General features: G+C 39.2%; 2 protein-coding genes across 3 annotated transcripts; one reads left to right on the top strand and one right to left on the bottom strand.

Annotated features, from left to right (window-relative positions):
- The first annotated feature begins 19,867 nt into the window (after positions 1-19,867).
- LOC133782336 (cell division protein FtsZ homolog 1, chloroplastic) lies at positions 19,868-23,089 on the top strand. The gene is made up of 6 exons (XM_062221603.1): positions 19,868-20,250; positions 20,745-20,844; positions 21,054-21,283; positions 21,463-21,630; positions 21,989-22,222; positions 22,600-23,089. Exons 1-6 carry the CDS (start codon positions 19,972-19,974, stop codon positions 22,864-22,866), a joined length of 1,278 nt encoding a protein of 425 aa, XP_062077587.1. The 5' UTR covers positions 19,868-19,971; the 3' UTR covers positions 22,867-23,089.
- A 108-nt stretch (positions 23,090-23,197) lies between these two features.
- LOC133782335 (transcription initiation factor TFIID subunit 6-like) lies at positions 23,198-27,707 on the bottom strand. 2 transcript variants are annotated; one of them, XM_062221601.1, is made up of 13 exons: positions 27,464-27,707; positions 27,163-27,323; positions 26,535-26,621; positions 26,014-26,115; positions 25,811-25,919; positions 25,481-25,584; positions 25,258-25,395; positions 25,054-25,149; positions 24,808-24,932; positions 24,393-24,525; positions 24,022-24,147; positions 23,801-23,912; positions 23,198-23,709 (listed from the first exon to the last, which is right to left on the bottom strand). In XM_062221601.1, the coding sequence occupies exons 2-13, from the start codon at positions 27,286-27,288 to the stop codon at positions 23,354-23,356; spliced, it is 1,614 nt and encodes a 537-aa protein (XP_062077585.1). In that variant the 5' UTR covers positions 27,289-27,323; positions 27,464-27,707; the 3' UTR covers positions 23,198-23,353. The 2 variants fall into 2 exon arrangements, with proteins under 2 accessions (XP_062077585.1, XP_062077584.1); XM_062221600.1 differs by having other exon boundaries at positions 27,424-27,707.
- Positions 27,708-72,089: the final 44,382 nt, after the last annotated feature.

The raw sequence follows: 72,089 nt of genomic DNA on the forward strand, positions 1-72,089 counted from the left end.
AAAAGTAGGAATTTCAAAATCTTAGTTACATGGTAGTTTTCATATAAAGTTAAAATGGCTAGTATACAATAAGAATCATCAAACTAGTCCATCAATATAAATGAAAATTAATTACTCAAGCACCAAACAATTTCAAATAAAGTTTCCTTCCAATTTGAAATTTAATTGAGCCACTAAAATGAAAGTAGAATTACATTCATAATTTTTCTTATGTGTCTATGAAAAATTAAAAGAAAAATCAAAAGAAATAAACATACAAGTGTATGCTTTTAACAATCTAATTAATCTACCAATAACCAAACCAATCAACCAAACACAAGTTAATTATAAGATAATAATAATAGATAATTCTACATAAAATCATAAAACATTCCTCCCATATTCTTAACCAACCATTTACCATTATCATTTCAAAATATTCAAACAACACACAAGTTTTCTTCCTTATCTCGCTCCAGCACACAAATTTTTCAGATCCTACTTCACTAAGACACACAAGTTCTCAACCTTCTATTATCACCGCAACACACAATAATAATCTCAGGACCTACTTCACTATGGACGAATATCTAAGATATTCAAACTCTTCTAACATTTGCATAATATTATAACAAAAACAAAAGTAAGAGAAGATACCTCTTACAAATTGTTGGAAATAAAGTTTTCTTCCAATTTAAAATCCAATGAAGCCACTAAAATGAAAGCAAAATTACATACCAATTAATAAACTATCAACATCAATAGACAAATTAATTAAGATAATGTAAGAAAATGTGTTAAGAAAAAAAAAATCTAACTCTAAATTTTTATATTATATTATGTTGGAAATCAATCTAGATATATATTATTAGTAAAAATAAGCACAAAGGACCTAGCATTAAGCCAGTAGAAAAGCATCCCGACTAGGTCGGCACCCAACCCTAAAAGTTATCATCTAAAACATATCCAATCTATTAAAATAACTATAAATACAGAGTTTAGGATCACAAATATAAAATAAACACTCAAAACAAGATACATATGGTTTTTTCATTAAGGAATAAGAGTGCAATGCTTTACCATATAATCTATTTAAAGCTACAGAATGAATAGTGATGACTCCTCAACATCATCATTAGAGAGAATTAAGGCAATCTCTTTGATTGATTTCCTGACCTATAAATAAGAGACCAAAAATTGAATGAAAGTTAATAGAAGAATTAATAAACAGATCAACAATAGCTACGCCTCCATTATAGAAAGAGAATAAAGAAGATTGGCAACATAAGTATAATCAAATTCCAACTGAAGATAGTTTTAGTTTCTCAAGTCAGCATACTCAATTGCAATCATATACTGAAATATCATTTCATTGATTACTCATCTTTCTTGTGCTAGCTTTAGCTGCATTGTAAATTTTAATTGTATGTATGTTAGTTTAGTGAATTTAATAGACTGTATTTTATCTTTGACATAACTGCTTCTTTATTAGATAGCTCATACTCAACCTATAAATTTGCACACTTGTACATATATCAATAGTGGAAAAAACTTGTTAGACATATGACAAATCAAACAAAAAAAAAACATGATCAAAGCTTCTATTCTAGTAAATATAATATCTGCATAACATAGTATATGATCTATTGCTCTATCTCAAGACAGTTTTTATACCCAATCAAAAGTTGAATGCATGAATTCCACCAAACAGACCATTCTATTATTATAGAAAAATTGCATAGTAAATAAAAAAGCAGAGCAACCCCATGGCCACAAATTAGGAAAAACTAAACAGTTTCCAAATGAGAGACCCAATAAATGGTCAACACCATGGACAAGGCAAGCCAAGATGACAACCCAAGCAGTAACAAGTTCCTGAAATGCCAGAAAATCAAATAGCAAAGAAATATCAAAATATAAATAAGCATAATAGAAAACAAAATGAAGATTCAAACAAAGCTTGGGAACAACTGCAAGATGAAAACTATAATAAATAAATAATATAACAAGTGAATGCAAAGCCAATCATAACTATCATATAAACTATAACTTACCAAAGCTATAAATAAGAAAAGAGAATACAGTGCAAAGAAAATCAAACTTGCCAAACAACTTACTGCCATTAAGACATTATTTTTTCAGACAGGAGGGAGCAATGAAGACATAAAGTGTTTCATAACTTTCTTCAGAAAGCAAAGTAAAGGCTTGATACACTACAAACATAATCAAGCAAAGTTTTTTTTTTTCAAATAATAAAAAAAAACAGCTATGTGTCCTTTACTGATATTAAAACAAGGAAATACAAATCAATGCAACTTAATCTTAACTAGAGTTTATAAGAGCAAGCATATTCCTACTGAATTCCCAATAACTTAGTAATACAATCAGAATTTGGTATTATTCCATTGTATGCACTACTAGGAAACAAGGAAATTATTAAAGTAATTGGACCTATGTAATTGTGGCATGATTAAATTACCAAATTTTAAAAAATAGACCAGCAGTAGCAGCAAAATAAAGCAACAGTAGCAGTAAAAAAACAACACAAACCAATAAAAAAATACACCAAAGCCAATAGCAAAATACATATTCTATGCCATTAAACCAGTAGCAAAATGCACCAAAGAAGTTAAAGAAAAAAATAAAAAATAGTTGAAAGAAAAAAATAGAAGGAAATGAAAAAACAAAGGAAAGGGAAAATGGAGCTTTGAAAGAAAAATCTGAATAAATCAAAAAAGCAAAACAAAAAGTTAAAGAAACAAACAAACAAAATACTAACACTAATACATAACTAAGGCTCAAAGCAAATGATTTACAAAGCATTACCACAAAGCATAACCATAAACCTAAATCCTAAAACATAAATAAAAATCCCCAAATTATATAACTTAACAGACAAAATCAATTCTCAATCACAAGAAATATATAAGGAAAAACATAATGCTGAATATTATACTTAAAAACCATAAAACAAGAAGGGATATCACTAATAAATACAAAAAACACGTGATATTAAAAAAAATAAACCCAAGTCAAATTTCCATAAATAAAAGCATGGTATGTATTAGAACAGTTGTAGTTATTGCCTTTGACTAGATATTGATGATGAAAAAAGATACTATGACCAGAAGTCTATTTGTGATTTTGTTTTATTTCTTTTGTTGGTAAAAATTGGTGTAACTTTCCTATTGTCTATTTATGGGATGAAATAAAGGGAGCACAACAGGATGAGATATCAATTCCAGCTACCTTCATGGCATGGTAATTGCACCAAAAAAAATAAAAAAAACTCAAAGGAAAACAATTACCAGACAGTTTGAACAGAGAAATTTTGTATCACCTTCATCATGTAATACAGACTATAATATGATGACAAGTTGAGATCCCATGGCATCTATTGTCACAAGCCAATGAATGAATGTTGTACTATAATTTTTGCAGACCTATAATGAAGTATCAAAGCATAAAGTTGCAAGTGGAAATAGTAATTATATCAAAGCATAAAGAATTACTAGCAAAAATATATATCAAAGCATAAATATATATGACCACATCAACAAAGAAAACGTCAAATGAAGAGCCCGATATCATGATAAACTCTCAAGTCGTGACTACTAAATTATGTAGTATCCTGAGGAAATAAAAAAAGAAATAGAAAAAAAATACCCAAACTAGAAAACACATAAAAAAACTTGTTATTAAACACAAAAGATGGAAGGCATTAACACATAAAAAAATGAGAAGGAAATCTCAAAATACGGTCACAAAAACACGTTTAAAACTATTTCTAAATCATGCATACTTATAGTTACTTCAAGGATAGTTCAATTCTGTTCACACCACGAGTTGGCATTCTTATGGTCTTTAGTAGAAATATCACCCAAAAATATTTCTTTCAGTAAATTAATCAAAGAGTTTCAGGGCAAACGAATGAAACATACCGAAAAACAAAGCAAGTTATAGACAAAACCCAAAAACAAAGTAAGTTATAGACAAAACCCAAAAACAAAGCAAGTTATAGACAAAATTATGGATTGTCCAATACTCAAAAATAGAACTTATATATGTATGCATGAAATCTTATGAAATGGAAACAAATGAGCAAAAACTTAATAAGCTAGCTGCCAATATAATTTTCAAGATGATTACAATAAACACCAAAATTTTAAGCCTCACCACATCAATTTTAGCAAATAAAGATACAATAAACATATATGTACATATATATAAATACAGACCAAATTGGAGGGAATACCTAGTGAAGGAAGATTAAAAATAATTCGATACACCATAAGAAATAACTGCATGGGCACATTCTAGAAGAACAAAATCACCATTTTTTTGTTCTAAACAAGAAAACATAGCAGTGATAGATTGTGGTAGAAATACAAATAGGATAAAAGAACTTACAACCCGACTGTTTCCACCATCAACACCTACCTTGTTCGCCATCACAACAAATGCCAACTTCCCAAGGCCAGATAGACTAGCCTAAAAATCATGACATGTTACATTAAGATACATATTACATTAGGGCAATTAAAGACCTAAACTACCGTATAAGAACACAAGGAAGCTCATCAAACTATTAAATTTGAATTCTACTCACCCTTCAAAATAATCTGCCTGAAGAAGATCAAGGTAAGTGTCACATTTGTTCCCAATAACCTACATGAATCATTTCAATAAACCAAAATAGATTAACCGTATGCTATGAAAAATCTTCCCACAAATAATTCAGGTTTGATCAACCATGGTTTAACAGAGCATTTCGACAAGAAAAAAGAATACAACGATCTTAAGTATTGGAACCCAAACGAAATATGCAAAAAGAACATAAACCCTATCAAAAATATGGTAAAGAAGAAAGTGAGATCAGTTCAAAGGGGCTATAGAATAGAAGAGAGAAATACCTTGCCGCAAGTGAAACAACGAATAGGGATGATCATCTTCAACCTCTCGCTACTGTTTCTTCTAACTTTCTACGTTATTAGTCTCAGAGAGTAGAGAAAATTATTTTGGAGAACTTGAAAACAAAAATTATTACCACAATAAGATTAAGAACAAAGAATCATCACAATATCTCTACTAACCTCATGAGCCCATCGCGTGCTCAAATCCCACACATCGTCTCTGCAATTGCACGTAGAGAGAGGGATATATATCGTGGAAGAGAGTTATTGTGACTGAGAAACAACACGAGGGAAGGCAAACAGTCCCTGCCCGAAGCCCATCGCTGAAAAATAGAAGCCCATGTACCCTTCCATTCATCAGCCGGCCATGCGAGAGAGAGAGAGAGAGAGAGAGGGGATAGAGAGAAAGAGAGATTGAGTGCAGAGGAGAGGCGTGAGGCGTGAGGCGTGAGGCGAGAGGCGAGAAAGTTAGGGTAGAGAGAACCCATTTCAGGAGAGCATTTTCTTTTGTTTTATGATGTTAGAGAATGAAAATGTGAGTTAAGAGAGGAGAAAAAGTAAAGGCGGGATGTTTTGACCAAAAAAAAAATCATTTGGCGCCAGTATTAATTTTACTTACTTTTTTTTCTCTTTCTCTGTGTTTTTTATTTGGCTAATCAATAATAAAGCTTTTAAAATTGTGTAATATTTTACTGTAATATTTAGTAAAATTTGTTGTAGTGTGGGTGCAGTTTTCTTACCTTTAACTCCAAGTGCTTTGACTAAGAAAGACGACCCTCAAGCATGATCCTACCCCGAGCCCTAGCATACACCTAGTCACAACCATGATAAAGGATTCCATCAATAATAAGTAAATAAGGGTTTCCAAGCCAAGTTCTAGCCTTTGGGACATCAAATTCCACCATGCACGGTAGTGGAATCGATCTCGAGCACCCTAGGTTAAGTCCGTGCACCTTAAACCTCCTCAAGGCCAAAAATTCCTTTAAGAGTCGCGGCCCTAGGCCCTCCATGCCACGGCCCACCCTCTACCAGAGGCCTAGCCTCCCCAGACAACACACACAGGCCGCGGCCCTAAGCTTCCCATGTCGTGGCCAACCCTCCTTCATGGCACACCTCTATTCTAGAGGGTCGTGGCACACCAAGAATTGAGTCGCGACCCGACCCCTTCGAACCTAGAAAAACTCCATTTTCATCCACCAAATCTCAACCAAACTAACCCAAAATCATCCTAATAACATATTTTAATTACCACAGTAGTTCTAATATACTTCCAGTAGTAAAACCCATCAAAATCACACTTCAATCCTTGAAACCCAAAAGCTCATAAACCTCTTAGAACAGACAGAAATTCCCAGAATTTAGATGCTAAACTATAATTAAAAGCTTACCTTTACTGAAGAGCAAGTCCACCAAGTAGTGGCTGAGCTAATTCCCAAGTCCTTAATCTCAATTAAATCTTCAATATCAAGAACCCAAAAACACTTAGAACCCAGCCAAAGCTACAAAATAAAGACAGCTAAGTTCATAACTCAATGCTTACCTAAATTCCTACTTGAACCTCCAATTTGCTACTGAAATACACCCCAAGATTCCAGCTTAAATCCCTGAGTTTCTAGCCCAAATTCCATTGGTTTCCATGGCTAGCTTGGAAGAACTTCTTGAGAGGAAAGAGAGAGAAAGAGGGAGTCGGTTCAGGCATCCTTCTAAACACTTCCTTACCTTTGTCTTATCTAAGTTAAGCCTCTTAAGTTAATCACAAGGCTCGGGGTACCAAAACGTCCCTGAGGGAAAAATGGTAAATTTCTCCAGTATTTCCTCCTAAGCTTCCTAACCTCAAATATATCTCCAATTATTTATTTGCATAACTCAATAACCCAAATAAATGTCTACTACCCAAAATACCCCTTGACTCGCCCCGAGTCGGGTATCAGGTCCCGTTGTGACTTTCTCGCTAACTTGCTCCCTAGGATCGCCTCGTGTCGTATGCTGCAAATATATATATATATATCCACATAATAATGTGGTCTCAACAATTTATCACAAATAATCACATTTATGCCCTAACGGTCCAAAATTACTATTATGCCCTTACAAGCTAAAAAGGGCCTGCATGCTTATCTAATACTCATAAACATGCACTCCACATATCCATATAATCATAGTTTCATGCATATCACATAATTTCCAATTATGCCCTCCCGGCACACTAATCAAAGCCCTTAAGCCTTATTAGTAATTTTGGGTCGTTACAGAACTTCAGCTATGTCCCTATTGCTCTCTGCGAACTCCCCCAAAACTTGGAAGTAAATATAGGGTCCCTATCAGACACGATAGACTTCGGCGTCCCATGAAGGCGAAATATCTCTTTCATATAGAGATCTACATATTGGTCAACTATGTAATTTGTCCTCACTGGTAGAAAATGAGTTGATTTCGTGTACCGATCCACAATGACCCAAATAGAATCATGTTGGGCCACTATCTTGGGCAAGCCTACCATGAAATCCATCGTGATATCTTCCCACTTCCACTCTGGGATATCCAGAGACTGTAACAGTCTTGCCGGCCTCTGATGCTCAGCCTTGACCTGCTGATAGGTCAGGCACCTCGCTACATACTCTGTCACATCCCTCTTCATCCCAAGCCACCAATATAAAACTCTCAGGTCTTGGTACATCTTCATGGTGCTTGGATGAAGAGAATACAGGGTGGTGTGAGACTCATCCAAAATCTCTCATCTGATCTCGGTATCCATCGGAACACAAATCCGACCCTTATACCTCAATAAACCCATACTCGACACCGAATAGTCCTTAGCTGCTCCAGCTAGGACATCCTCTCTAACCTGCCCCAACTATGGATCATCTAACTGTCTCTGCTTGATTCTCTCCAAGAGAGTAGACTGTAAATTTATATTGGCCAACCGCCCCACCACTAATTCTATCCCCACTCGAATCATCTCATGAGCCAACTTCCTCGAAATCTGTCTGGCACTATATAACTGTCTCGGCCCCTTCCGGCTCAAGGCATCTGCTACCACATTGGCCTTCCCAAGGTGATAGAGGATCTCACATTCATAATCATTTACCAACTCTAACTAACGTCTCTGCCTCATGTTCAGATCCTTCTGAGTGAAAAAGTACTTCAAGCTCTTGTGATCAATGTATATCTCACACTTCTCACCATACAAGTAATGTCGCCACACCTTCAGTGCAAAAACAACCGCTGCCAGTTCTAAATCATGTGTGGGATATCTCTGCTCATAATCCTTCAGCTGACGTGATGCATAGGCAATCACCTTTCCTGTCTGCATAAGTACACAACCCAGACCCTGCCTCGAAGTGTCACAGTAAACCACAAACTTACCTTGATCTGTAGGAAGGCTCAAAACTGGTGTGGTGATCAAACTCTCCTTGAGCTTTTGGAAACTGTCCTCACACTTATCTGACCAAACAAATCTCTGATTCTTGCATGTCAACTCTGTCAATGATGAGGCAACCTTGGAGAAACCTTCCACAAAATGCGTGTAATAACCTGCCAAACCCAAGAAACTTCTGATCTCTGAAGCGTTCTTCGGTCTCGGCCAATCTCTGACCGCTTCAATCTTCGCTGGATCCACCTCAATACCATCTTTACTGACTATGTGACCCAAGAATGTCACCTGTGGCAACCAAAACTTGCATTTCTTGAACTTCGCATACATCCTGTGTTCTCTCAACTTCTGTAATACCAACCTGAGGTGATGCTCATGCTATGTCCCCGTCCAAGAGTAAATCAAGATATCTTCGATGAAGACGATCACAAACTGATCCAGGTAGTCCTTGAACACTCTGTTCATCATATCCATAAATGTTGCCGGGGCATTAGTCAATCCAAATGACATCACCAAAAACTCATAATGCACGTACCTGGTGCAAAAAAACTGTCTTCGGTACAACTTCTTCCTTGATCCTTAGCTGGTGATAACCAGATCGAATATCTATCTTAGAGAATAACGTTCTACCCTGCAACTGATCAAACAGATCATCAATCCTTGGAAGAGGATATCTGTTCTTGATAGTCAACTTATTCAGTTCCCTGTAATCGATGCACATCCTCAGAGAACCGTTCTTCTTCTTCACAAAGAGAACCGGTGCGCCCTATGGCAAGAAATTGGGCCTGATAAAACGCAAGTCTAGTAACTCTTGTAATTGAACCTTCAGTTCCTTCAGCAAGTCCTCTGTGTGGTGATAACCCTGTGTGGTGATAACCCTGGCAAGTCCTCTGGAAACACATCCAGAAACTCATAGACTAACCGAGTTTGTTCAGGTCCCACTGGCACGACCTGAGTGGTATCCACCACACTAGCTAAGAACCCAATGCATCCACCCTGCAATAGGTCTCTAGCTCTAAGTACTGATATTATAGGAATACGGGGTCCATGCACAGTGTCAACAAAAACAAAGGGGTCCTCACCCTCTGGCTCAAAAGTTACCATCTTATTCTTATAGTTTATCGATGCCCCATACTTCTCTAGCCAATCCATACCAAGAATTATGTCGAAATTAGTCATCTCTAACTCCACCAAGTCAACTTACAACTCCCTGCCATCCACTGTAACTGGTAGTGACCTAATCCATCTCCTGGACACCACTAACTCTCCAGTAGGCAATACCGTACCAAACCCCACAGAAAATAAATCACAAGGTCTACACAACCCATCTACAATCCTACTAGCAACAAAGGAGTGTGTAGCACCTAAATCAATAAGAACAGTGTAAAAGGTTCCAGCACTAGAAAGCTAGCCTGTAACCACCGAAGGACTAGGCTCGACCTTTGTCTGGATCAAAGTGAACACCCAAGCTGGCATCAGGCTGTCCACTTTCTTCACCTCCTCCTTTCTAGCTCTCGAACAATCTTTCTTCAAGTGCCCCATACCACCACAAACAAAATAGGCCTTCGCCCGACATTCCCCGACATGGCGCCTCCTGCACCTAGGACACTCTGGGAATGCCCTCCATGTCTCACCGCCACCCTAGTGGCCCATCTATATACCCCGTGGCCTCCTATCTGGCCCTGGAACTGAAATTGTGTCTGGGGTCTTCCTCTTCTGATCACTGGGGCCTCCACCCCTACCAAAACCTGGAAATGGAGGTCCCGGCCTCCTAAGATCCCTTCTAGATACGTTATCATGCTAGATCTTGTTCTCAACGCTCTCAGCTGTAAGCGCCTTCTCCACAGCCTGTGCATATGTAGTCACTCCCGACACAGTAGTAATGCGAACATCCCGAGCTATCATAGGCTATAGCCCCTGTAGAAATCTCTCTCTTCTGGTCCCATCAATGGGCACCAGATCCCCGTCAAACTTTGCCAAACTGTCGAACTTCAGAGCGTAATCAGTCACTGTCATGTTACCCTGAAGTAACCTGCTGAACTCCTCACCCTTCGCAGCCTTAACTGCATCATTGTGGTATTTCTCGTTGAACAAAGTTCTGAATTCTTCCTACTCCATGGTGGCAACTACCCTGGTTTGGGATACCACCTCCCACCATATTCGAGCATCCTCCCGAAACATATAAGTGGCACAGGCCACTCTTTCACTACCACCTACCCTCATAAAGTCCAGGATAGTGGTTATCATAGTCATCCACTACTCAACCTTCAGTGGATCACAACTACCCTCAAAGACTTGAGGGTGCTGCTTCCTGAATATCTCATATAGGGGTTCCCACATGTCTCCCCTTGTCTGGGGCTATACAACTGCCAATAACTAAGGTTATACCACTGCTGGTACCACAGCCTGTAGGTTCCCTACTAGAACCTGTTGTTATCTCAAGAGGCGTACCTCTTCTTCCTTCCTTTCTAACCTAGCTTGCATGTTAGCAAGCACTTGTTACAGTTCTCTGGAGCTGGCGGTGGGGCCTGGCCCTGGTTGTTCCCTTCACTGGCCTGTGACTCTTGGCCAGCCAACCTCTCTGACCTTTGTTGATTCAGTCTGTCACTCAATCCACCCTACAGAGATCAAATCGGTCATTAGGTAAGTCATAACTATACCACTTGCCGCCCGACGGTCCAAGATCATTAGATAACATACATATGCAGTGCTAATAAGCATGCCATCCCACAATAAATGTATTCATTCATAGTGCTAATAAGCATCTCCTGATATTCATCAGCAAAAAACAATACACAAGCATATCCAAGTATATTTCACAAATCAAACATAGCTAATAAGCATGTTCCTTTAATTCCTGCCAGTAATAACAATGCTAATAAACATTTTCCCCTGGCCTATATACAAATAATAGCGCTAATAAGCGGTTCCCTTGCATCCACAAGCAGTAACGATGCTAATAAGCACGTTCTTTAACAGTCACGCAACAGTCAAGGGCCAGGCCTTATCAGATAATCACATGCTTCCTAAACAGGCATGCAGATAAGGCATTCATATCATGTTTAAACATTTAAACATATAAACATATAACAGTTACCAAACCCTGAGTCAAGCTTGTCTTTAATGGCGAGTGTACATACCCGGCCAGTCTTCAGGAACCCTTAAACCTTGGCAACTCTGATACCAAGTTGTAACACCCTCTTAATCCAGGACCATTACACTGTGTACTTAGAATTGTGTCAGACCTGCTAATCAGGTCATTTGGTTAAAACATTTAACTAAGGTTAATGACAAGGGTTAGGGTTAAAAATTTTGGTCAAAGAATCATTGACTTTTATTCCAAAAGTATTATATAGCATGGGATCCCAAAATATTACAACTCAACTGTTAAAAATGATAGATACATATCAAAAGTTACATCAGCCTGTCTAAGCGACAAAACAGGGCTATAATCCTAGTTCCTCTAAGAAAACCCCAGCCATGATGGTCGAGCAACCGTGTATTTACACACTGCCACCGAAGCTCTCTAACTCATGGCTAGTCAGGCCTTCCCTTTCTCTTACCTACACCACAAAGCACTCGTGAGCCGAGGCTCAGTAAGAAAACATTATGTACAACAACAAAGAATATAACTTTAGAATAACTATTCAACAATAATCAATAACATTAATTCATAGCTAGTATCATTTAAGTTCAATCACATGATCATTGGATCAACTTGGGGCCGCTGCCCTATTCAGTTGGCTTTTAAGCCACTCCCCGGGCCTATGCCCTAGCTATGTGACCATAGAGTCACCTGGGGCCTCGCCCTTAGCTTTGTCTCATTAGCCATAGAGCTAGCCCAACCCCCGTGGTTCACCATCGACCTTAGAGTCGATCAACATAATAGTACGTTGCTGGTTTAGGCCAATGCCTCTCGACCAGCACACAGCGCGCTTTTGCCGTCCTTGACTCATAAGTCAAGCCCTGACCTAGGATTACATATCTTACCTATAAGAAACAGATGTGGATAGGCACATCCCGACAATTAAGCACATATTCATGCTAGTCATATAATCCCATAAAATAACCATTTCCATAATACTAACATATTCATATAACGGGGCCACATGCCCTAGCCATAGAATTCATGTAACGAATATAAGCACTTAAGCATTTATCGACAAGCATTTAGAACAATAGCCTAACATAACAAACCTTGGGGCCCAAGCCCTAATCATATTAATATACAACAGACGAGCCAAGCCCTAATCACATACAACACGTTGTGGGTGCAGTTTTCTTACCTTAGGTCCAAGCAAGCGCAAATAAGAATGACCCTCGAGCACGATCCCGACTTTGAGCCCCTAGCGATACCCTAAGTCAAAACTATAAAATAGGATTCCATTAATATCGAGCGATCAAAGCCTTCCGGACCAAGTCCTAGCCTCTGGGGCCTCGGGTTCCATCAAACTGGGTAGTGGAAACAATCCTGAGCCCCTAAGGTTGAGTTCCCGTGCTCAAAATCTTCTTGGGGTCCAAAATCCCCCTAAGAGTCATGACCCTATGCCCTTATGCCGCAGCCCGCCTCCAACCAGAGGCTCAGCCTCCTCAACCAGCAGACACACGCCGCGACCCAGCCATGGTGGCGTTGCGGCCCGCCCTTGCAGCAAAGCCCACCTTGGCTCCCAATAATTCTAGAGGGTCGCGGCACACCAAGAACAGAGCTGCGACCCAACCCCTTTGAACCCAGAAAAACCTTCATTTTCAGCAGCCAAACCCCATCCAATTTAACCCAAAATCATCCCAATAACATAATTAAATCAATACAACAGCTCTGATATGTTCCCAACAGCAAAACCCAAAACTTAGTCCTAAAACCTCATCAAATCCTTACTTCAATCTTTGAACTTCAAAGGCTCAAAACACTTAAAAACCACCCAGAAAATTCCAGAATTAAATGGCCAAAATTCATAATTCAAAGCTTAGCTCACTAAAGATTGAATCCCCCAAATGCTACTGAATTAATCTCCAAGACTTTAGCTCCAATCCTTGTGTTTCTAGCCCAATTCCTCCTTAGCTTCAATGGTTAACTTGGAAAGTGTTCTTGAGAGAAAAGAGAGAGTGAATAGAGAGAGATAGTCGGTCTAGCCCCAAAGCTTCTAAGTGTTCTGCTGTTTTGTCTTTTGTTTAACTAAGCTTATCTAACTTAAGTTAATCCCAAGGCTCGGGGTACCAAAACGTCCCCAATGGCAAAATGGTAAATTTCCCTAACATTCCCTCCTAGACTCTCTAACTTCAAATATATCTCCAGTTATTTATTTCCATAACCCGATAACCCAATTAAATATCTAATACCCAAAATACCCCTTGACTCGCCCCGAGTCGGGTATCGGGTCCCATTGTGACGTTCCCGCTAGCTTGCTCCCTAGGATCGCCTCGTGTTGAGTAACCCAAATAAACCCACATAATAATGTGGTCTCTCACATATATGCACATAAATGTACAATTATGCCCGCAGCGGGGCAAATTACCAAAGTCACCCTTCTAATAAGAAGCAGGCCCACATGCATATTTAATACCCCTAAATATGTGCATTTAATCATATTGTCACATAATTCACATATTCACAATTAATATAGCAATTAAACACATAATTCCATATATTTCCATGTCGTCCCCCTAATCAAGGCCCTAAGCCTTATTAAGTAATTTTAGACATTCCACTGCATATAATGTAAGTGTTCTTATCATTATCTCTGTTTAAATTCAATTATAGAAACATGTTCTAGGTTGTCTTATATTAATTTGTTTAATATAAGCTTTACATGAAAATAATTAAGATCCTGTATAAGTTTTTCCAACACTTGGTTGATACCTTTCTTTGGTATAAAAGTGAGAAGAAATAGTGGAGGTTATGCCTTAAGTCAAGCTCACTTTTGTTGAGAAAGTGCTTAACAAGTTTAGTAATCTCAAAATCAAAGAGGCGGATACACCATTTGATTCAAGGTATAAAGCTTGAAAAAGAACAATGGTAGAGCGGTTTGTAAACTAAGAAGGTTTACTAGCAATCCAAGTATTATGCCTTGTGAAGGCTTGGAATAGAGATTTTGGACAATAATATTCTTATTGTGTATAAGCCTTAGAAGTTCCCCAAAGTTTGAAGATTCAAGTTGCTCAATACAAATGTTGTATCTCTATAACCCTAATCATGTATTTTATCATTCTATTGTGGATTCTATTGGGGTTTTATGCCCTAATTAAAACTCAATATCTTTGTATTCTCATTATCAATAAAATAATAGAAATCAATTTTGACTTGGTAAATCATTTTGCTCACATGTTTTTTTTGCATGATTATTTGTTTAATATAAACTTCTATTAAATCTGAGCATATAGCTAATCATATTTATAGTGACGTAATCACAGTGGAATATAAATGTGATTATATGTTCAAACATAAGTTAGTCCTAAGATTAGTCAGTGCACAGGATTTACACTGACTTTCCAATCTACGATATGATGTACTTACACATTGTAGTGTTATGTTCTTTCTAGAACATTAGCAAATTAGATAAGATCGGATGTATTTGTTACATCGGACATGACCGATATTGACAGTAGATAAGATACGTAAACATACCATTATTATCTATTCTAGACATATCATATAGTTGACCATAAGTCAATTCAATCTCAATTATGAGTGGTTAGTATTCTAACTAATTATATTATTTGAGTTCTTTGACTTGTTCGTTACCAGCTTACCCTATGGACAAGCCCATACTTACATCTTGGGAACACGGTAGTATAATTGATTGGGAATGTTAATTATAGATATGAACATCTATAGCTTCTGATGAAGAAGTAAAACGATGGTTTTCTTTTTGTTTGGTTTGAGGTGCTAAATGATAGAGATCTCATTTTAGTAATTAATATTAGTTTACTGAAATATTATTTACAATGAACTAAGTGTTTTAATGATAAAATACAATGAGGGGTAAAACGATATTTTAGTCACATCCCATTGTAGACCGTCTATAGAGGATTAAGTGATAATTATGGTTATAATAATGGATAACTAATAACGTATTTATATTGGTTATAGAGCATTCTATGAATTCAAGAGTGCAATTCTGAGTTTTTAGTGGAGTCACGGGGAATTAATAAGTTAGTAAATTTATGATAACTTATTGGAGCTCGATTTCATAGGTCCATGGTCCCCACAATGCCTTGGATGAAATCATCTAGATAGTCTCAATTAATTGATTTAAGGAAAAATACCAGTTTGGCACCCGTGTTTTGGTCGAATACTCGATCGGCCCTTGTGTTTTGTTAAATGACAAATCGGACCCTGTATTTTGTAAAACAGAATAAAATAGTACCCTGAGTCTGATTTTGGTCAACCAATTTTTAAATATGACTAAAATACACTAAACTTTTTTAATTAATGAATTAAAAAACAAATAAAAATAATAAAATAAGAAATTTTATTTTAGAAATAAAATTGTTTTATTTAAAAACTATATTCATTAAAACTTAAATATAATTAAAATAAACTTTCGCTAAAATCTCCTCCCTCCTTCTTCTTCTTCTTCTGGGCAGAACCCAAAGCCCAAAAATCCAATGTCCACGACATGAACATCAAGCACTGAGCATAACCCATTTCGATTCCGGCCATCCACAACTTTTTCCTCACCTCCTTCCTCGGCGCCTTTTGAATGGCGATCATGACCAGAGCCAACTTCCACGCCACGATGAGACTCATCACCATGGTGATCTTCACTGCTGAGGCAACTTGGACTAGGAGTGAGACCTGATCCGCCACGAAGGATTTCACCATGGATTCCTCGTTACTGAGGCGTGAGCACAACGCTTCACTCGAGTTCTTCTCCTGATCGAACCAAGCCGTTTCGAAGGTGGATCTTCTCCAGCATCTGTATCCAGATCCGCTTCGTCAACCGCTCCCCCATGAAATTCTAGTGCTGGAGGAGATTTAGAAGGATGGAGACGAGCGAGAGAAAGAAGAAGATCAGGGTGATGGGGAGGAGGAGGCTGGGTAATGGAGAATTTGAGTTTCATTCATAGTAGTCGAAGCTAGAGGCTAGAAGATCTGAGTTTGTGTGTATTCAAAATCTCTTTTTTTTTCTTTTTCTTTTGGTTGAAAAGATTGTTGTTGCATCTAGGCAGAAACAAAGATTGTTCTTTTGAATCTCATTTGGTTTATGAATCTGAGCAGAATTCATCGAACATAAATAAAGAACAGAAACAATGAACATGAACATCTTCACCTTGGCTTGCTCAAACAGATCTGAGTTTTGATTTTTTTTTTTAATTATTTGGGTAAAATTAGATTTGAGATATGAGATTTTGCATCTTTTGTGTTGTGATTTGGTTGTGATGAAGAAGAGATGAACACTAATAGATCTGGGTTTTTTTAATCTGAAATTTTGTGTTTTTTGTGTTGTTATTTGGTTGTGATAATGAGAAGATGAAAGAATGATAATTTTGGTTTTGTTTGATTTAGTTTTTGTTTTTTACTTTGTTTAATTTTTGTTTTAGTATTTTTTAGATAAATAGGTTTTAATTTTTTTAATTTAATTAAAAATATTAATGTTTTTTTATATTATTTTATTTTATTTTTATATGAAAATCTATTATTAATTCATTATTGATAAAACTCGAGGGCATTTTGGTCATATTTAAAAATTGGTTGACCAAAATCGGGCTCAGGGTACTATTTTGTTCTATTTTACAAAGTACGGGGTCTGATTTGTCATTTAACAAAACACAGGGGCCGATCGAGTATTTGACAAAAACACAGTAGCCAATCGAGTATTCAGCCAAAACACAGGGGTCAAACTGGTATTTTTGCTTTATTTAATTATTAATTAGAATTATCAAATTGACCAGGTCAATTTTAGATAGTTTCACAGAGTTATGCAATTTAGTAAAAAGAAGAGAGATTTTATGGCAAAATTATTAATTAAGACAAATTAGTGTCTAAATTAATAAATAAGTTTAAATCAAGGTTCAAATTATAAATAATTAATTTGATAAAGGATTTTAATAATTATTTAATTAATTAATCAATATAAAATAATACGGGCCTTGATTTTAAGTCCAACGGGCTTATAATCAAATGATAAATTTCACGGGCCTAAAGCCCATGATAATTTCAACCTAATGGATGTTATTAACTATTATTTTATTGATTTTTTAATTATATAAGTGACCTAATTGAGCTTTAAAAATGAATGTTAAGTGAGAGTTGAAAACAAATAATCAGATGATCAAAAGATCTATTCTTAATGCTTTAGGGTTTTAGACTCTCTCTACAACAAAAGTCATTTTTTAAGCCTCAATATTCTCTTCTCTTCTTCTCTCTGTATCTATCTCATGTCTTGATAATTGCCTACTCTAGTCTATGTGACTCTAAGGATACTATGGAAGGCTGTGAAGAAATTTGAAGATCGGTTCAGCTTCTTGGTGATACCCTGCGATAGAAATGATACAAGGGTTAGAGAAATTGAAGGAAATACTTATTCATTCTGCTGCACATAATGTAAGTGTTCTTATCATTATCTTTGTTTAAATTCAATTACAGAAACATGTTCTAAATTTTCTTATATTAATTTGTTTAATATATAATTTACATAAAAATAAATAAGATCATGTATAAGTTATTTCCAATAGTTTCATTATTAATATTGATGATTAAATGTATCTAAGTTTATCTTATCATCATTTAATAATTTAGTTTATTATATTCAAGATTAACATTAATATCATGAACATGTTTATTTGATTATCAAGATTAATATTCATACTTTGAATAAGGTTCTTACTTAACATTTAGAGTTTCAAATATTGAACTATTCTCATTATTAATTATTGATTTGCAAAGTATAAAGCCATATATTCCCAACAATTGTAGATTCCAACATTTACAAAACTAAATTAAAAAAATTAATAAGGACTAAAAATAGGTTTAAATTAACAAAAAAATATATAAATTTATTTTAAAATTAGAATAGTATACAATTTAGCACCTACCAATAGGGACATCTCTGTTTTCGGCACGTAGAGAAATTATAATCCAATTTTTTTATAGAGATTTTAGCATGACAACTTGCTAAACTATATGTGACTAGCAAATTGGTTCTTGAACTATAAAATGTAGCAATTAAGTCCTTGAACTTATCAAATAGTAGCAATTAGGTCCTTGTATATGGTTTTTTGGCTAATTTTTTTATGAAAAATATTATTAAAGTGGCTATATAAAAGGACAAAAACAAAATAATGAATTCTAGATCTCCAATTTTCCATTTTGACAATGTCATGTAATTTCTTTTTTTTTTTTTGTAAAAATTAGTCTTAACAATACATACTAGGGACTTAATTGCCACTATTTAATGAGTTCAATGACTTAATTGCTACATTTCATAATTCAGGGACTAATTTGCTAAATCACGAATAGTTCATGGGACTGTCATGCTAAAACTCATTTTTTATATAACGGTGTATATTATAATTATAGCAGGTATCCCACCAATTTTTTAAAAAAATTTGAATAATTTAAGATGCCAAAAACAGGATTCAAAGAGCCAATTGCACGCGTATTTTTTTAATATACGCATACAACTAACAATTTTGAACTTTAATTTTCGGTATTGTAAAATATTTAAAAAAATTTTAAAACGAGTGACTAATATCTCTTCTATATAATAAGTGTGTAGATAACATAAATTTTTTGTTTTACGGTTTTTTATTTTCTTAATGTTAATTTTAACGGAATATTCTTATATTTAACGGTAGTTTGTAAACACTTAAACTTAAATAAAATAAAATAAATAATTGAAATAAGATATGTTATAATGATAATTATTTATAAATAATAAATAATTAAATAAATTAAAATAGAATATTTTTCATATATTTTACAATAATAATTATTTTAAAATAATAAATAATTAAATAAGTTAAAATATGATATTTTTGAGATATTTTACCATGATAATTATTTAAAAATAATAAAATCATACGTTTTATAACTTAAATAAAATTTAATTAAACTTAAACTCATTTATTAGAATAATATCATATTAAACATATAATAAAATCTACTGTGAATTAGCAATAAATTGATTTTTTTGTTAAAAAAACTAGCAAGAAACTTAAATTTAAAATCTACGTATAATATTTAATATTACATTAAATATATAATATATAATCTATTGTTGTCACTCCCAAATTCGAAAACTAGAACAAATATAAACTTAAACAAAATTAAATAAATTATTTAATTAAAATAGGATATTTATTTTAAAATTTATATGATATTAATATAAATTTAATAAAATAATTAATAAATTTTATAAATAAAACTAAGCAAACATGCATATTACACGTTGTTTGTATCTAGTAACTATAATATATGTCATTATATAAAAAAATTAAATTATAATTTTTATATATAACGAAAACATGAATACCTGGAGTAAGTGCTAAATTGGCATACCAATTATAAAATTTACCTAAGAAAAATTCATAAAGAATGATAGAAATAATACTAATAAAGCTTTCTTTTTATCTTTATTTCCTTTATCATTTTTCCCCCTAAAACCCTAAAAAAAACCCATTTTGTAGCTCTAATCGTATGAAAGAAACCGAGTGAAAGGGAGTAAGGAAGTGAAGTCTGGTAAGGAAGAAAGGAAACCAAACGAGATGTCGACGCTTCAGCTCCGAAATCTGAACGAGCTTTTCTCGACGTCGTCGTCTCCAATTTCCACCCCGTTTCACTACCGGAAGCCATTCTCTTCTTCTCCAGCTCCCCAACGAACATGCGTTCCTCAGAGCAGCAGGCGAAGAACTACCCTCAAAAGACACCGTTTAGGTGTTGTAAGCTGTTCCTTTGCTCCAATGGAGACCGCCAAGATTAAGGTGGTTGGTGTTGGTGGGGGTGGTAACAATGCCGTAAATCGTATGATTGGTAGCGGTTTACAGGTTTGTTTTCCATTAGTTTCGTGGGTTCTTGCTCATATTTTGAAATTCTCTCCTTCACACACACATATTTGAACCATTTCTTTGAAACCGATGAGGGAATTGGCATGAGTTTTAGAATGTACTTCGAAATTTTAGTTTTTATTTTATAGTATAGGCGTTTGAAGTGTCAGAGATCGTTTCCTTGTGTTTGAGTGTCATTCTAATTCAGCACTCACTTTCATTTTGTTCCCTTTGTAATGGTTTTTAGTGATGCTTTTTTATTTTACTTTTTATACAAATTGAGTGAGTATTCTAAGTAATTTTCTAGTTAATTTGAGGAGGGGTTCTTGTTTAGGTTAATTGAATTATCTATTATAATAAGTTAGGAAAGCGACATAAAAATTGACTTTTTTTTTCGTTTCATTTTGAATAAATTGGCAGAGCCTCCTGTTTACGTACATTTAGTGGATCATTGATTAGTTTTATCTCTCTATTTGTTTTATTTTCGAGAATAGGGTGTCGACTTCTATGCCATAAACACAGATTCTCAAGCTCTATTGCAGTCTGCTGCTGAGAACCCACTTCAAATTGGAGAGCTTCTGACTCGTGGGCTAGGTCAGGAATTCTGGTGTAGCATTTTAGTTCCCAAAGAGATTTTTTTTTTTTTTGCTCTTTATGAATTCATGCTGGATATATGCAAAACATACATAATGAGTATATTAGTGCATTCTCTGTATTTAATAAATTTTAGTTTTGTGGTACAACAGGTCTTGGGTTGTTGTATTCAGTGTGAGTTCTTATTTTGCTCCTTGATTGAGTTGCAGGTACTGGTGGGAATCCACTTTTGGGAGAACAAGCTGCTGAGGAATCAAAAGAGGCCATTGCAAATGCCCTTAAGGGTTCAGATCTTGTGTTTATAACAGCTGGTATGGGTGGAGGTACAGGATCTGGTGCCGCCCCAGTTGTTGCTCAAATATCGAAAGAGGCTGGTTATTTGACTGTTGGTGTGGTTACCTACCCTTTCAGCTTTGAAGGGCGTAAAAGATCCATGCAGGCAGGTCTCAATTTGGTTTTTATTTAAAATGCCTCAAAAGTTGCATCACGTGTGCATGATAGTTTTAATGTAGACCAAACTGGAATCTCCTTTAGTAAATGCACACAAGTTTTATATACTGGTCTGTGTTTCTTATGCAAAAGAAGAATGTTTCAGTTTCATTTTATTCTCTTCTTCAGGCACTGGAGGCTATTGAGAAGTTGCAGAAAAATGTGGACACTCTTATAGTGATTCCCAATGACCGCCTACTTGCTATTTCAGATGAGCAGACACCTCTTCAGGATGCTTTCCTTCTTGCTGATGATGTTCTACGTCAAGGTGTACAAGGAATTTCAGATATAATCACAGTGAGTGCTTTTGTGAAACATCAAACTATGTTTCTTGTATTTTTTGACATTTCATGTTGGGTGTTTGAATTTATTTGGGACAAACTTGATTTCAACATTGGACATTTATATCCAATTGCGCAGAGCTTTCAACAGATTTTGTGAATCAGTTTGATGTATGAACATATGTCATAACTATATCACAATAACAGACTGAATTAGTTTGTATATTTCTCCCTTTCAAGCTAGGCTGTATTATCACTGTCCCTTGCCTCTCAGTTAAACTGTGCTGCTAGATGTTTTTTTATGCTTTATCCATACCTACATGTTTATGCTTCCATATTCAGAGAAAGTGTTATTTTCCTTTTTTTTTTTGCAGATTCCAGGACTAGTTAATGTGGATTTTGCAGATGTTAAGGCAGTTATGAAAGACTCTGGAACTGCAATGCTGGGGGTAGGAGTTTCCTCCAGCAAAAACCGTGCTGAAGAAGCTGCTGAACAAGCTACATTGGCTCCACTTATTGGGTCTTCAATTCAGTCAGCTACTGGTGTAGTGTACAATATTACAGGCGGAAGAGACATAACCCTGCAGGAAGTGAACAGAGTATCCCAGGTACTAGGATAATTAATTTAGATCTAACCATGATTTGTAACATCTCATTTTGACACTGTTTCTAATAATTTTGATAACTACAAAAAAGAATTCTATTGCAAAATATTTATATTAATATGCTGCATCTGAAAGCCTCTAGAAATTTGGCCTTATGCTGTGTTTAAGTCGAAGAAGTTATGTGACCCATCTAATTCTTCTATAGAATCCATTAATATGTTTTCTTGCTCTCTAGCTGTAGGCATTTCTTTGTTTGTTTTTTTTTTTTTGTTTTTTCAATGGCAGGCTTTTCTTGCAGTTTCTTTTTTGTTTTTTCTGTAGTAGGCTCTTCATTTGTAGTTTCTCAATTTCCCATCTGATGTTTGCTTATGCATCTTCAGGTTGTGACGAGCTTGGCAGATCCTTCTGCTAACATAATATTTGGAGCTGTTGTAGATGACCGATATAATGGTGAAATTCATGTGACTATTATCGCCACAGGCTTCTCACAGTCGTTTCAGAAGACCCTATTAACAGACCCCAGGGCAGCTAAACTAGTTGATAAAGTTGCAGGAGGCCAAGAGAGCAAGGGAACCCTTCCCCTCAATGCACTAACAGCGCCTTCGACTGTTCCATCAAGATCACCTCCACGAAAGCTTTTCTTTTAATTCCTTTTTATGATTCTCTTGCCCTTTTTTTCCCTGTGCTTTTTCAATGATAAATAGAGTCTTCTGATAATATTTTTCTGGATGGAAGTGCCAGTGTTTGGCTTCTCCAAAGTTTGTAATTAAGGTAACGAAAAGAGCAAATGTAGATCATTTGATGTAAGAAATGAAACTGCAACGAAACCAATGGTTTTAAAATATAAGTAAATTCTTCCAAGTTTCTTTCTCTCCAGTCTTCACGTTTAAAGAAATTAACATTGGTAGTTTTAGAGCACAAAGTTCAACAAGCGATGGGTTTTTTTATTATGCGTCAAGGTAACAATCCTTGGGGATATTATATTTTATGCCACTGAACTTCCACTCCGATAAATTATAGTTTCTCAAGTACATTAGTTTACGTATTCACATTTATAACCTACTATAATCCTCAAATACACGAGTTTAACATTAAAATGAACTATTCCAGTTTAACTGATAATTTACATATCCTTCACAAGAAGAATGATAACTCAGGTTTGGGAGTAAAGGAGAACACACTTTCACCAAAAATTTCAAACAATGACGCCAATAAATGACCTGCATCCATATCCTCTTTCCAAGCCTGAACAAGAGCAGAAGTCTTCGTCATTTGACCTCCCAACTCTCTCGCTGGCAAGTTTTCATTTGTTAATGGGCGAGACATTGATGATATAACACCCTGGGAAACCCCAATGCCAGTTGAAAATCCACCTCCTTGCATGTCAGTTTGCATGGAGTTCATCGCCATGGCCCCCATGCTTCCATCTGTGGCTATTTTCTTGAATGGCGGTTGCTGCATCAAGTTATCTGCACTTGCTTTGCGTTTATCTTAATTAAGAAAAAGAAGACAAGCATGAGGATGTGAAGAGAAGAAAGTAAAGATCTTATAGTAAAAAACAGATAAGTAGCAGTCATATACTTGTCATTACTGTTGCAATCTTCCCATTGCTCTTCAAAATGGGACGAGAAGATGGCGAAAAAATGCTGCGGAATTTTTTCAGCTTATTGTGCATGCATTGGCCAGCTGCACACTGGAAGGTTTACAACTTTATTAGTTGACAGTTCAATGAGACATTTCAAAAGCAAACATTGAATATATACTAAAATTAGAGTTGGAATCAGAACGAAAATGGAGTTCACCAGCAAGGCTCCATATACACGCCAAGCTTCATGCCTCTTCATCTCGTCCTTTTGCTTCTCGAGTAGCATTTCTGGTTCAAGAAGCTGCATGTATGGCTTGAGATTTGGTAGAACAAGCAGTCGAACCTGTACAAAGTTGGAAAGCATTAAAAATTGCACACTAACCACACTCTAAAGCATTAAGCTTATCGAAATACAATATAAGACAAAAGATGAAATACAGCTGCTTATATGTTATAATTAAACATTTTTAGAGTTACAGGCAGAATGCTGTAGTGAAACAGCCGCCACATACAAAAAGGATTTCAGTAAAACTTTGCATGGTCAGATTTTACAATAATACATTTTTAATATGTTCATAGAAACAATACCACACTCGGACCAAGTGCTGCTAGACCTTGGATAGCTCCATATTGCTGAGGTAATGCTTTTGTTGGGTCCAGGAAAGCATGAAGCAAAGTTCTAGTCACGCGCGGCAGCAGATTGTGATAAACATGCCCGAATCTGTAAGAAGAACGAATGAAATACTATCATCACATAGTTATAGGAAACAAAAGTTAACGGCTATGATATATACTGAAGCAAACATTCAATTTTAGAAGACAATAATAAAATAAAATTCTAAGATACTTATTGTAATTGAAAATCTCATACATCTGAAAATATAATTTATGGCAGATTTATTTATTAAGCATAAAAATAAAAAGAATTATGTTTCATTGTAAATTCAGAAGTTAAGAACTTGTAATCAGTCACTATTCACCAAACCCAAATGAAAAGTTTGACCTTTTGCATATTGAAGCAATCACGTTTGCAGCAAAGTTTCTCAGATGCCAATGATTGTCAGAAACCCTATTCCCAAGTCTTTTCGCAACAAGGCATGTGATAACAGATGGCATCAACTGGTGAAGCTGAAAATTAAAATCAAGTGCTCATTTTTTTAGAGTAAGCAAATAACTCAGCATTGGCAATCAATGATTTCTAATCTAGGCACCCTAACAGTCAAATAAAAAAAACAATGAAGCTGCTTACATAGGGTTCTATATGTATATTTGGATTTTGAAGAAGACTTCCGGCAAGATGCATCAAAGCAAATAGGAGAGAAAAATTGTTCATATTTTGTGTAACCTGAAGATGATTATATTAAAACGGCATCAGAAATGAGCAACAATAAAGACACCAAGAATACGTTGAAATTAACTTTGTCAAAAATACAACATGCATTATCATGCATACCTTATCAGCAATAAAGTAAATGAAATAAGGAACTAAAGGGTGAAGTCCTGAGTCTGTTGCCAAGCTGATCAACACTTCTTTAAAAATGGTGGAGCCAGGCCTGTTCGCTGTAAGCTCTGTGACCTTATCAAAGTAAAGCTGCATAGGCAACCAAGAACATATTTGACAAATTAGTCATGAATTGAAAATATTAAGAGGAAACACAAAACAAAGGCTAATGTACCTGAAGTTCCCTAGAGAGAACATGTTTAATAGGTAATTTTATGTCAATAGAAAGTCCATCTTCTTTACTCTCAGATTTTTTGCCATCAGAGGATGCTGCATGTGCTATAAATAAAAGATAAATAATATCAGATCCAATATATACCTTCTGATAAAGTGATTTTTCATCACATGTTTAGAATAATAAAACAACAGGATGAAGATTCAAAAGTACCATAGGTGGTATACAAAAAACAAAGAGACCGTATCAAGTGAAATGACACGACAAAGGACTTTGTGAAGATCAGACCATTAGAGGGAAACTGAAACTAGGGCAAAAGTTACAACATACATTCAACAGGAGCGTTTTCAGGAATTGCAGGCTGAACGCCTTCAATTGCCAGCCAATGAGCATTAACAGATACATCTAGTGGTGCTTTTGGTAAAGGTGCATCAATTACCTGCATTACTTAGGAAATATTAATATTGGATCTTAAACAATGAAAGTACTTGACAAAATATATATTTATACTAATTTCATTAATGACTTATTACATCTTTAAACTCCACATCCTTGTTATCAATGAAGAATAAACCCTTGTGTCCAGCAGCTCTCTTGAACCGTAGATGATCACCTGAAGCAAAACCGTATATTGGCTAGGGTAGCACCAAAAAACAAAAGTTAAGAGACAACAAAAAACCTAACTTCGAAGAAACACATCAACACAATATGAACAATACAAAAATGTGGAAGAATTTCTGTGCTGTTAAACATACAAATAAGTCTAACAAGACAACTTTTAAAACAACACAAGTAGTTTTACAACAGGTCTTCAATCTTCATGAATATTCGATCATAGTACAACATACAGAGTCTAATCCTGCACTTACACTTAATCACTTATGAAATATTTTCTTCAAGAAAAAAAGAGCAAGATAAATTGTAAGTATAAAATATTCAAGCTTCTCTGAAATACATACAATGGCACAAGTTTCTACAATGAAAGCAAGTTAATGATGGTTGGGATTGAATGAACACCACAAAACATCAGCATCTACATAACAATATGGTTTACCTCCACATGTCTTAACTTGAGTGCACCATCCACATCCTCGGTAGTAAGAGTAGTGCGTCTCGAGTGGCGCATGCATTTAATTGCCTCCTGCAGATTGAAAGTGAGAAGCAATATGGTTGATATCTTTTGGCTGTTTAAAAAACACATCCGTCCTAGCTTTTAAAGAATAGATGAATGAAACCCACAACTTTTATCTCCCTTATGACGTTGACACGTTCACCCAAACTATTCTAAGCTCGTTGGTATACATACAATAACAGCATAGCCAATCTCTAAACTTGTAACAATATCAATTTCAGGGATGGTTTTGAATGTTAAAAACAAAAACAACATTCTTTGTATTCAAAACCCTTGGACTTGGAAACTGAACTAAAGATAGCTCTTGCATAATGGGATATGTGACAATTATCTTACCTACTATTACAAGTGTTTAGCTTTAATGATAGGAGATCATAGGAAAAAACTAGGAACAACATTAAGGAAATCACACTCTGAAACTCAAATTACTTGGGTCTGTCCAACTCAAACTTGGCAAGTAAACTAAAGCTAGCTCTTGTAGACAACTACATCACATGCCCTTACAACAATTATGAAAATTAGAATTAAATGTGATTAAACTCAAGCATACCTGCATGATCTCACGGACACGGTACTCAACATCAGGAGCCAGAGCCAGGGCCACATCTGGGGACAAATTAGTAATGCCAATGCTTTGAGCAATAACCTCAATTGCTTCCTTTGGCACAAGGCTCATCTTTGTGTTTCGTTTCCACTTTTTGGATCCAAATTCTGAAAGTTTATTCCCAAAAAATAATAAGTGCCCTAAAATTTAAAATCTTAAACTTCACGTTTTCTAACTGGATTTTTTATTTTTTACTTGTTTCCTTACTTTCAAGGAACACTGCTAGCTATAAAGTCGTTGCTCTCACCGACGCCGGACGGAGTAGGTCTATCATATTATTCGAAACTGACTAACGACGAGAGAGAGAGAGAGTGCGAGCAAACGGTGACTATTCGTGGGTTTTACGGCAGCAACTTGTGGGGCAATTCAAGTGGGCGGAGAATTGGATTCGGGGGTTTCGAGAGCTGAGCTTGCCGGATTGAGCGGCGTTGGCCGTGGGTGAGATATATATACGTGGAATATGAATTTGGTTAACATAGAATAAATAATGCACAACATTCTAATTATCAAATTATACCATTCATATTTAAACGAAGGCTACAAAATTAAGTCTATATTCAATTTTCATATTTCACATTAAAAAAATTTATTGAAAAAATTTGTGTGTTTGTTTTGGTTGCGGTGTGTTTTGTAAAATTTTTGTTTTTGAATTATTTAAACATCAAATGGAAATATTATTTTTATTTTAGTTTCTTTATTTGAAAAAAATAAAAATGGTAACTATTTTTGTTTTTTTGTTTTTAAAAATAATAAATAATAAATGCTTTTGATAATTTTTATTTTTAATTTTTGTTTAATAATATAAAATGAGATGTTAATTTGAAGAAAAAAAAAAACAAAAAAGTCGAAAATAATTTAAAAAAATTTTGAAAGTGAAAAATTATATTTTCAAAATTTAATGAATTTTAATTAAAATTTTAAAAAATAATAAATAAAAATAAAGTAATAAATATTGATTTATGTTTAATTGTTAAATTCTTAATTAATTAAATAAAAAATAATTTTTAAATTGTTACCAAACAACATAGTTGTTTATTTTAATTGAACATTCTAAATATTTAACATAATATATTTTTAAAATTAACTAAAAATAGATATTTATTAATTATATTAATATAAATTCAAATATTATAAAATATATTAGTATAATAATATTTAATATAAAACTATATATATAATGACTATATTAATATAAATTCAAATTCAAATGTTATAAAATAACATTATTATAATAATTTATAATACAAGACTAAATATTTAATAATTATATTAATATAAATTTAAATATTATAAAATATTATTATGATTATATATAATCCTAATTTTTACTAATTATATTAATATGAATTCAAATATTATAAAATATTATTATTATAATAATATTTAATACAAAATTAGACATTTAATACTTATATTAATATAAATTTAAATATTATAAAATATCATTTTAATAATAATATATAATACATAATCTTAATTTTTATTAAAAAAATTATCTAAATATATATATTTTTTAAAAATCATAAAAAATATTTTGGCTTAATTTTTCATTTAATATGTTTATGTCAATTTTTTCTATATAATATTATTTATTTATTTGAAATTTATATGACAATGATACATATTTAATAAAAATAATTAATATATAAATTCTATAAATAAAACTAATCAAACGTGTTTCACGTTGTTGGTATTTAATATAGCATAAATATTTGTAGTTTTCCATTAAAAAATACCCAAAATTATGTTTTAGGTGTAATCAGACTCACATGTGACGCTACTATTGACCCAATTGTTGACGCGGTTCTTCGCCAACAGGTAATTAAGAGAAGAAGAGAAAGGGATTAGTACTGAAAGTAGAACCGTCACAGATATGAAATCTTAGAGAATGAACTAGGTGACTCAAGACACGTTTTTTAAGTAGTTCAAAGGTTAAAATCCTTCTACTCCACTAGTCAATATTATTCATATATTCTGGGTATTTGGTTTACAAAGTATATGGCTCTCCAGAGACTATTTTTCTCAACCTCTATCAACTCCCAGGGTCCCCATATTTATAGGAGAAGGCACCTGGAAGTTGGTAGGGAGGTCATCCCGTGACCTTACCATTTGTCATATCAACTATGTGACATTTATGATTAATTCCTAAACCTGACACATAAGTGTGGTCTAATCAGTATGTAAGGAGATAATGGGCCGCACGGCCCAACCCAGCCGTGGGTGTCTGAATGCGCACGTTCTTGCTGCGTGTCCGAGAAGTCAGGGGGATATCGGACACGTGATGTCAGATATATGCACGTTTATCTTGCGTGTGTTGACTTTACAAAGGGTCAGAGATCCATGGCCAGCTCGTACCACGAGCTGCTTCCCTGAACCGACCTTCAGCCTTCAGGCCTTCTGATGCCTTCCTCCAGTCTTGGGGGCCCTTGGCGAGCCTTTGAGGATCCCTCGAGCTAAGAAGGTACGATCTGGAAACAGGTTCTCCGGCCTGGGGGAGTCCTCGGACTAAACCATGATTAGTCCGAGGCTCGACCTGCTAATCAGCCCGTGGGAAAACCAGGGCGTACACCAATAATAATTGATTTTAAAATAAGAAAAACTAATAAAAATATATTTAATTAATAAAAATTAAATTAATTAACATAAAATCAATTAATAAGTTTTTATTTTTTATATTTAAAAAATAAATATATACCTTTAACAAAAAGAATTAAAATAAAATTTGAATTTTTAATTATTTTTTTCTTCTCTTCTTCTTCTTCTTCATTTTCCTTTTTTTTTTTTTTTTCTGTCACTAAATTCAAAATCGGATACTCATTCGAATAGAAGAAACCATTCTCTATCACTAAACTTTTATGTAATGCAACACAAATAACATGTGGTAAGGATTTCATGTGGTTCGACTAAGAAATTGTATACGTTCACGAGTCACTTTTATTGCTTTGGACTTACAAAAAATCAGAGATTGAGTGATCATTGAGGTTTCCATGTGAGCTTTGAGGTTACAATCTAATAGAGTAACAATATAGTGAAATGTTTGTCATCTTTACATCGTGGTTATTATACCCATAATTCACGTGGGATAATTAAGGAGAAGAAACAACATCTATATGAACAAACATGGTGAGAGCAAAAAGCCTAGCTCGTGGAGGGGAGATCGTTCAAGTAAAAGTACAATGGATCATGCTCAAAGCGTGTTTTAATGAATAGTGAAGAGGTGCTTAAACACAAGTGAGACTTTGTGATTGAGTGTAGTGACAGAGAATGTTTTCTTCTATTCTAATGGGTATTTGATTTTGAGTTTAGTGAAATGAAATAGAAAGGAGAAAATATCATTTTGGCCCTTATAATTTTCTCGAATATGCAATTGGCTTCCATGTTTTGTTTAATAACAATTCAGATCTCGTGTTTTACAAAATGGATCAAAACAGTACCCTAGACCTGGTTTTTGTTAAAAAAAATTTAATTATAAGATCAATTCTTAGGTCGTTGGAGATGAGATAAGTTCACAGTAGCATAGAAAGTGGTTGATGAGTTAGGGATGGAATATTATATTCGAAAATATTTTGACCAAAACTAGGTCTAGGGTAATATTTTTTTTATCTATTTTGTAAAACATAAGGCCCGAATTGTGATTTAACAAAACATAAGGGTCAATTGCGTATTCGAGAAAAATACAGGAGCCAAACTTGTATTTTACCAATAAAAAATTAAAAACAAATTGAAAAAAAAAAAAAAGGTAAAGACAAGAATAAGAGAGGGAGAAAAAAAAGGAACTAAAAAAAAGATTTTATTTTAATTTGTTTAAAATATACATTTTTTTTTTGTTTTAAATATAAAAGTTAAAAACTTATCAATTGATTTTATGTTTGTTGACCCTTGATTTAGTCAACGACACAGACTCACTAAAAACGATAAGAATTAATAAACTGAATGTAAGAACTAAAATGACACAGATATTTTATAGTTGTTTGGCCCTAGAGATGGTAATAACCTATGTCCACTTAGTGATTTTATTGATGTAAATTCTTAAACTTGCAATCAGCAAACTAGGGTTCACTAAGTTTCATAAGCTCCAAAGTGGAATACAAAATCGTGTATAAAAACACTTGTTCTCTCTGACTACCAATTCTTGCATATCCTTAAATGAATCCCACAAGTCCTATTTATAGGCTCTAGGATGTACATATGGGCCTATGAGTCGTCCTATACTTGTGCTACAATCATATTTAAATAATAACAGAAATAATGATATTTACATATAAAGAGAATCAAATATCCTAGAAATATCTAACTCATAACTGTTGACCCTGATTTTGGTCAACGACACGGAGTCTAGAAAACGACAGAAAAGTAATATAGAGCTTGAGAAAATGATCTAATGGAAAAATAAAGAACACAGAGAATTATAGTGGTTCGGCCCCAGTGATTGGTAATAACCTACGTCCACTTGACACTATTCTTAGTATTGAGCTTCAAAGGTGTGATAAAAGAACTAGGGTTACTGAGTTTCACAGACCTTAGAAGAAGAAAACAATACAACGATGGATAATAGTAATATAATTCCAAAAAGAAAAAGATCGATCCCCCTCCTTGAGCTATTTCTTGAGTATTTATAGGCTCATAAAGAGTTACATGAATTAGGAAATAATATATATCCTTAATAAATGGATCTGTAGGTCATAATGAAGAGATATTCTCAGATATCATCACAACTGTACAGATCTTTACGTAAATGAACGGAGTATACGACCAGTCTGGTCTTATATAAAACATGATATTTCCATGTGGAAATAATCCTGGTCGATAGGCGAGCAATATCTGTACCACGTGTTGAAAATTCTTGCCACGTCATCAACAACTGTTTTTTGGATAAACATTTGCCCCCCAAGTTTATTTATTGCGACCAACAATAAGTAAACTTAGAAGACTAACTTTTCGTATGCCCCACGAAATCTGTCAAAGCCTCTCGTGCGTTCTTGAAAACTGTGACCTAATCACATCCAATCATGCCTTTTCAGTTTTCAAGAAACCTTTCCGACGGCTGTTACACTCCCCCATGCCTTGAAAAAGGTAACTCATGATTACCCTTTTTTGACACACCTCAACTTCTATAAATAATCCCCACATTCTTCTTTTAACTCTTTACACGCCATCTCTTTGCCAAGAACTCTCAAGAACTATTTCAAAACCTGGAACTTCAAAGGTCTTCAGTCGCTTTGCTAAGGGTCCTTCGCTTGCAAACCCAAATTCATTCCTTTTCAGAATCTTCAATCTTTATCCAGGTAAATTTCTTCAACGTTTAAACCCTTTGAGATGCCATGCATACTGTTTCTGTGCTCTGAAATTTTTTATGTTCTTAGGTAGAAATTTGTGAAGATTTTGTATATACCATTTGATGCTTGATAGGGTAGTGTAGTTTTGCTCTGTAGAGGTTAAGAATCAGTTTGATAGTCAGGATCATGGGTTTAGGGCGTAAAATCAAAGTAAAAATTTGATTTTTAGGCTAGCTGAAAAACTGGGTTTTTTCCCGCCCCTTTGGAGTTGAAAAAGCTTTTTCCAAAAAAACTTTTTACTTTCACTTTTAGATCTGTTTTTCAAACTGTTCGCATAAAACTTAGTGTTTCGGTTAGAATGTTGCTGGTCGTAGACGCGAGCAATGTTATTCCAACTTGCAACATAAGCTCCCAGGCTGTGCGTCTTATCTCCTCCTTTGTCTGTTTGCAGTTTACATGCAAGACCCGTGAGGAGGAGAAAGACCCATCGAAGATGATTTGCTAGCTCAACTGCTCGAGGACGAAGAACAACCCTCGTCATTGATACCTGAAATTCCCTTTTCTCGTACTAATCCAAACACTTCCCTAGTCTTGACCCAAACTATGGCTCGCACCAAAACCAAGGCACAGAAAAGGAAAACCTCCGACCCTTCTCATCAGCCTGCTACTTCGGCTGATGTTCCCTCGACCAGTGGTCGAGATGAAAATGCTCCCGACCCAAACATCTGTTTTTCCCGCCCCTTTGGAGTTGAAAAAGCTTTTTCCAAAAAAACTTTTTACTTTCACTTTTAGATCTGTTTTTCAAACTGTTCGCATAAAACTTAGTGTTTCGGTTAGAATGTTGCTGGTCGTAGACGCGAGCAATGTTATTCCAACTTGCAACATAAGCTCCCAGGCTGTGCGTCTTATCTCCTCCTTTGTCTGTTTGCAGTTTACATGCAAGACCCGTGGGGAGGAGAAAGACCCATCGAAGATGATTTGCTAGCTCAACTGCTCGAGGACAAAGAACAACCCTCGTCATTGATACCTGAAATTCCCTTTTCTCGTACTAATCCAAACACTTCCCTAGTCTTGACCCAAACTATGGCTCGCACCAAAACCAAGGCACAGAAAAGGAAAACCTCCGACCCTTCTCATCAGCCTGCTACTTCGGCTGATGTTCCCTCGACCAGTGGTCGAGATGAAAATGCTCCCGACCCAAACATCCAAAGACATGCCCGCCCTCAACATGCCATTCAGCCGGATGTTGAGTGGTATGTAGTTTCTGAAAGTAGGGTGACGATCAGAATGATCGCCAACTACTTAAGGAAATATAATCTCTCAGGGGTGACCCTAGTCAAACCTAACCCAGACCAAAGGGCAAATCTGCCTGGAGGCACCTTCAGCGCTTGGTCGTGGTTTCACATTGAGGCAGGGGCCACCTTGCCTTTTCACTCATTCATTCAGGGGGTGGCCAACTATTTTGGAGTTTGCCCCTTTCAAATAACCCCGAATGGATATAGAATGCTTGCTGCACTCTATATTCTATACAACCAGAAGAAATGGCCCGTGCCATCGCCTCATGAGGTCAACTACCTATTCGACCTCAAATTTAACCCCAACCAAGAAGGCACGGGGTTCTTCCACCTCTGTCATCAGGAAACCGGGTGCACTTTCCTGATCGACACAACTCATATCTCAAATGTGGGGAGGTACTACCAAGAGTACTTTCTCACGACTGACATGGTCGCGGACAACCTGGCTTTTGCACGAGGAGGTAAAATTTTTGTATTGCTGGCTGACTTCTTTACTTAGCGTTTTCCTCCACAGTGTCTTAAACTGTTGATGTCTTCCAGGCCCGTGGTTGTGACCGAACCCAACTCCGGACATGGAGTTGAGATCGGCACTCCTAGCCAGCATGGCTGATGCTGAAAAGAGTGTCAAGAATCTGGTTACAGAGGCTAACCTTAGGATGGTTGGCCTCTGGGCCCCTCAACTGGACACGAGGGGGCCCTTGGCAGAGAGTGCTTGCGCCGAAGAGGAACCTGAGCAGCAACCTCAAACGTCACCTCCATGGAGGAGACCGACTGGGGTTACGATCAGGGAACCTGCTGGCACTCCCCGAGCAGAGAGGCCCTCGGCCCCCTTGGGGAAAGGAAAGAAGAAGGCTACCGAGCTTGTCGATCTCTTTGACGATTCGTCGGACGACAATGGTATAGTTATTTTGCTTTTAGACAATTTTCCAATTCCCTGTCATCTTTTTGACAGGGACGGCAATTTTAAATATGCTCCAAATTTAGGGCCAGACTTCTTCATGTCAAAGAATGATTATAAGACTAGTAGAGTCTGTAGTGTAGCGACTAGCAATAATAGCTCGGGTATTTGACTTTGCAATCCTTTTTTGCTTCTTTTTCTAATGTAATGTACTTAGTCATTTATGCTATCTCACTGTTCGACTCTATTTTTGCTTTTCAGACATAGTCTCCACCAATGTATTTGACCTCTACAACGCTCTAGAGGTTGCCGCGGCTCCTCCAAGCAACAAGAAAGCCAATAAGAGACATCCCGGGGAGAGCAGCAAAGCTACTCAGGCGAAGAAGGCCCGGAACGCAGGCCCTTCGGAGGATATACCTTCTGCCACCACGACTCCACCTTTTCCCCGCGAGCAGCAGACTCCATCTGCCGCAGCCGGGTCGACTCCTTCTCCCGCGACCCCGACTGACCAACCTCAGCAGGCTGACCCTGCCTCAACTGGGAACGAGATGGTTGGTCGCGCCTTCAAGCTGATCAAGGAGAGGGTCACCAAGATCGCAAAGCATGAACACTGCCGAGAGGCAATGGCTGCTACGGAGACGATGGGTGTTGACCCAATTCTGAACCGTGCCCTAAATGAGTTCACTAGTGTAAGTCATCTCTTTTTGTGAAAATAGGTCTTCGTTAGTTTACTGTTTGTCTAACTATTGTTCTGACTGCAGGCCATGCTAACCCTTACTGCCAGCCGCACCCACCTGGGTGCTGTCACCGAGCAGGCCAGGACTTCGGAGCAACGACACGAGGATGAACTCAAAGTTGTTGAGGCCAGACATGCTGATCAGCTGGCGGCGGTGGCTGAGGAAAAGGCCCAACTGGCTAAGGAGTTGGAGGAGAAACTGAAGTCTTTGGAGAAAGCCCGCAAGCAGAGAGACCAATACAAGGAGTCCAACCGCTTTAACTACAAAGCGGCCAAACAACTTGAGCTAGACTTGATCGCGAGCAGGCAGGAGACCACAGCTCTGGAGGGCCGGGTCGAGGAGTTGGAGAAGACCAATGCTGACACCTTGGAAAGGTACAAGAATGCCACTCTGAGATGCTTCTATGATTTTTGGAAGCACAATCAGGGTGCCAACTTCGACTATCTTCCCGAGAATGCGAGGGATGCCGAGCTTGCTTGCTGTGCGGCTCAGTTGGCTGAGGAAGAAAGATCGAGGGTCCCTGCTTCCCCCGAAATCTCACTGGCCGCTGGGATGGATGGTGCAGACACCGAGGCTGTGGGTGCTGTCGATCAGAACCTTCCTCAGGATCCTCCAGCTCCTCTACACGACCTACGGGTCGTGATGTAAAGACTATAATTTTTTGGTTTGCTGCATGGGCAGCTTTTACTTTTATTTGAACAATTACATCGAAGCAGTTACCGCTTGAGGTGTAAAAGGATTCGCTTTGATATTATAATATATTTGCATATTATTATAACATCTAATTGTTCGCGTGACCGAACTTAGCATAGCACTTTGGTTTGATTTGACAAATTTTCAAAATTTTGAAAAATACTCTAAGTTCCCTAGCATGCTTTCATTTATTTTGCTCATGTTTTTACATACCTTTTAACGATATGATTTGCTTACTTGTACCTGGTATGCCCCCCAAGTGATCAAGGAGCTTTAGGTCCTTGGTCACTTGCCTTGACTAGAACCTGCTCGAACATTACTGCTCATAGAAATATGATTAGAATTATAATACAGCAAAACAACACACGTAATGAGAAAATACTTGTAATAAATACAATAGTTGGCAAGAAATGACTGGCTGAGCACAGTCCCTTTTATTCTCGTAGTAAATGGACTAAACACGTCTTTTATGAGTGATTAATAAGATCTTACACAAAACTTGTAAGAAGTAAAATTTATACAAGCCAATTATTTGAGAAGAATTGTTCACTGATAATACTTGCGCAGGTGTTCTCCATTCCAATATCGAGGAACGAGATCTCTATTTAAGCGCGCAAGTTTATATGTGCCTGGGTGAAGAACTTCATCAATCTGGTAAGGCTCTTCCCAATTTGGACCGAGTACTCCAGCAACCTGGTCGCGGGTGTTAAGGAAAACTCTCCGGAGCACAAGATCTCCAACATTGAATTTTCTTTCTCGCACTTTAGAGTTGAAATACCGAGCGACCTTCTGTTGGTATGCAACTACTCGGACCCGGGCTTGTTCACGCCTTTCATCAATCGAGTCCAATGATTCCATCAGTAGTTGGCTGTTAGAGTTCTGGTCGTATGTTAATCTGCGGTGCGAGGGTGGATCCAACTCAACAGGCAACATGGCTTCATACTCGTATGCTAAGGAAAACGGGGTATGACCTGTTGCTGTTTGGTGGGAAGTTCTGTATGACCAAAGGACTTCAGGCAACTGTTCTGGCCATGCTCCCTTAGCTTCTTCGAGTCTTTTCTTTAGGGTATCCTTCAGCATCTTGTTAATTGCTTCGACTTGCCCATTCGCCTGGGGATGAGCGACTGAAGAAAAGCTTTTGATAATATCGTGACATTTGCAGAAGTCCGTGAATAGATCACTGTCGAATTGGGTGCCGTTATTCGAGACTATCTTCCTTGGTAATCCATAGTGACAGATGATGTTTTTGACTACGAAATCAAGCGCTTTCTTAGTCATTATGGTCGCGAGTGGCTCAGCTTCGACCCATTTGGTGAAGTAGTCGATGGCAACCACTGCATACTTTACACCACCCTTTCCTGTAGGCAAAGATCCGATTAGATCTATTCCCCAAACTGCGAAAGGCCATGGACTCTGCATCTGCTTTAACTCGTTGGGAGTTGCACGTGGGATTTTAGAAAATCTCTGACACTTGTCACATCTTCGCACAAACTCCATTGAGTCTTCATTCATGGTTGGCCAGAAATATCCCTGCCTTAGGATCTTTTTTGACAGGCTTTGCCCCCCAGCGTGGTCCCCGCAAAAACTTTCGTGTACCTCCTTCATCAACTCTTTGGCTTTCTCCTTTGTAATACACCTAAGAAGTGGTAGTGAGTATCCCCTTCGATACAGGATTCCATCGACCAGGATATACCTAGCAGCTTGCCGCTGAAGGGTCCTAGCTTTGTTTCTGTCTGCTGGTAGCACGCCGCTTGATAGATACTCTATATATGGCATCATCCATGTATTCGTCATCTGGATGACCAGAGTGGTTTCTGCTGCTTGGATGCTGGGCATGGATAGTCGCTCGACCGGCACTATGTTCAGAGTGTCAGCGCCCTTTGCACTTGCCAACTTTGCCAAAGCGTCCGCGTTGGAATTCTGATCACGAGGTACTTGCTGGAGAGTGTATCTGTCGAACTAGGCTAACAGATCCTTTGCTTTGTTCAGATAGGCGACCATCTTCAATCCTCGCGCCTGATACTCTCCCAAGATTTGATTTACAACTAGCTAAGAATCACTATAGACGTCAAGCACTTTTATGTTCATATCCTTGGCTAATCGTAGTCCAGCGAGTAATGCTTCATATTCAGCCTCGTTGTTAGAGGCAGTGAAGTCAAATCTTATTGCACAGTGAAATCGATGCCCTTCCGGCATTATCAATATCACTCCTGCTCCTGCGTGGGATTCGTTAGATGAACCATCTATGAACAATTTCCACGAGGGTGCTTGGGTTTGACATTCAGGCTCGCTGGGCTCCTCAATCTGCTTGCCACCTGCGGGCTCTGTGAACTCGGCGATGAAGTCAGCTAAGGCTTGTCCTTTTATCACTGTTCACAGCAGGTAAGATATGTTGAACTGCCCGAGCTCGATTGCCCACGTTAGTAATCTTCCGGCAGCCTCTGGCTTCTGCAGAACTTGCCGAAGAGGCTGGTCGGTAAACACCATAATCAGATGAGCTTGGAAGTAAGGCCGCTTCCTAGGCTAACCTTTCGATGGGGGGATATCTCAATTCTGCTCCAATCAACCTTTTGCTTATGTAATAGACAACCTTCTGCACACCTTCTTCTTCTGTCACCAGAACAGCACTAGCAGCGTAATCCGTGATTGCCAGGTAGATGAACAAAGTCTCTTTATCGACCGGCTTCGACAGGATGGGTGGCTGCACCATATGCATTTTTTAGTGCTTGAAAGGCCTGTTCGCACTCATCTGTCCATTCAAATTTCTTATTGCCTCTGAGTATATTGAAAAATGGGACGCACTTGTCCGTTGATTTTGAAATAAATCTACTTAGAGCAGCAATTCTCCCGGTAAGGCTTTGGACATCCTTAATCTTTAATGGGGACTTCATCTCGATCAGGGCTTTTATCTTCTCGGGATTAGATTCAATTCCCCTTGAGTTAACTATGAATCCCAAGAACTTTCATGATCCTACTCCGAAGGAGCATTTAAAGGGATTTATCTTCATCCTATATTTATTAAGGACGTTGAAGCATTCCTACAAATCCCGTACATACCCTTCTGCTTTCTTCGACTTAACCAGCATGTCATCGACGTAAACCTCCATGTTTGCACCGATTAGCTCCTTAAACATGTGGTTGACGAGTCGCTGGTAAATCGCACCAGCATTTTTTAAACCAAAGGGCATCACTTTGTAACAGTAGAGCCTTGTATCGGTTCGAAAGCTAGTGTGATCCTCATCAGGGGGATGCATACTGATTTGATTATACCCCGAGTATGCATCCATGAATGAGAGGATCTCGTGTCCTGCAGTGGCATCGACTAGCTGGTCGATCCTCGGGAGTGGGAAGCAGTCTTTGGGACAGGCTTTATTTAAGTCTGTAAAATCCACGTATGTACGCCACTTGCCGTTCAGCTTGGGCATGAGTACGGGATTGGAGACCCACGATGGATAAAATGCCACCCTGATGAACCCATTCTCCTTCAGCTTCTCGACTTCCTCTTTCAAAGCCTTTGATCTGTCTTTGTCGAGCAGCCTTCTTTTTTGTTGCACAGGTGGAAAGCTTTTGTCAATGTTTAGGACATGGCTGATGATTGCAGGATCTATCCCGACCATGTCTTTATGCGACCAGGCAAAGACATCCTAGTTCCTCCTTAAGAACTCCACCAGTGCGTGTTCTGTTGTTGTCTATAAGTTTTTACCGACTTTCACACCTCTGGTCGGATTTTCCTCATCAAGTTAGACCTCTTCAAGGTCCTCGATGGGGCCCACTTCTTCTTCAAAATCCCCAAAGCGAGGATCTAGGTCTCTATCCTCCTTTGGGCAATGCCCTATTTGGTGAGATTATCACCTGAGCGGGCTTGAACATCAGTTGCCATTTGCAACTCTTTCCCGATGGCATCTCTCGATACACCCTTCTTTGCCTTGGTGATCAAGGTGTTGTAGCACTCCCTCGCTTCGCTTTGGTTTCCCAACACGCATCCTATCCCTGCGTCCGTTGGGAATTTCATGGCGAGGTGCCATATAGAAGTGACGGCTCGAAGGTTGACTAGAATTGGTCTCCCTATCACAGCATTGTACGTTGAAGGATAATCAACTACTATGAAAGTAGTGAGTAATGTCCTGTTAGCAGGTGTAGTGCTTGCTGTGACTGGGAGTCTAATTGATCCCACTGGGGCGAGTCCTTCTCCGGAGAAACCATAAATGGTTTGGTTGCATGGTTCCAGGTCCTTAACGGACAATTTCATCCTTTCCAGCGAGGACTTATATAGGATGTTGACCGAACTTCCCGTATCGACCAACACCCTTTTCACCATCATATTTGCGATTTGTACATCCACGACCAGCGGATCGGAGTGCGGGAATCGCACATGCTGGGCATCGTCGTCAGAGAAGATGATTAGTTCCTCCTCTGTTCGAGCCTTTTTTGGTGCACGATCCTCGACACTCATCATCTCGATGTCCTGGTCGTGGCGTAGGGTTCGAGCATATCGTTCCCTCACTTTTCCACTATCTCCTGCAAGATGCGGGCCTCCGCAGATGGTGAGTAGGGTACTTGCCACGAGAGCTGGCTGTAAAGGTGGCGAGCATTGGCGTGCATGCGCCGAATCGTTGCCACCCGAAGCCTCTCGCTGAGAACCTCCCGCGGCTCGTACATATCTTCTTAAATGTCCCTGTCTTATCAGGAACTCAATCTCGTCCCTCAGGTGGTTACACTCATTGGTGTCATGCCCATAGTCGTTATGATAATGACAGAACTTTGTTGAATCTCTCTTGGAGATATCTTTTCTTATTGGTGCGGGTCGTTTGTAGGGCACGCTCGAGCTGGTCGCTTGGTAAACCTCGGCTCAGCTTTCAACAAGGGCGGTGTAATTGGTGAATTTCAGTTCATACCGATTATTTTTGGGGCGTTTACTCTCGGAGGTCGAGGGTTAGTTGCTCGCCTTTTTTCCACCATTCTTACCATTGTCATTCCCATTGCCTTTGCTGTTGCCATTGGGCTTAGACCCGTTGGCGGCTTTGGCAGGTTCTTCTTTAGGCCCCTTGTCCTTTGCTGGCAATTTCCCTTCATTGGCAATCGCGTCCTCGAGCTTGATGTACCAATCTGCTCTATCTAAAAACTCATGGGTACTCTTAACCCCATGCTTCCTGAGGCTACTTCAGAGGGGAGAATGGCGCCTAACCCCAGCGGTTAGGGCCATCATCTTGCCTTCATCGCCCACAGTCTTGGCTCCTGCTGTGGCTCGCATGAAGCGCTGAACATATTTTTTCAAGGGCTCCCCCTCTTTCTGGCATATCTCGACCAGTTGGTTCGCCTAAGTGGGGTGCACACGACCCACGTAGAACTGTCCGTAAAACTCCTTCACGAACATCTCCTAGGATACTATACTTGCAGGAGGGAACTTAAAGAACCACTCCTAGGCAGCATCAGAAAGGGTCGCTGGGAAGATCCTGCAGCGAGCATCTTCAGAGACTTTCTAAATGTCCATCTGTATCTCAAATTTGTTTACATGAGATACCGGGTCTCCATACCCGTCGAAATTTGGCAGAGTCGGCATCTTGAACTTGCTGGGGGTTTCTGCCACAACAATCCTTTGTACAAAAAGGGTGCCTCTCCTCTTATCGTACTCGATGTGCGATGTTCGCCCCCCGACCAGCTGCTTCACAGCCTAGTTCAAGGCATCGATTTGAGCCTGAACAGCTTCAGGAATTGCTGGGGCCTCTGGTGCCGGGGGAATGTACTCATCGTGCCTTTCTCGGCGGTCGTTGAGTATATCCCTCAAGTCATCGTCTCTTCGCCACTGCTCGCTGGCTCCGAGCCGACTAATGACGTTATTTTGTCTGGGCTACCCCCCAGCATTATGGCCTGCTTGCCAGTCTTCTCTAGGTGGGGGGCGCCTGCCTCCACCTCTCTCTTCGTTCCTCCGACCAGCATTTCCTCTGCCTGAGTCGGCCTCATTGTAGCAGTGGCCTTCTCTGAACCTTGACTGGCTATGGTGGGACTGCTGTTTCCTCTGTTGCCTCCTTGGGCTGGCATTTCCCGAGCATTAGGGGGAGGCCTGCGTTGGTCGGTGGGTCCCCGTGCATTGTCTTGTCGTGGGGGGCCCCTTGACCGCAGAGCCTGTCTCTGAGTTCCTTCTATTGGCAGAAGGACGCTGCCCCCTGCTCGGTGGATGCGGCTCTTACCCCCAGGGCGTCTAGGGCTGCGGGGTTGTTGCCCGGCCCTATTCTGCCTCGGGCGCGGGGGATTGCCTCGACCAGCCTGAGACGGAGGCTGCGTCTCAGGATCCCTAGGTGGGATATCATCCTGAGGCATAGGTGGTTGCTCCGGCCTCTGAGGGCTTGTTGGCTGGAGCGAAGGGCTAGGATTGGGACTCCTTTGAGGTGGCCCGCTTGGGGGTTGATCAGGCTACGAGGCTGGCGCAGTCTGATTCCTAGCCAACTGGAGGGCTGCTTCAAGGGCTGCCATGGCATCCCTCTGCCAACGGTCCATCTCTGCCTGTCGCTCGCTTAGCTCTTGGCACTGGCGCTCTATCTCCCTTTGCTATGACGCCATTATCTCAGCAACACTCTCCTGATTGGCCCTCAGAGCAGCCAACTCATCTTGCAACACCCTCAGTGTTGTCTTCAGGGTCTATCTCCCTTTGCTGTGATGCCATTATCTCAGCGGCACTCTCCTGATTGGCCCTCAGAGCAGCCAACTCATCTTGCAACACCCCCAGTGTTGTCTTCAGGGTCTCAGAGTCCACCTCCTCCTCATTGAACTCCAAATGAGGTTTGTCTTCAGCCATATTTGAGGGAGGAGGCTGGGATGGTGCACCGGCAGCCTATCTAGTCTTGTTGGTAGTCTTTGCCATTAGATTTTCTTGAATTCAAGTCTCTCAATGAAAGCACCAGAAAGTTGACCCTGATTTTGGTCAACGACACGGAGTCTAGAAAATGACAGAAAAGTAATATAGAGCTTGAGAAAATGATCTAATGGAAAAATAAAGAACACAGAGAATTATAGTGGTTCGGCCCCAGTGATTGGTAATAACCTACGTCCACTTGACACTATTCTTAGTATTGAGCTTCAAAGGTGTGATCAAAGAACTAGGGTTCTTGAGTTTCACAAACCTTAGAAGAAGAAAACAATACAACGATGGATAATAGTAATATAATTCCAAAAAGAAAAAGATAGATCCCCCTCCTTGAGCTATTTCTTGAGTATTTATAGGCTCAGGAAGAGTTACATGAATTAGGAAATAATATCTATCCTTAATAAATGGATATGCACGTCATAATGAAGAGATATTCTCGAATATCATCATAACTGTACATATCTTTACATAAATGAACGGAGTATACGACCAGTCTGGTCATATATAAAACGTGATATTTCCATGTGGAAATAATCCTGGTCGATAGGCGAGCAATATCTGTACCACGTGTCGGCCACGTGTTGAAAATCCTTGCCACGTCATCAACAGCTGTTTTTTGGATAAACAATAACCATATTTTTATTCTGGCTTCGGTCCTACGAGATTTGGTTGCATATGTCAGCACATTAGCTTCCCTGTTACTCAGCATGTCCCTCGCGCCTATCGGGCAGCTTAATTTCCTGGTCGTTGGTCGACCAAACTTTCATCAATAATCAGTCACATGTTGTTCATGTGCACCCCGTTCGTGCCACGTCATCAAGAAAATATTTTAGGGTAAATATTTTCCCCCCAAGTTTATTTTAATGCGACCAGCATTTGATAAACTTACTCGACTAGCAGTCCAGCTAACCTGTCACATCTGTCAGTACTTACTTTTTCGAAAAAACAAGTAATCATCACCCTTTCGGTTCCCCAGACACGTTCTAACGGTTATTGCGATTCCCCATGCTTTGAAACTCTATTGTCATCATTACCTTACATTAATGCTCTGATCAGTATAAATATATGCCCTCTCACTTCTTTTCATTTTTTACTCGAGCCTTCTCTCTCCTCAAGAACACTCAGAAAAAGCTCCAAGAAAACCAACGTCTTCAGTTCGATCTGAGGCATCTACGATCAACTTCAAGCACCATCCTCGTGTTTTCTTCAACAAATCCATACTTCAAGTAAGTTTTCAAATTTATCTTCTTATTTTGTAGCAATTTTTACGTCTTTTGGCCTTGATTTTCCTATCTCCACAATTGGGTTCACACTGTTCTTGGAAAGTTTTTTTGAGTAATCGGGTTTACACAAAAATACATAGAATAACTATGCTAGAATAAGGATTTTAGGCAGTACAATGTACAAGTCAATGTTTAAAAATAAATAAGGGAGTATATTTACAATGATTTCAGGTCCAGAATCGAAGTGAAAATTTGATTTTGAGTGTTTTAGTTAAACTGGGTTTTTCCCGCCTGTTTTTTGGAGTTGAAAAGTTTTTCCGAAAAAACTTTTCAAATTCACTTTTTGATATGTTTCTCCATGCTGCTCGCGCGTTTATTGTGTCTTTATACACGAGCAGCGTTATCCTTGCTTTTCTTTTTCTTCTATCTATTGGTCATAGATTTTCACTTCCCCTTCACTCTTATCAGATATTCATGCATGATCCTTGGGGAGGTGAGAGACCAATAGACGAAGTTCTTCTCACTTTGTTGTTCGAGGATCAAGAACAACCTTCTCTGTCTTTTTTAGATCCTCCGACATCACATCTAAACCCTACGACCAATTCTTCTCACAATCCTCCACAGAACCAACCCAACATGGGTCGTGTTAAATACATCGCTCATAGAAAAAGAAAACCCACAAACTCACCTACCAACCAGCCTGCAGCCAATACCGAGGGTCCCTCAAACGACCCTCAACCCTTAAATTTTGCACCACCAAATATTTAGCCCAAGACCCGTCCACAAGATGGCCCCCGAGCAAAGGTAGCCTGGTACATAGCCCCTCCAAGCATCATATCGACCAGAATGGTGGCTAAGTATCCCAAGAAGTACGGGCTTCCTGGGATTACCTTATACAAACCTACACCCGACCAAAGGGAAAACATGGTCGGAGGTGCCTACAATGCCTGATTGAGGTACCATATAAAAGCAGGGGCAATCTTGCCCTTACATGACTTTTTCCAAGGGGTGGCCAACTACTTTGAGGTCTCCCCTTTCCAAATAACTTCCAATGGATATAGAGTAATTTTAGCACTCTATATCCTATACAACCACAAAAAATGGCCTGTGCCTACTCCTCATGAGATCAACTATCTGTTCGATCTTAAATCCGACCCCAATCAAAGCAACGTGGGGTTTTTCCACTTCTATCACTAGGATTCTGCTCGCACATTCCTATGTGACATAACTTATAAGTCCAATGTGGGAAAGTACTTCCAGGAGTACTTCCTCACGATCGACTTGGTCCTCGACAACATGACTTTCACGCGAGGAGGTAAACTCTTAATCTCTGTTTGACATTCAACTAGTCATTTATAATCTTTTCCTTGTCCTTAGTTGGTTTGCATTGTATCTAGGTCCATGGTACCAACCAAAACCTACTCCAGAAATGGAGATAAGAGCCACAACCCTGACCAGCATGACGAATATAGAAAAAAGCATTAAGGAGCTATTCACAGAGAGCAATTTGAGGCTGGTCAGCCTTTTAGAATCTCACCAGGAAGTGAGGGAATCAATTGCGAGGAGTGCCATTGGAGAGGGCACTGAAGGACAAGAAAATCCCGAGCAGTAGCAGGATGTATCACAGTCCCAAAGGCATCGACCAATGAGAGTGACCATTCGAGAGCCAAGCCCCAACACTCGTCCAACCAGTACCCTTTCCCAACATGGGAGGGGAAAAAAATTACCTAAATATGCTGGTCCTATACTCGAATCCTCTAACGAGAACAGTATAGATTTTTCACTCTTAGATAAATTGCCCATCCCTTATCATTTATTTAATAGGGACGACAACTTTAAATTTACGACCAATAGTTTTAGCTTGGACTTCTTCAAGGCAGATTATGAGTGTAACAGTAGTTCTTTAAATAATGTAGTGACCAGTAATTGTAGTTCATGTATATCACTTATAATTCCTTTTAGTTTGTTTCCTTATCATGCAAATTTATTTCTTGACTTATCTGCTCATTTGTTTGTCTTGTAGTCATGCAGACTGATGACACGTTCGACATCTATACTTCTGGAGGCAAACCAACCAGCTCGAAGAAATCGAGCAAAAAAAACACTAGAAATGCCAGAGGGGAACCTTTGAGGAAAAGGACACGATCAAATGATCCTCCAGCACCTACTCCTTCCAAAACCACTACACCTCCTCGCGTTGTGCCCTCCAGCGACCAGGGAACTTTGGTGGCAGAGTGGTTGAGCAATGTTTATTGCTCAACCAACGATAGACTTCAAAAGTTAATCAAGCATCGTCACAGCCAAAGAGCTTTTGTTTCTCTCTCCTCACTGAAACATAACCAAATCCTTGGTCAGGGGTTAAATGAAATCCTCAACGTAAGCTCCTAGTATTTAGTTGTACTCGAACACCCTCTCTTTTTTTAATTTCTGACGATTTTAACTTTCTTCTGTTCACAGGGTATTCTTACCACAACCAATGGTTGGCGCTACGCCGAGGAGATTGATGCAAAACATGCCGAGGAGGTCATGGCATGGGAGGCCAAAGTCAAGGCAGCCAACAACAAAGCTGCTGCTTTAACTGAGGAGTTAAAAAGAGCCAAGAAGATCTGGCTAAGGTTATTGCTGCGAAGGAGAAGTTTAAAGAAGCCTCCAAAACCAATTTCAAAGAAGCATCCAAGCTGCAAGAGGATCTGGAGGCAAGCATGAAATAAGCGAATGGCCTAGAGGATCAAGTGAAGCTGCTCAAGGAACAAAATGCCCAAAACCTGGAGAAGTTCCAAGGAGCTGCATTCACCTACTTTTACATGTTCTGGAAGAACAACCCAGAGGTAAACTTCGAATATCTTCCTGAGCAGGTAAAACAAGTCGAACTCGCCAAGTGCGCTACTCGCTTAGAGGAGGAAAAAGATGCCCCAGAGCCTCCTGTAATTTCCCTGGCGATGGGCATCGACAATGCCGAGGAAGAAGCCGGTCCTTCAGTCGATCAGTAGCCTCAGTAGGACCCCTCTTCAGTTGCATAGTAAATTTTTTTTGTTTATGTAATTAAAACACTCGAACAGATTGTTCGAGGTGTTAAGAAAATTTGCTGCCTTAGGCAGTTTTATTTGCTTATAACATTTTTAATTACATCCGAGCAGAAATTGCTCGCGGTGTAAAGACATTTCATTTTGATATTATAACAGTTGCACATTACTATTGCTAATATAACATCTGATCGTATGACCGAACTTAGCATAACCGTTCAATACTATTTCACAAAATTAACTAAAAATTCTAAAAAATATTCTAAGTGTCATAGTATGTTTTCCCTTATTTTTCTCGTGTGTTTACATATGTTCATGATATGCTTCGCTCGTTTAGTATCTTATATGCCTCCTAAGTGATCGAGGAGGTTAAGGTCACTTGCCATTGACCAATACCTGTTCGAACATTCCTGCTCGCATACTTATAATAATCAATGATAATATAGCAAAACAACACACGTAGTGAGCAAATACTTGTAATAAATACAATAGTTGGAAAGAATAACTGGCTGCGTACAATTCCTTTTATATCTCGTAAAAAAAATGGACAAAATTCATGTCTGTATGAGTGATCAAAAATTGATCTTACACTTATAAGCGGCCAACCATCTAACTGGCCAGCCCTTGTTCAAGAACTTATAAAAAGTAAAATTTATACAAGTCATATCTTTAAAAAGAAATGTTCATTGATAGTACTTGCGCAGGTGTTCTCCATTCCAATAGCGAGGAAGGAGATCTCCATTGAGGCGAGCAAGTTTGTAGGTGCTTGGTTGAAGAATTTCTTCAATTTGATACTGACCCTCCCAGTTTGGTCTGAGCACTCCAGCAGCTTGATTGCGAGTGTTGAGAAAAACTTTTCTAAGTACTAAATCTCCCACGTCAAACTTTCTTTCGCATACTTTGGAGTTAAAATATTGAGCGACCTTTTGTTGATAAGCTGCCACTCGTAGTTGAGCCTGCTTGCATCTTTCATTGACCAAGTCCAAAGACTCCATTAATAGCTGGTTATTTGTATTCTAGTCGTATGTCATCCTTCTATGCGATGGTGGATCTAACTCAACTGGTAACATTGCTTCATACCCATAGGCTAAGGAAAATGGTGTATGGCCTGTTGCTGTTCGGTGAGATATTCTATACGACCAGAGTACTTCTAGTAATTGTTCTGGCCACACTCTCTTTTCTTCTTCGAGCCTTTTCTTTAGTATGTCCTTCAAAGTTTTGTTCCCAGCTTTTACCTGTCTATTGGCTTGTGGATGAGCAACTGATGAAAAACTCTTCCTTATGCCATGCCACTCGTAGAATTCGGTAAACAGATCACTATCAAGTCTGTGCCATTATCTAATACAATATTTTTGGTAATCTATATCGACATACAATGTTTTTTACAATGAAATCTAGCACTTTCTTGGTCGTGATTGTCACGAGCGGTTCAGCTTCAGCCCACTTAGTAAAGTAGTCGACAACAACTACTGCATACTTGACATTCCCCTTTCCTGTTGGCAAGGATCTGATCAGATCTATTCCCCAGACTGCGAATGGAAATGCTCTGTTAGGGCTTAGCCCTTGACTATTGATATGATTATACGATTACCTGCTCAGTGAAAATATGAATGTGTTATTTGTATGTTGGAGTTGAGAGCATGGTATGTATGTTGGAATAACAGGGGTTATGATTGATATATGAATGTTGTGGGCATGTTTTTAGCACTGCAGTGGTTTATGAATGTGGTGTTGTGTGATTGTTCTCGTGGGGGAAGGATTTTGAATGTGATTATCATGCTTAATGGATCAAGTTATTGACTGCAGACCGATCAGATGTTGTGTAGGCATTAATGGGACCCGATGGTGGTTATACCAAAGCTGGGAATTACAGCCAGGGCTTGAACCCTCATCTGCCCCTCAGAATTTGCAGCAGGTGTTTACAAATATGCAATTAAGATTGCAGAGGCAAAAGGAAGAGATCAGGTGTTTAAAACAGTAGCAGGTTCTGTCAGGGAACACCTCTTCCTTTGCTATGTCAGGAGTGGCACTAGTATTGGCTCAAGCTAGGGTTGAGAACAGGTGGGAATTTCTTTGTGGAAGATTCTAGGAATATTACCCTCCAATTTTTGAGGGAGGCCTAGATCCATTCAAAGTTGAGCAATGGATGGGCATGATCAGTTCCATCCTCGACATTATGGGGTGGTAGGTCACGATAGGGTGATCTGTGCTACATATGTATTGCAAGATGATGCCCGGACGTGGTGGGAAGTAGTATCCCAAACACAAGATACAACTGTGATGAATTGGAAAGAATTTAGGCAGCTATTTATTGAAAGATATTACTGTGATGCAGTTAAGACTGCTAAGATGAATGAGTTTCTGAACCTGGTTCAGGGAAATGCAATAGTAACCGAGTATGTTAACAGATTCGATAGGTTGGCCAAGTTTGCTTTAGATATGGTACCCACGGATGTAGCTCGGAAAGAACGATTTATCCAGGGATTAAATCCCAGAATAGCTCAGGGCGTTGGAGTCACCCCAGTACATGAAATCTCTACCTACGCTCAGGTGGTTGGGAAGGCTCTTGTTGTTGAGAGCACAGGAAATGAGATTGAGAATGAGAGTGCTAGAGAGTGCGAAGCTCAGACAATGATACCTCCATTTATTGGATCGGGAAAGGACAAGGATTGGAAAGTCTACCCTGAATGCACTCGGTGTAAAAGGTGTCATCTGGGAGAATGCCGAGCAAGGGCATGTTTTGTATGTGGGTTGGTTGGGAACTTTTAAGAGAGATTGCCCAAGGCAAAGGAAGGATGAGAAAAAGGGGGCGAACAACTCAACTCCAGCTCGAGTGTTCGCTCTGATGCAGTCAGAGACTGAGACTGAGACTAAGGCTGGTTCCTTAGTGGTGGCAGGTCAGCTTTTTAATTCTGATTTTTGTATTATGTTAATTGGTTTGGTGCCATGTTGTTCTTTGCTTGTTGCATCTAGAGAGGCATAGACTTGATATGATAAAAATTTTGGTCAAAGATACAACGTTTCACTAAAATGTTTATTGTATACATTGGGATCCCAAAATACATTTAAAAGGTTAATTACAAAAAAAGTTATACAACCAGCCGACCTAAGCGGAAAAATAGGGTTTAACCCTAGTTCCTCTTTAAACCCTCGGCCGTGGTGGTTGAGCAGCCACATATGTACACATCGTCACCTAAGATCTCCAACTCAAGGATGGTTCAGCTTTCTTTTACCTTTACCTGCACCATATAGCACCCGTGAGCTGAGGCTCAACAAAAAAACTCAAACATGCTCATAATTAGATAATAACATGTCACCACATTATAATAAGCATGTCTAGAAGTAATAACCCTATTCATGCATGCATGCAATTACAAATAAATGATTATGGGATCTTGTGCCCTCAATAGGTGACTGTTATATCAATATGGGGTCCTGTGCTCTGAATAGATGACTTGTAGTTATTTTGGGGTCTTGTGCCCTGAATAGATGACCATGGAGTCAACCTAGGGTCCCTTGCTCTAATATATGACCATGTAGTCAACATGGGGTCCCTTGCCCTAATAGATGACCATGGAGTCAACCTGGGGTCCTGTGCCCTAAGTCATGTGACCAACAAGTCAACTGGTCCTTGTAGCCCTGGCTCTGAGTAACTAGCCATAGACTAGCCAATCACTTGAGTTTTCTTCGACCAATAGGTCGGTCAAGCATTTAATGCTCATGTTGATTAGATCTAATCATTTCGGCCTGTGTTGAATACGCTAATGCCGCTCTTGACTCATAATTCAATTCCATACGCAACGCTCAATACTATTGTCGATCATGACTGATAAGTCAGAGCTTTATGACTAGTACTAAACACCATTGTCGTTTCTTAACTAATAAGTTAGTGCTTTCTCAATGAGGTAATGCATACAAGCATTTATCATATGTCAAGTATCCAGATTTAAGGCATTCAACATGCTTAATCAATAATCGCAAGCATAATCATAATCATGCACAATTACAGAGACTCAAGCTCTGATCAATTCCATATTCAACATTCATGCCATGCCATAACCACATGTATCACATGCATCACATGCATCACATGCATCTATGTTTGTGAATTCTTGGATTCTTGTACACTCGAAATCTTAGGGGTTGTCTTTAGATCGGGATAGATTTTTTATGGTTGGACTAACTAATTTATATTGATATCTTAGTTGTATCAAAGATGCATCACATGCATCTATGTTTGTGAATTCTTGGATTCTTGTACACTCGAAATCTTAGGGGTTGTCTTTAGATCAGGATAGATTTTTGATGGTTGGACTAACTAATTTGTATTGATATCTTAGTTGTATCCAAGATTTTTCTCGCCTAATTGCATTATACCTGTTAGGAATCTAGCCTCGGACCTAGACGTGTCTAGGGGTTTTTAGTCTACTTAATATCATTGTACCTGTTAGGAATTAGGCCTTGGACCTGGTCGTGTCCAGGAGTTTTTAGTTTACTTAATAGCATTGTACCTGTTAAGAATCCGGCCTCGAACCTGGTCGTATCAAGGAGTTTAAGTCTGCTTAATAGCATTGCACCTGTTAGGAATCAGACCTTAGACCTGGTTATTTCTAGGGGTTTCATTTTAGAAATTTCTCAAACTTAGTTTATGTTCAAAATTTTGAAAATCAGAGCTTTAAAAAGCCGTTGAATAATCAATTTTTCCATACTCTAAGTTTCAGATTTCATCCGAATAGGCTGAACTCTTTTAAAAAATCTCTTCGGTTATGTGCCCCCCAATCAACCAGAACTTATAAATGTTCTAGGTTGCTTTAAAAAAAATGAGCTCGCGATAATAAAATGATAAAATTGATTACGTAATAATCCAATTGTTATTAAAATGAAATGGCTTTTATAGATAAGCCTTACATAAACAATAATTCCAAAAAACATTAAAGACAACAAAAGTATTGATAGTACTTTTTAAGGTGTAGGGCATTCCAGGTCCATGGAACTATTTCTCCACTTAACCGGGCTAGCTTAAAGGTCCTTTCGTACAGGATCTCCACGATCTAGTATGGTCCTTCCCAGTTTTTCCCTAACACGCCGTCCTTGGGATTTTTACTTCCCAAAAACATCCTTCGGAGAACCAAATCACCCAGTTCGACTCTGTGAGCTGCAATTGTGATGCTTCTCTTTTTTCCTCGATTAGATCAAGGGATGCACTGAGTAGCCTGTGGTTCTGATCTCGATCAAAGGTCTTCTGTATGTGGGTCGTCACCAGCGCCTCAATCAGAAGCATAGCCTCGCTTCCAAAGGTCAGAGAAAAGGGGGTATGTCTCATGGAGGATCGATGTGAGGTTTTATAGGCCCAAAGTACTTGTGAGAGCTGCTCGAGCCATAGTCCTTTGGCTTCTTCTAATTTCTTCTTTAAGCTTGCCTTTAGGGTCTTATTTACGGCCTCAACCTGCCCATTACCCTGCGAGTATACCACTGACAAAAAACTCTTGGTTATGCCATATTTTTCACAAAAGATTGTGAAGAGATCACTATCGAACTGAGTTCCATTGTCAAACACGATCTTTTTTGGGAGCCCAAATCGACATATGATATTTTTTACGAAAAAATCTAGGACTCTCTTCGAGGTGATGGTTGCAAGAGGTTCGGCCTCCACCCACTTCGTGAAGTAGTTGATGGCGACAACAGCATAACGAACTCCTCCATTTCCTATTGGCAAAGAACCAATCAAGTCAATTCCCCATACTGCAAACAGCCAAGGGGATGAGATCATGGTTAGCTCAATGGGAGCTTCTCGGGCAACTATGGCAAAGTGTTGGCATTTGTCACATTTTTGCACATACGAGATAGAGTCCTTTGCCAACGTGAGCCAAAAATACCCCTGTCTCAGTACCTTTAGAGCCAGGTTTTGCCCCCGGCATGGTCTCCACAGAAGCCTTCATGTATTTCTTGCAAGATAGTCTGCTCTTCCTCGGGCATAACACACCATAGGAGAGGTAGAGAATGCCCTCATCTATATAGAATCCCTTCAACCATAACATATTGCAGAGCTTGATATAGCATCTTTCTTGCACCCTTTCGATCATCAGGTAACTTTCTGGTTGTGAGATACTCCACTATGGGGGTCATCCAAGTCAATTTTATGTCAATCATTCTGACCTCAACCGTTTCTGCTATTATGCTCGGGCTTTCCAATAACTTCACCAGTACTACATTTAGTGTATCAGCTTCTTTGGTGGTAGCAAGTTGAGCCAAAGCAATAGCATTGCAATTCTGCTCTCGAAGTACTTATTCAACGGAGCTAAAGTCGAATTCAGACAACTCATCTTTAACCTTGGCTAAGTAGGCCGCCATCTTGATACCACGAGCTTGGTATTCTCCCAATATCTGATTGAAGACAAGCTAGGAATCACTATAACATTGGAACGCCTTTGCTTTTAGCTCTTTCTCTACCCTTAGCCCTGCCAATATGGCCTATATTCGGCTTCGTTGTTGGATGCTTCTAATCCAAACCTGAGAGCTATATGGAACTGATACCCTTTCAGGTGAGATTAAAATTATCCCAGCTCCCGATATGTTTTCATTAGAGGATCCAACAACGAAGATTTTCCATAATTCCTGCACTACTTCTCTTATCGACTCGTCTTGAAAACCTGTGCACTCAGCCATAAAGTCAGCGATGACTTGACTCTTGATTGTTGTGTGTGGATTATATAATATTTCGAACTCGCTGAGTTCGATGGCCCATTTTAGTAGACGTCCCGACGTTTCAGGTTTTTGCAAAACCTTCCTTAAAGGTTGGTCGATTAAGACGTGGATAGTGTGGGACTAAAAATATGGTATGAGCTTCCTTGAAGCCAAAATAAGACAGAACACGAGCTTCTCAATTAATGGATACCGAGACTTAGCTCCAAGAAGTCTTTTACTTACATAATACACTAGTTTCTATGCCTGATTTTCCTCTTGAACTAACACAGCACTGACCGCATTTTCCGTCACGACCAGATAGAGAAATAAACACTCCCCAAATGCTAGTTTTAATAGTAAGGGGGGTTCAACCAAGTGAGCTTTCAGGTCGTGAAATTCCTTGCTGAGATCGGAGAAATCAATGCAAGTTCTCCACTTCCTGTTTGGCTTTAGGACCAAAACGGGGTTAGCAACCCAGATCGAGTGTTTTACTTCCTTGATAAATCTGCATTTAAGTAGGCGAGCTACTTCTTCCAATGATTTCGACCATACTTGGACCATACATTCTTGTCCAAGTTCAAAGTATGCATTATTATACTTGGACTGATTCCCACCATATCTTCATGCGACCAGGCGAAGACGTCCATGTTCTTCCTCAAGAATTTGACCAGCTCCTTCCTTTCAGTTCCAAGACTTTTCCCAACTGTTACAACTCTTGAAGGTGTTTCTCAGTCGATACTGATTTCCTCGAGATCCTCCACGGCTTTGAGCTCAGATCTATCTTCGCCTATTTGCGGATCAATGTCGTCCTGTTAGGCGACCTGGTTATCCCATTCACGAGGTTCGTTCGTCTTATGGGTAACTTCCATTTCTCAGGACTCCTCACCTTCTTCTTCTATGACCATTGCCTGCTGCCCAGGTTGTGATTTTCCCTTCATGGCTATGTTGTAGCATTCTTGGGCGGCGAGCTAGTCTCCATGTACTATGCATATCCCCAAGGCTGAGGGGAACTTCAATTCCAGGTCTCGGATCGAGGTAATGGCATCAAAAACCATCAGTGCGGGTCGTCCCAAAATCACATTATATGCAGCTGGACAATCGATTACAATGAACTCAAGTATTTTAGTAACAATTCGTGCATCATCCCCTAGCGTAACCACCAGTTCGATTGTTCCTATGGCTGTCGTCCCTTCACTTGAAAATGTGTACAACGTCATTGAGGTCGCCTTTAGATCGGTCACGGATAATCCCATATTTTCTAGGGTGGACCTGAAAAGCACATTTACTGAACTTCCATTATCTACCAATATCCTTCATACCCTTCGATTAGCCAGCTGCACGGTTACCACCAACGGGTCATTATGTGGGAATTGAACGTGGCTAGCATCCTCCTCCGTGAAAATGATTGGTTGTTTTTCCAACCACTGTTGTTTGGATAACAGTTGCTCAAGGATAAATTCCATACCGTCATGAGTTTTCAGCTCTTGTTTTGGGCTCCATTGCTCGTGCCCGCCAAATGAGGTCCTCTGGAAATAATAGTTATATCTCCTCCTACTATTGGGGGAGGGTCAACTTGGTTCATATTCATCTGATCCATCTGACTCCTCGGCTACCCTGTCGGAGTTTTCGGAGCTGGACGAGAATTTTGCCCGGTAGATTGATTGGGAGCAACTCGGTTTCGGGCGTACTGGGATAAGGGTCCAGCCTAAATAAGAGTTTCAATCTCATCCTTCAATTGTCGACAATCATCGGTATTATGACCGATCTCATTGTGGTATCGGCAAAACTTTGAGGGATCTCTCTTCGCCCACTGATGCCTTAATGGCTCTGGTTTCTTCCATGGAAGGCGATAAGAGTTTTCCAGGAAAATATGTTCCTGTGTATCCATTAGGTCACTGTAGGTGGAATAAATGGGCTTGAATTTTTCCCCGGACTTGTTTTTCTTTGTGTTATTTTGGTCGCCCTCACCATTCCTTTTCCTCTTATTATTTCCCACCTGGTTATTCTGGGTAACAGGTTGAGCCGCAGTTGTACTGCCTGTCACCGCTCTAGCTGGCTGAGTAGGGGCCTGGCTGGTTCCTGCGACAGAAAATCATGCCTCTTCCAAGTTTATCCACTCCTGAGCTCGGGTCAAGAACTCATCTACACTTTTAACCACTTTTCACTGGAGCTCCTGCCATAGATCGCCTCCCACCAGGATTCTCGTTCTCATTGCCAGGAGCTTGGAGCTATCATCAACGTCTCTAGCTCGTGCTGCAACATTGGCGAATATGCTCAGATATGCTTTCAAGGACTCACCAGGTTGTTATTTTATGTTGGCCAATGAGTCAGCCTCTACACAAGTTTCCTTTGAAGTTCGAAATGCTTTCTTGAACTCGGAAGACAACTTCTTCCAAGAGCTTATCGAATGTTTTTTATACTTTTTGAACCACTATTCGGCATGCCCGACCAAAGTCGTGGGGAATAGAATAAATCATAGGTCGAACCCGACATTGTGGGCCATCATCAACGTGTTGAACATCCTGAGGTGGTCGGATGGATTTGCATTTCCATCAAATTTTTGGCATGTTCGGCATCCATAAACCAACAAGACACACAACTGCTGCAATGTTCGGAGCGAAAGGCTCGAGCTCCTCATCAAAGTCACAATCATCAATCCCTTTTCTAGATAAGAGCTTCTTCATTTGCTCCTCCATCAAAGCTAGTCACTCGAGGGTTGTGTCTTTTGTTTCTAGGTTAGTTGGGAGCTGTTCACCAGCTTCCATCCTATTGTACGCGTTTGATGGGTTGTTATCCCTCCAAGTCCGAGCTTGGTTAGGTGGGACATTCTCATTGTCGCGTATGATAGATAGACCTCCCTCATGTTGAGTTTAACTCATATCATCATTGCGAGCTCGATACCTCCTTTGTGAATTCAAATGATCACGCAGATTGGGATGTGATTTGAAACTATGACTTTGTGCTGAGCTAAGATGATTCCTTAGGTCGCTCTCAGACTTGCCTCCATGTTGGCTCCCCGTCTAGTAACTTCCATTTGCAAAACTTACTACCCATGGCTGAGATCGAGGACCTAGATTATCAGCACGTGCCTGTGGGACGTAAGTGTCTACTGACGGGGGAAGATTTTTCCCACTATTTGCATGAGTTGGAGCATCTCTTTGTGGGGTCGGTGGTGTAGGATGTCTAACCGTCGATGGCGGATGTCTTATCGGTGAGGCTATCCTCGTTCCATCAAGACGAACTAAATTAACTAGCCTCGATTCTACCCTGATGTCCTAAGTTCTCTGAGGTGTAGGAGTATTCGCTGGGGTGTTTTATTTCCGTGAATTTGCCCAGCTCGCCTTAGTGGGTTGTTACGAGCATTCCTGGGAATCTGTGTGGAGGGCACGGAGTTGGAGGTTGCAGTTCTGACCGAACAACTGACATGTGGATGATGTTTCCTGTGATGATTAGTGGGCTGAGCACTTCGGTGATTTCACTCTAAAGGTATCGAGCTAGGAGTGGCGGTCCTGATAGAACGACTGGGTTTGGACCGGTTATTCCTGTAGGACTTATGGGACCCACTTTGCCTCTTTCCAACATTAGCATCAGTTGCAAGAGGGGGTAACCAAGATAAGACCTCCTCAATTTGTCTGTTTACCCTAGCGAGATGGCTCATTAATTGGGCATTCTCCATCTCGATGGTTGTTAGATATCTTGGATTAGGATTTGGTGGGCGTGACGCTGAACTCCAGTGTCATCTTGGCCCACTGGTTGCTTCCCAGGACGTTGTTGAAAATCTGGGCCCTTTTCAGTGGGAACGGTTGTATGATGCGCCTCTTGCCCACCAGGTTGTTCCATTTCGTTGTCATGCATCAATCAAGTAACCACCATGACGAATGTCGAATGAAACTTGTAAAGGATTAAGCACTAATTTGCTCTCAATGAGAGCACTAAATTGTTAACGTAGTTTTTCGCTAACAGTAGATTTAGAAATCTAATAAGAGTATTAGTGCTTATTTGCAAACCTTAATGAACTTGTATGAACCCTTTCTTACACACACAATTTTATGTGGTTCAGTGGTTAAAATCTACTTAGTCCGCGAGACAATATTATTGCTCTCTTACAATTTCTGCAGAGTTTTGATATTACAAAAAAGGCAGTCCCTTTTCTTGTCCATTATCCATGATATTTATAGTGGAATTTCTTGAACAATTTTGGGTAGCCATGTGCATAAATATGGTATACATTGAATACAGATAATTCCCATTTACATAGGGATATGATTGCCTAATAGAATATGCTCCTGTTATCTCGGAAAATAAATAATAAATGTGCAAAACAACCTGGGCATTAATGAGTGTGTAGAGTGCCTCCGAGTCTCTTGGGATCCTTCAGTATGCATCATGACCAGGTTTCCAGGAGCTAAACATATTCAGAGCGCCCTAAAGGGGATCCAGCCGCTACATGTCTCGAACTGGACCGTCATCCTAAGAGGCGATCTACTAATTACCTGAATGTCGTGCGTCAAGTCCTAACTTGAGCTGCTCACATCATTCATTAACTAGATGTTCTACTCGTTTGACTTTTCCATATATTCATTTGCCAACTACACCCCTAGTTGAGTGATTAAACCCATGTTAGTGTACAACAATAATAATACATGAGTTTTGGAGTGTTTATAGTGTTTTCTTATTTGTATAAATAAATAGGAAGCATGGTAGTTACATAATTTGTGTATGTTTTGAATTAGGGTTTCTAGATTAGAGTTTCTATGTTAGAAATCCCTAGTTATCTTGTTTGGATATTTTCTGAGGTTTCGCTGTATTGTTGAGTGTCTAGGGTTTTGTCCTCAACAAACAAACTCAACAATGAGTTTTAGGGAGAACAAGGGGATCCGCATAAATTGATGTAAGAAGAGTGGAAATTTGCACACAGGGTGTATGTTTATGCATACAACCTTGTTTTATGATTGGTTATTTTATGATAGTGATGTTAGCATGAGAATAGTGCTAGAATGACTAGATAGTCAACATCCTTGAATGATAGAATATATGCGTGTTTTATGTGACTGTTGCTTGTGTGAGCACAAGATTTGCAGGTATTATTATGGGTGAGTACAATTCATGGTAATGAGATGCCCCGTGGGAATGCCAAGTGTGAGTATAGCACAAGGCGGCGCAAATTACATTTCATGTCTGATCAACATGGATGTGAGTTGATTATCGTATGTGATACAATGTGCGATATGTGACTGATATATGTGTGTGAGTTCAGCATGCATTGGATGTTTACTGTGAAGTTGTTATTTATGTTTATGTTATTTGGTTGGGGGGGGGGGGGGGGGGGGTCATTAGCTCACGGGTACTCTGTGTGCAGGTGAAGGCAAGGCAAAGCAGTGAGTGGTGCGGGCTCGAGGCATTGATCTTACATGTTAGCGGTGGACGATGTTTTACAGTTTTAAATTGTTTTCGGATTGGGAATGTTTTAGTTTTAGTTTTGGATTTGAAATGGTTTATTAATGTTGTTATTATTTTATTAGTAGAGTGTTAAACATTTTATTTTAAATAATGAGATCTCATGCCTAGTTTTATTTCAATAATTAAGTGTTTTTTGTTATAAATGTTTATTGATTTAAAACAGATTTTTATAAGTAACGTCTTGGGAAATCAGTGCGTTATACATTTTATGTCTCCAATATTAATTCATTCTCTTTCAAGCCAATAACACTTCATCATTTTTCTATTTTATTTTCCTTTTGGAGTTGACGAAGCTTCTTGCTTGAATTCATGTGTCTTATATAATGTATAGTTTATTATGGTAAACATATAATGTATCTATATAAAACTCCATTTTAAGAAATAATAAAATTAATATAGCATTTAAAAATTTAAGGCACTCAGGTTAAACAAAACCAATACATGATAACTTTCCTATATATATATATATATATATATATATATATTATTAACAAAGAAGAATAACAAGCTAAAATGACTCGAAATCATTAATATTGATGTTTAGGGTTTAGGGTTTAGCAAACTGACTTTGAACTCATTAATATTGATGAATAAGCATGCATATGCAAGGGAGATTGTCGTGGAGTAGTTCCCTTGAAAAGGTTTCTAAGTAGTATCTTTACTTCATCCACAATGTTAATTAATTTTATGTTTTCCAATATCAATATTAGTTATTCTACAATTCTATTAAAATAATCGAGACTAACAATCAATTTATGAGTTGAATTTAAAGATGAAATGGTTTTTTTTTTTTTTAAATTAAATTAATCTTGATATCACATCACCATAACCAGTTTCAATGAAAAAAGTTGTAACTTGTAACCAGTTACATTGTTTCTCTATTTGAGATTTGTAACTGGGTACAAATCTATTAAACTTTTTTTTCTTTTGGTTCTAGACTTACTAGCTATCACTCTCAAACTAATTAATGTTGTCATTGATTAATTTTATGCTACCTAATATTGGTATTAGTCATTTTACAAGTCTACTAAAATAATGGAGACTAATGATTGAATTCTAGGTTGAATTTAAATAATCAATAGTCATTTCATTCCTAAAAAAAATATTGAAATCACGTCACTATAATCAGTTGCAATGAAAAAAGTTGTAGCTTGTAACCTGTTACAACGTTTCTCTATTTGAGAAATGTAACCGGTTACAAGTATGTGAAAACTTTTTTTTGGTTCTAGACTTGTAACCCATTATCGCTCTCAAACTAACAAATGTTGCAATTGGTTACGACTGTGAAATTAAGAAAGTAGTAACTGGTTTAATATTAATATTGTGTTTAACTGGTTTAATATAATAACATCAATTAATTAAATGATTTCAATATTGTGTTTAACTAGTGTGCCTCACAAGTGTTTAGTAACACACATAATAGTACAAATGAGTGTCATAATATTAAAGTTTTAAGTTTGTCTCAGATATTTATGTATATTTATTGCTCTATCTCTTTTTCCTTAGTAATTCATTTCTTAAGAAATGACTTTTAATAAAGTTTATACTCAGACCTTGTGTCCATACATACATGTGTGTTAGGAATGGAATGAAGGTGGAGTTGAACACAATCAAGTGAAATAAAAGCCCCACATTTTTTTGCATTTCCCAAAGATACAAATTCATTATATTTCTCAAGTATTTTTATTTTTTGTTATGTAGATTAAATAATATATTTTAAGGAATTATTGTATAGAGCTGCTACTCATACAAAGTTCTTTCTAATATATCAGAAGTCGATTTTAATTATGTGTCTACATATAAAAAATTCTTTGGTGATTGAAATATTTTTTTGTAGAATAATTACAAATTATGAAATTTGGTGGAACAAATAATATATAGCATAATTATTTATTTTGGCCATTTTTATTAGTTATGTGATGTAATGATGGATTAATTAGTAAAATTATAAATGACATTAAAAAAGTTTTGAAAAACACATGTAAAAAAAAGTGGGAAAAATAACAAAATAAAATGTAAAATTTTTTTTTTTTTTGGAGAAAAACATGTAATTTTTTTAAAAGAAAATAAAAATAATAGAAAAAGATAAAAAAAAAAAAGGGTTTCATTTATTAAATTAAAATTTTAAGCTTGATATAAAAAATTGTGGACAACAATTTTAATAAATGTGTTAAATATAAAAATATTTTAAATATGTGCTTAAACTAAAAAGAAATAACAATAAATAAACTGCCATTAAACATATTACAACTTAAATAAATCACTAAGTATGACTTATTTTTTTAAAACTTTTATTTATATGGGAAAGAAAAAGTCATATATATTTTAAAATGTTAAAAAAATCCATATAAACAATAACAAATTACAAATCTTATATAAATAAATGGCAGAAAAAGCCATATGAAGTGTATATTCCAAAACAAAAGGAAATTTGATCTTCAAAATAAATGCCCACCAAAAGTTAAATTTGTTAAAATATCATATTTTTAATCTTAATTTATATATATATATATATATATATATATACACACATATACTCAATGCAGATTTTTTTTTTTGAAAAATAGCGTACTATGAAATAATAACATATATACTGTTTATATTTACATATAATTCACCCCCTCCCCAAAATAAACAAATATCCCTAATACTTTATTTTCATCCAACTTAGTTTCTCTTAATTTATTATTGGTAAATAATCAATTCATTCATTCTTCGATGTTTTTGAAATTCTTGTTTATAATGTTACCAAGTAATTAAATATTACACAACTTTTTACTTGAGGTGGAAATATAAAAAGCTGATGAAGCATTTTGGACAATAGCTCTAGTCGATTTTAACCTTCCTATTATAACTGTGAGCAGATAAAATTAAGTACAAAAAAAAAATGTAAATAATATAATTATATTTTTATATTATAGATAAACTTGATTAGTAAGATTTTTACAAATACAAAAATTCATTTGAGTTTTTCAAAGTAAGAGTCCCTCTTAACTTGAATGGTAAGAACTTTTGTAATAAATATTCTACCAAGTTTGTTGTATCACATTTATGTCTCAAATTACTTTAATGAAAAATGATTGATTTTATTTCAAAGATACAATTTTCTTCCGCACAAAGAAAGACGTGTCTAATCTTCTCTGGAAGATGATTGACTTTTTTATTCCAAAGATGCTTGAACAAATCGAATGCACAAATTGCATAACACAACCTATTACAAAATGTAGACTAGCTAAACAAAGAAGCTCCACTAGCTTTTACACTTTAGAATTACAAGGAAAAAAAAACAAAAGAAACAAAAATAATTCTTAGAAGTGGTGAATAGAAGTGACTTTGATCTTTCAACTTTATAGTTGAAAAATCCCATCTTATCTGCTCAATTGACCTACAATCAAATACTAAAAAGAATTTCATTCCCAAGATTTGGATTTGCTCAAATTTTCTAATTTTCCATAGCAACTTAATCAACTGACTCAACAAACAAATCGTGAACCTAGTCTATAAAGCGAACTAGGTTTATTTTGCCAAATACAAAATTTATCAATCCTGTATTAGTTAGTTATAACTAGCATACAGAACAATCAATCAATCAATGTCAAATATCTTTTCAACAATAAAATATTGCAATTAAATTAAAGATTGATTTTATTTTTAAAGAATAAAATTTTAGATTTTTTTCAGTTGCAGTTCCATTTTTTACACTTTGTAACACTTAGATCCCAAAAATTGATTTTAGTATCAGTTAGGTCCCCAACATTTTCAATTCGTACCATTTAGGTCCCTAAATTCTATTTTTATTTATTTTTTCTTTTAAAATACATAAAAGAAATACAAAATAAATAGTTAATCATTCTTAAAATATTTGGACATTTAATTTATGACAATAACAAACATGACATAAAAAATATATATTTTCATGGCATTTTTTAAAATATTTAATATTTTTATAAATTAAATTAATATTTCATTGAAAAAAATATTTTTACCTACATTGTTGTTTTATAATTAATATTAATAAGTATATTATCTTGATTATTTTGATATTAGCAATTTTATTATGTTTTTGCTTGTTTATTTCATACATTTTTTAAACATAATAGTATATATAAAATTATTTATGTGCATATATATATATATGATTAGTTATGTAGATGCTCAAAATTCCTTGCCAGTAAAAGAACCCCAAAGTATGTGATTAGGTCCCATGTCCCTAGGCGTGTATTGGGAAATCTTGGCAAATGAAGCCCCGACAAGTGCGCCACCAGGGCCTCACGAGGGACGGCCTCGCCTGGCGCCCCGAGAAGGCAAGGGAAAGGGGGATCCTAACCCATCCGCTTTGAGAGACTCCCTAAGCAAGAGGAGGCAGGACCTGGACACAGAAATGAGAAGCCTACGAAGAAAAATCATCCCCGCCTCCGGAGGTCAAGCCTTTGAGGAAGAGTTCGATCATGAGTTGCCCTTCATCAAGGAGATCCAAGCCATCTAGCTCCCAGCCAACTTTAAGGAGCCCCATATGACCCCCTACGAAGGAAGCACAGATCCGAAATACCATCTGCATGCATTTAATGACCTGATGAAGCTGAGGGGAATTAGTAGCGGGGCTAGATGTCATTGCTTCGCTGTCACATTGAAAGGACCTGCGTACAAATGGTTCAAAAGACTTAGACCGGGTCCATCAGATCTTGGAAACAGTTTTCTGATGAATTCCTCCAGCAGCACCACGCCGTGCGGGACTACACGATGCCAGGCACCAGCCTCGCCAATGTGAAGCAAGGGGAAAACGAGAGTCTAAAGAGCTACATTCACAGGTTCAATATGGAGGCAGCTAAAGTAGGGAGCCTGACCCGCAGAGAGCTGAAAATGGCCATCACAGCTGGAGTGCGCCTAGGAAGCAAGTTATGGGATAACATGCTCAAGAGGGAGGTCACAGACTTGGATGATTTCTACGAGCGGGCGCAAAAGTATATTCGCGTGGAAGATGGTCATGAGAGCCTCAAGGCCGGAAAAGACCAGAATTCACCGAAGCCCTCAATCTGGGAGAGCCAAGGCAATGCAAAGAAAAAGAGGGTCTATGAAGGGGCAAGAGATGATCGACCCCGGAAACATTAGTGCTCTGACGAGCGCAGACAAGGCCCCTACACCTATTATACTGACCTCACCCATGCGAGAGAGCATATTTTCGTTACAAACGAAAACCAGGTCCCTTTCAGAAGGCCCTCGCCAATGAAAAAAGACCGGTCTAAAAGAGACCCCAGCAAGTATTGCCAGTATCACAAAGATATAGGCCACACAACTGCGAAATGCAACCATTTGAAGGTGGAAATTAAGGAGCTCATCTGCAGGGGGCATTTGGGCAGATATGTGCGCAAGGAGAACCATAGGCCAGAAGAAGGAGCATCCTCGTCGCGGGCGCGAGAAGTAGCCCCAGAAGTGTAAGGAGAGGTTAGGACCATCTTTGGAGGACCAAGATTCGAGGGTGAATCAAGGAAGGGACGAGACAGATATGCCAGGGAGGCCAGATGAAGTCCACCACTGTGCGTCCTAAGTCTGGAGCAGCGTCCCCCGAAGAGTTTCAAGGGTGAAAATGACTCAATAACCTTCACCGAAGAAGACGCTCGGGGTGTACACTTCCCCCCACAATGACCCCGTAGTGTTGACTGTCCAGCTTGCTAACATGAGGGTGCATCGGGTCTTGGTGGATAACGGAAGCTCTGTGGACATCTTGTATCACCCAGCGCTGGAGAAGATGAGACTAAGCCTCCGCCACCTAAAGACTTGCACTACGTCTTTGTATGGATTTACGGGAGATTCGATACAGCCCCTGGGGGAAGTCGAGTTAGCCCTTACTATGGGAGAGCAGCCCAGACAAACCACCATAATGGCAAACTTCGTTGTGGTAGATTGCGCCTCAGCCTTCAACGCGGTATTAGGGAGACCTTCCCTAAGAGAATTGAAGGCGATAACTTCTGCATACCATTTAGCTATGAAATTCCCAACTCCCGGGGGAATAGCATGCATGAAAGGAGAGCAGAAGGAAGTGAGGGAATGCTATAACACATCCCTCTACACAGCCACAAAGCCGAAAACACCTATGGTGATGGTTGTGCATGAAGGCGCGAACCCAAGCGAGTTGGATCCACGAGTCATGGAAGAGCCCAGAGCTGAACCGGTAGAGGAATTGGAGGAAATAACGGTCATGAATGAGCCGTTGAGGAAGTTGAAAGTAGGAAAAAACCTTGCCTGTGACATGAAGGAGAAACTAATAGAGTTCTTAAAAGCTAACCTCAATGTATTCGCCTGAAGTCACGAGGATATGGTAGGGATAGACCCAGTGGTCATGTGCCACCATCTGAACATCGACCCGAAAGCAAGGCCGGTGAGGCAGAAAAGGAGAGCACTAGACCCAGAGAGATACACGGCCCTAAAAGAGGAGGTTGACAAGCTGAAGGCGAACAGGTTTATTCAAGAGGCATTTTACCCACTATGGGTGTCGAACCCAATGCTGGTCCCGAAGCCCAACGGAAAATGGAGGACTTGTGTGGATTTTACCAGCCTCAACAAGGCCTGCCCTAAGGATAGCTTCTCGCTTCCTAGGATAGACCAGTTGGTAGACGCCACAGCGGGACACGAGCTACTTAGCTTCATGGACGCATATTCAGGGTATAACCAAATACCCATGAACCCTGCTGACGAGGAGCACACTTCGTTCATAACGGACAAGGGGTTGTACTGCTATAAAGTGATGCCCTTTGGTTTAAAAAACGCAGGTGCTACTTACCAGAGGTTGGTGAACAAAATGTTCGCGAATCAAATAGGAAGGAACATGGAAGTGTATGTGGATGATATGCTGGTGAAGACAAAGAAAGCGGAAGAGCTCACCAGCGACCTCATGGAGATGTTCAACACCCTTCGCAGGTATAGAATGAAGCTGAATCCACTCAAATGCACCTTCGAAGTTTCGTCAGGAAAATTCCTGGGTTTCATGGTGAATTCCCGAGTATCGACGCTAATCCTGAAAAAATCAAGGCCTTGCTGGAAATGAGCCCACCACGAAGCAAAAAAGAGGTGCAATGCCTGACGGGGAGAGTGGCAGCCCTCAATAGATTCATCTCCAGGTCGACTGACAAATGCCTCCCTTTCTTTAACATCATAAAAGGGAACAAAAAGTTCGCTTGGGATCACAAATGCAAGGATGCCTTCACCAAGCTGAAGGAACACCTTGGAAGGCCTCCCCTTTTGGCCAAGCCAGAAAAAGGGGAGAAGTTGTACCTGTATCTAGCTGTATCAGAGCATGCTATAAGCGCCGCCTTGGTCAAGGGAGAAAAGAAGCACTAGCAACCTGTCTACTATGTGAGTAAGCGGTTGGTAGACGCAGAAACCTGTTACCCGGAAATAGAGAAGTTAGCATACACCCTGATAGTGGCTTCTCGAAAATTGAGGCCCTATTTTCATGCTCATGTGATTGAGGTGCTCACCAACACCCCCCTGCGTCATGTCTTGCACAAGCCAGAAACTTCAGGAAGATTGTTAAAATGGTCAATTGAATTGAGTCAGTTCGACATCACTTACACCCTAATGACCTCAATCAACGGGCAGGTACTTGCAGACTTTATAGTCGAGTTTGCCTACTGACCCCAAGAGGAGGGGGAAATAGAGGAGGATGAACCGGCAAATGAAGAGGAGAAGCACCCCGAAGAATTGGAGCCTCCATGTAGATGGGGCGTCGAACAAAGGGGGAGCCGGTGCTGGAATAGTGATGACGGGACCTGAAGGGCACAAGATGTATTGTGCCTTGAGATTTGGATTCGAGGCTTCCAATAATGAGGCAGAATATGAGGCGCTGTTGGCCGGCCTGCAGCTAGCTAAGGAGTTAAAGGTATCCCACTTGCATGTCTTTAGTAACTCACAGCTGGTAGTGTTTCAGGTGAAGGGCGAATACCAAGCTAGAGGTCCAAAAATGGCTGCATACCTCAGCAAGGTGAAGGAGTATTTAGATCAGTTCAAAAAATACACGATAGAACAGATCCCCAGGGAGCAGAGCGCGAACGCCGATGCACTCGCGAAACTCGCCTCCACACGAGATGAAGATACGCTTGAGTCTATACCGGTCGGATATCTCCCCAAGCCAAGTATAGCCGAAGAGAGGATCAACACGGTAAAGAGCCCGACGAGCCATGGTTTTCCCCCATTAGGAGGAACTTAAATGACGGGACCTCGCCCTTGGATAAGAAAGAGGCCGCAGACTGGTTTACAGAGCCGCCCAGTACACCCTAGTAGATGGAATCTTGTATAAGAGAGGCTTCTTTACCCCACTCCTGCGGTGCATTAATAAGGGAGAGGCGTCAATTTTTTTTACAAGAGATACATGAAGGAGAATGTGGAAACCATGCTAGGGGGCAGTCCACGGCAAAAAAGGCCGTCCGCTAGGGGTATTATTGGTCTACCATGGAGAAAGACGTGAGTGGCTTCGCGAGAAAGTGTGACAAGTGCCAGAGACATGCGACTTACCCACGACAGTCACCAAATGAGCTGGTGAGCATGACCAGCCCGTGGCCCTTCGCTGTGTGGGGGATTGACTTGATAGGGGCACTGCCAACTAGAAGAGGAAGAGCTAAGTATGCGGTGGTAGCGGTCGACTATTTCACGAAGTGGGTGGAAGTGGAGCCTTTAGTCAACATAACGACTAAGCAGATCACCACCTTTGTCGACAAATATATTGTTTGTAGGTTCAAAGTACCTTATAAGATCATCTTCGACAATGGAACACAATTTGAAGGAGGGGTGTTCGAGGACTACTGCAAGGAAAAAGGAATCAGGAGGAGTTTCTCCGCAGTAGTACACCCCCAAGCCAATGGGCAAGTAGAGGCCATCAACAAGATTCTGAAAAGGAACTTGAAAACTAAGTTGGAAAAGTTGAAAGGGGCCCGGGTCGAGGAACTCCTAAATGTGCTCTGGGCCTACAGGACCACCCCCCGTTCCACCACTGGGGAGACACCTTTCGCCTTGGCCTACGGCTGTGAAGCTGTCCTTCCGATAGAAATGAAGGTTAACTCCTTCCGCACGCAAGCATACGATGACCAGGCTAACATCACAGCGTTGGTCGGGAACTTGGACCTGCTGGAAGCCAAGAGGGAAAGGGCACAACTAAGGCTGGCCACATATCAGCAATGGGCAGCGAGGTATTACAATTCAAGGGTGCAAGAGAGAAAGTTAAGGGTAGGAGACTTAGTATTGAGGAAGGTACTCCCCAACACGCGAGACCTGGGGGCGGGGGTACTGGGGGCGAACTGGGAAGGACCCTACCAGGTCACTCAGTGCATACCACCAAACACCTATAAGATGACGCGCATGGACGACATCGTCGTGCCTCGAGCATGGAATGCGGAACACCTTAAGAAGTACTACCAGTGAGACTTCCACATCCAATGCAAGCAGTATCTGTGCTTAGTTTGTTACGTGTTGTGTTAGCTCAGTAGACAAGAATCAAAGAGGTTGCCTAGATAACCTCCCAAGTAGATGTAAACTTTATATATATATATATATATATCGTTGTAACCTGCCTAATATGAATGAAACTATTCACATCTTCGCATGTTATTTTTCTTCTCTATGCGAGCATCAACCACAGTGCCTGCTGAAATAAATTTCATTAGACACTTGGGGGGGTAGGACAGGAGGCAAAACATACAGCAAATAGGAGGATCCTAAAAAGGACTCCTCGTATCAGGAAGATCCTAAAAAGGAGGAACCCAAAAAGGACCCCTTATATCAGGGCCTTAAACGAGTTCCTTAAAGGGACTCCTCGTATCCTAAAAAGGAGGATCCTAAAAAGGACCCTCTATCAGGAGGATCCTAAAAAGGACCCTCTATCAGGGCCTTAAACAAATTCTTTTTTTTAAAAAGAATGCATGGTGAACCCTAACAAAAAGGGAGGAGACCTTGCAAGGCATCTCCTGAAATTCACAAGGATTAGCTACCCTTACGAACATCAAGGAGGCCAAAAGGTCTTATAAAAAGAAAACAACAAGCCTCCAAATAAAGGCAGATACTCTCTCAAAGGGAGAAACCCCAGAAAGAGCACCCGCCAATAAGCCTAGAGTGGTCACCAAGCCGTCTAGCCAAAAAGGGTCCTAAAAGAGACCCTTGAAAAAATAGTACTATGAATAATGACGAGAAGGACGCTTCTCGCAAGAAATAATAAGCACCTACAAAAATATATAAAAGGATAGCTAGAACCCAAGGGGTCAATATATCCTTATAAGAATAATCAAGAGGCACCAAAAAAGGACCCATTGAACCCTTTCACATGGGCTCCAAAGGACCTCTAGCCTGATAAATAAAAGAGGGGAACCTACCGAACCCCATCATACGGGCTCAAAAAAGACCTCAAACACAGAGGGATAAGAGATGAATAACCGCATATGTATATATTAAAAGAGAGTCTTGGTAACATGGCAAGATTTAAAAAAAAAAATTATTACAAGCACAATAAGGCTCGGACGATCATACATTCACAACGGGCTAACTGGCAAAAATTATGAAATGACGACCTCAAGGCCTCCTGCCACAGGCATTCCACCCAGCCGCCCGGGCGACGGCGTGCTCGCCAAAGGAGGAAAAATCAAAGTTTGGATCCTACCTCCATACACCATAAAGGGCGCGCTCTATGGACCTATACTCAATAGTTGCCCTGTTCGCCTCTAAGGAAGCGACCCCCTCCTTTGACGCAGCCGCGGTAGCCTTGGCACCCTGGATTTCAACCTCTAGGCTGGTGACCCTTTCCTGCAACATCGTGGCCTTGGCAACAGCCCTCTTCTTCCTTTTTGATGAGACAGAGATTTTTGCCAAGGCCTTTTCTAGCCTTGACCTGGTCTCAACAAGCTCCCTCTCGAGCTCCTAGACCCGAGCCGCAAGACGGTCCTTCTCGGTATTCGACGCGGAAAGGTTGTGAGCCGAGTTGGCAAACCGCTGAGCCACGGTATAGGCCTGCACAAGAAAAACAACAACAACAATGATAAGTAACAAAAAAAAGGGGAATAAAAAGAGATAAGGCTGACATAAGATGCATGAACTCACCCAAGCAGTAGAGCGCGTAAGAGTCTCCCCAAGATCTGACATGGCGATACTCCCAAGACCACTCCAATCAGCTTCGGGGAGGTCTAAGGCGATCTGGACATATCGCCGCTCGTAAGAGGCCGCCATGCGACCCATCCAGGGTGCCCCTTTCGAGCCAAGGGTACCTGGCTGGGTAAGGATAGACGACCCGCTCGCCGAAACAGGAGGGGGCGCAGGAAGATTGGAAAAATGATCCCCGGGTAGATCAGGAGGGGGTGCAGGAAGATCGGGAAAGTAAGCCCACGATGGACTGGGGTCGAGGGGAGCCTGAGGAAAAGCGTCAAAGTCTGCGGGTTCGGGGCAAACAAAATGCCCCAACATGGCCTGTTGACCTTGGGATTGGGAAGCCATATCAGGGTCGAAAGGGGCAAAGGGAGGGCATCCCCCGGGGGACGAAGATAGCTGGTAAGGTTGCCTGTGTCCAAGGGAGACTCCCTTCGGCACACACTCGGCCTCACCTTCACCGAACGAGGCTCAGCCGAGGCAACCTTCATCTTCTTTGACCCAGGAATAGTCCACAACAACCCGGGATCTGAAACCAGGGACAACTTGTGAAAGTTGAGATTTTCCACAGTGAATAAGTATGTAGCCTTTCTCATGGCGGGGTCAGCACTGATGAGTTTGTTCACTGCGTTCGCCTCCGACCCAACAACTACATGTATGGCGAACTGCTCTGCACGATTCACACCATTGTCGACACAAACATAAGTTATAAAACAATAAGTTTTAAAAATAATAATAATAAAAAAAGGGTGGCTCGAAGTGCTTACTGGGAGTAGAATGAAAGTGCTCACGAACAGAAAGGGGGCCCTGCACAAAGAAAAAGTCCTGCTTCCAGGACCCCGGGTTGGACACTGCACCATCTATCAAGGGGACTGCAGTATTGACTTTCTGCAGGAAATAAAAGCCCTTCCATTTGGGAGAGGGCATGAGATTGTACAGGAAATGCACCTCTTGGGCCGTAGGAGCACGACAAACAAGTTCCATAAACGCGATGAAGAGGCAACTCAAGGCCAGCCAACTGTTGGGTGCCAGCTGAAGTGGAGCGAGGTCAAAATAGTTGAGAATCGCGACGAAGAACGGGTGTAATGGGATTGTACCACCCGCCTTCAGGATATGCTCGCTAATGGCCATGTAGCCCGAATTAGGGAAGTTAGCCCGACACTTGTCCGAAGGGGTGTATAATGAGTACTCCGGAGGAACACGGTAATGATCTACTATTTCCCTCAATTTATTTTCAGACACGTGGGACACTAGGGTGGATGCCAATAGGGGGGCATCATCTTGGTCATCAGCAAACACCTGTCATCGTCCTCTTTTCGGCATATCTGCAAAACCAAAAGAAAAAGGTGAGGAGGAGACATAACACTTTACCCTCCATTTTTTCTTCCTAGCAAGAGTCTTCCATCGGGGCACCGGCTGCGGAAGCGCTAAACTAGGGAAGATCGAAAATAAGGGCTGAAGAGAAGATGGGATGGCCCCATGACAGTCATCAGGAAAGAACGGGCTAGGGGGCTCAGGCAGGAGATGTCCCTCCATAAATTCCAACTCCTCCTGCAAATCTAAAAGGGTCACCCTAAGGTTCGATACATGGTCACTAAGGTCAG

The sequence above is a fragment of the Humulus lupulus genome, chromosome 6 (genome assembly GCF_963169125.1).
Source record: "Humulus lupulus chromosome 6, drHumLupu1.1, whole genome shotgun sequence".
In the NCBI taxonomy this organism is placed as follows: Eukaryota; Viridiplantae; Streptophyta; class Magnoliopsida; order Rosales; family Cannabaceae; genus Humulus; species Humulus lupulus.

Bases quoted from the DNA above. Each gene is read 5' to 3' on its own strand.
- LOC133782336 (XM_062221603.1), top strand. From the start codon at position 19,972: ATGTCGACGCTTCAGCTCCGAAATCTGAACGAGCTTTTCTCGACGTCG. The intron at 20,251-20,744 runs GTTTGTTTTCCA...TTTCGAGAATAG, and splicing joins TGATTGGTAGCGGTTTACAG to GGTGTCGACTTCTATGCCAT. The intron at 20,845-21,053 runs GTCAGGAATTCT...ATTGAGTTGCAG, and splicing joins GCTTCTGACTCGTGGGCTAG to GTACTGGTGGGAATCCACTT.
- LOC133782335 (XM_062221601.1), bottom strand. From the start codon at position 27,288: ATGAGCCTTGTGCCAAAGGAAGCAATTGAGGTTATTGCTCAAAGCATT. The intron at 26,116-26,534 runs GTAAACCATATT...GTGCTACCCTAG, and splicing joins TCAAGTTAAGACATGTGGAG to CCAATATACGGTTTTGCTTC. The intron at 23,710-23,800 runs GTATATGACTGC...TTCTTAATTAAG, and splicing joins GATTGCAACAGTAATGACAA to ATAAACGCAAAGCAAGTGCA.